At 43.6% G+C, this 72,089-nt stretch overlaps 2 long non-coding RNA genes across 2 annotated transcripts; one reads left to right on the top strand and one right to left on the bottom strand.

Moving 5' to 3' along the window:
- Window positions 1-25,060: 25,060 nt before the first annotated feature.
- On the top strand, window positions 25,061-39,649 carry LOC310765332. The gene is made up of 3 exons (XR_014549530.1): window positions 25,061-25,097; window positions 35,337-35,445; window positions 39,633-39,649. It is a non-coding gene; the product is annotated as an uncharacterized lncRNA (long non-coding RNA).
- Window positions 39,650-40,265: 616 nt separating this feature from the next.
- Window positions 40,266-71,618, bottom strand: LOC310765136. The gene is made up of 3 exons (XR_014549457.1): window positions 71,494-71,618; window positions 70,280-70,509; window positions 40,266-41,604 (listed from the first exon to the last, which is right to left on the bottom strand). It is a non-coding gene; the product is annotated as an uncharacterized lncRNA (long non-coding RNA).
- Between the last annotated feature and the right edge of the window lie 471 nt (window positions 71,619-72,089).

Raw genomic sequence — 72,089 nt, 5'->3', positions numbered from 1 at the left:
CTATTTATTGAGCATCCATCCTGATTTGCTTGGCTTACGAAGACATTAGATTATGCCCAGCCTTCTTTGAGCACTGAGGTTATATAATAATGAGCATTCATTCTGTATTCATCTGGATTTGCTTGCTGGATATTCATACACCTTCCTGGTCATGATTCATTCACCCCACACTTTTCATTGCATTTCCCCACCACTTTCTTAACCCATTTCTTTCAAAAGCAGATTTGTTTTTCTAGGGTGTCAGGAGTGCTTTAGCCCACTTTCCTTGTGCAAACCTACATTTCCCACTTGTGCCTGAATTGCTTCCACACAATCATGACAGTTTGGAGGCAGCCTAGTGTAGTTCCATGCTAAGTATTTGGTGTGGCATTGCCATACTTCATTCAGTCACTCTTTATGGCACATCCACACAATCACTGCCACCCTGTATTTTCCCTGTGGTTTTTCAGTCTTTTCTCATACCTCGGAAACCTTGAGGTTCTCCAGAAGATGTTCTTCAGAAGATGTTCTTCAGACATTTGTAATGGGCAGCACAGCTGTTCTGCCCATGAAACTGAATGAGGAGGCCACCTCAAGTGGTACCCTTCATGGGGCGTCACCCCGTTCTACTACCCAGCTTTGCCACTGGTCTTCCCAGCCTCTAGGGGCAGAAAAGGAATGGCAACAAAGCTCTGTGGAACAGCTCCCCTCCTGCCTCATTCACTACTGGGTGGGGAATCTCTCTGCCTGCCCAGGGGTGTGGGTGGGGCTTTACACCTGCTTCTTTCGAAGAGAGGAGCCAATGCAAGACCTCATGGGTGGGCAAGAGGCAGGGATCAAGAAAGGATCTGCTCCCTGCCCAATGGGGGAGACTCCTTACAAAGTTTGTGCCCCATTGTGGGGGCAGCAGCAAGGTTTTGCCTCAGATGCTGAAACACATGAGGGTCCCCATGATAGAAAGCATTTTATGACCCCATGTTTATTATTTTTAATTCTGGCAAAAACTCTTTTGCAGCTTTTTAAAAATAATAAAACGTAAACACACCACACTGCTAAGGTATTCCTTCAATACTGTGTTATATAGCACTACAGAATGCAATAAATTAATGTTATATTATTATGGTGTAATAGTGCTCTACCTCTCATATGAAAAGCATTTTAGCCATAATAAAAACTCATAAACTGGCACCCATTACAGTGTTTATAGTGAATGTATGCTGAGCTTCAGTTGGCCCCACCCACAGTAGCTCTGCTACAACCACTGGTGTGGACAGAGGGATGCACACACAGAAACAGCCCCTGAAGATGCGCCTGATCATGTAGAGTGTCAAGTGTAATTCTGCCTGCAGCTCACAATGGAAAAGCCATGGCTGGGCAGGGCTAGGAGCCACACATCTGGAAGCAGCTCCATTTTTCCATTAGCTTCCATCGCTTTCCACAAGACGATTTGTGCTAAAATTCATTCTAACTTCTTCATATAGGAAGTACAGCATTTTGTTAAAGCACTCTTGGAAATTACCACGCTGTCTCTCTCTCAAATCCAGATTTAATTTTGGTGGAGGCGTATATCTTTGGCTGGGGCCCTGGCTCCCACTTTACCTGCAGTTGTCTCACTTCCCCATGTTATTATTTTCATTTTCTTCCACCCGCTCTTTCTTCTTCCCTCTTTGACTTTCCCTCCTTCTCCCAAGCTGTTCAGGTTGCCCCTACAAAACCAGTAAGCAGTGCAGAAGTGACGCTGCCAGTGCCCCTGTGTATTCATGTGCGAAGCAGAGTGTCAGGGCCAAAACGCATTAATGGCCAAGCCGATTTCAGCAGGAGCCATTCCATCCAGCCGAGTTGCTGGCGGTGGGGCTCCTGCCAGGGCACACATGTGGAACAGATTATCCACCATGGCTTGCAGCGGCTTTTCTCCCTGCCACTCACCTCTCTGCCCGTGTGACAGAGGAGATGGCAAAAGGTTTTCACAGCTGGAATAAATTGAGGGGAAGGGGAGGAGGGTTTGAAAAAGACAAAAAAACAACATTGAGCTCAAGATGGAAGAAAGATGGTATTAGCAAAGGTAATCGAGAAAATATGTGTCTGTGTGCATGCGCGTGTGAGAGAGTGCGGACTTTATTTACAGTCTGTTTGTTTGGTGTTGCCCACACATGGTGAAAATTGTGCAGTGGCCAGCCTCCAAATTCTTCCCCGCAGGCTTCTTGGATCTGAGAGAGCATAAGAAGAGGACAGCAAACGTGGAAGATGAAATGGAAATGAAAGCAGTAGAGGACTCCATGTTTTTCGTAGAGGATACCCACCCACCCACAATGGTTTCACACATACACAAAGAGCAAGAAACAAGGAAGGAGTGACATTTAATTTCCGATGCACTGTGCTTTGTAATGGGCTGTGGGGAGAGGTTTGTAAGGATCCCTCTGTGTTCCTTGAGCAAGCTAAAATAAGTAGAACCAAGGAAGCTTCCCATAATGTGTGCATGGATCTTTTTGCCTGACAGCAAAGGGTTCAAAGTGACACGCCAAACACTGTGGAGCTGCAATGGCAGAAGTTTCTAGTCAAACTGTAAGCAGAGATGATAGCCACTATAAAATAGGCCTTGAGTTGTTAGACTTTGGGTACCCTTCTAAAATGGCCACGGCTACTCCAGACTAATAAGAGTTAGAATCCACCCGAGGACTTACCCAAACTTCCTCTGCACTTTCCAGGCACAGCCCACACTTTAAAGTGCTGTGTCCAAGCACTCTTCTTCTTCCTCTCTGGAGCTTTCCTCATGAAAAGCTGCTCTTTATTGCTGAATTGGAGCAACTGGCAATCTGAAAACCCCAACTGCTGTTAGTTGCACTTCAGCTTTAAAGAGCAGGTTTTCTCGGGGAAAGCTCTGGGGCAAAAAAAGAGCACTGAGACACGGAGCTTTAAAGTGCTGACCTGTGCTTGGAAAGTATGAAGCAAAATGTAAATGTGGATAATCCCTAAATGCCTCCATGGGGCCAAATGGTTCTCTGTAATGCAAGAAATGATAGCACAAACTCTGTACTTGCAGTTTGTGGATCATGAAAAAAAATCAGTAAAAGTATGTAGGGACGGGCAAATCTGACAATTTTGACTTCTCTCAGTTTCTCATTTTTCTAATCTTTAAGTTCCGTTTTCCACATTTCCGCATCAGTTTGTGGTTATTTTTTGAAAATTCACCAGCATTTTGCATGCAGTTCTGCCTAGTCTACACATTTTTGAAAAGTAATTTCCCCGATGCAATGCATTTTTGTATGCTATTTTCACTAATATATTTCTATGCACTCTTTACCCCAGTGTGTGCTTTGTACACATTGCTAGGTTGGCAAACTCCATTGCAAAATTCAGGGAAGTGCAAATTTTGAAGGACGGATGTGATTGGTTCACATATTGTCTCAGAAAATGCAAATTGGGCCTTTAAATGTGGTCTGACTCAAATGTCTCCATTGCTTACAGTAGGCAACCCTGCTCATGTGAAGAACTCATTGCATTCTGAGTATTTCTGTGGCCTAGTAAGAATACCTTGATCCCATGGTGTGGCACATTTGGTCACATTTGCTTACCCTTCAGTTGCCTTAGGTTATCCGTTCATCCTATTATTGCACAAACAAAAAGCCACAAGCAAACAGAGATTGAGTAGCTGCAAACTAGGCCAAGAAAGGTCAAATGAGCACTGCCTACAGGTGGCAGAAGCAACATCCAATTCAGGAGTTCTCATACTAGGCACATTTTTGTATCCTGGCAATTAGAAGTGGGAAATTTTTCTCCAAAGTGAGCTATTTTTAAACACACATTATTTGCCAGGAGTTCCATGGCAGACAATGCCAATGATCTGCATAGTGCAGGTGTCTTGAGCTGGCACTGATGTGTGGAAACAACTACTGTTTGTGAAGTCCTAAGCAGATTTGGAGCTGAAACCTGGTCAGTGGTAAACCACTGCTGAGATTTCCCTCATTCCTTGGGATCTTTTATTAATCAGAGCAGCCTTCACCAACCTGGTGCTCTCCAGAACTTTTGGAATATAACAAGGTTTCTTTGCCTGGGGCTGATGGGAGTTGTAGTCCAAAATATGTGGAAGGCACATGGCAAAGGCTGAATTAGAAGTATGCATTTCAATACAGTCATACCTTGGGTTACAGATGCTTCAGGTTGTGTGATTTCGGGTTGCGCACCGTGCCAAACCCGGAAGTCCTGGAACTGGTTACTTCTGGGTTTTGGCGCTCGCACATGCGCAGAAGCACTAAATTGCTCTGCGCATGCGCAGAAGCGCCGAATCATTACCCACACAAGCGCAGATGCGGCGCTGCAGGTTGCGAACACTGCAGGTTGCAAATGTCCTCCCGCACGGATCACGTTCGCAACCCGAGCATCCACTGTAAATTGCATATTAAATAAATGTGCAGAGGCATCTGGGATAGGCAGCCATGCCACAAGTAAGCTTGCCACCATTTCACTTGGACAACCTCAAGGAAAAGCACATGGATAAGAAATACCAAAGACGACACCCATTTGAGTAAATTAACTCCTCCTGATGCAGTTGTGGCAATATCCCTTCCTCCCCCCTCCCCCTCCATCTGCTCCCCATTGACTCCGTCACAAGCTTTAAATTGTTGGTCATTAGTCACCAGGCTATTTACCCAACCTTCTCATCTGAACCCGTCACGCTTCAAACACGCCTGGGGCTGAACCTCCCACCAGGCCCCTTTACATCTGTTTTAGAAAGAGAGGAAATCACTCAGGGATGCTGACATGATAATGCCAGTCGGATAGACCTGGGCCCAGCGCAGTCAGATTGTCCTGGGACCCAACACAAGTCACCAAGCAGAAAGATGTAATTCTTAGGCAAAAGAGTCTTTATTTTCTTTACTCCCCTCCCCTCCTGCCGCCCCACACTCACGATAGACTGGAATTAGGATAATAACACACCTTAATAATATTATCCCTTGTCAAGTCCATAAAAGTCTCCTCTTGCGTTGCAGCATTTGAGAGACTATTAAGTTTTAAGGCCTCGAGACCTCCAGGAAGAAAATGGAGTCATTTCTGTTATTATTTTTTTCTTTTCTTTTTGAAGGTGTTAGAGTTTATGGGCCAATCACCAGCAGAAATTGATGAGGGCTCCATTCTCAGGCAGATGCCCCATAAAGCTGACCCTTGCTGGACTGAATAATAGAGGGGAGAGAGGCAAAAGCACTGTGGGTGGGTCTGTAGAGGATTCTGGAATAAGGACAGCCAGTGGGAAGCAGGAAACCTGAGGGACACCCACACTGCTCTGACTTAGGCTGCGTACACACTATACCTTCAAATCACACACACACACACACACCAAAGAATTATGGGCATTGTAGTTTATTAAGGGTCACTGGAAAATGTAACTCTGTGAGGGGTAAACCACACTGCCCAGAATACTTTGAGGGAAATAATGTGTTTCAAATGTACTTTGATTGTATAGTTTGTACACAGCCTTGGAAGATCAGAGGCATCATTTCACTGGAACACACACGTTGTGCACCAGCTCATTCTGAACTGTCTTGCAACAGTTATCCAGGACATATTTATTTTTTATATAAAAAAACAGTGGGCCATGTTCCAGTAAGTTCTACTCAAGAGTAGACCCACTGGAAATAATAGGCATAAGTTGATCGTGCCAATTAGTTTCAGTGCTCTGTTCTGAGCAGAACTATCATCAGATACAACCCAGCATATTCCATCTTATTTCCCATAAAGGATCTCAAGGAACAAAGCAAAAAAATATTTTAAAACAATACAGTACAGTATATCATAACCAACTTTTTTTAACAGCAACAATAATAAAACCTCAGTCTTGGACCATTAAAAAACCAACAACAATGACAATTTCTGGGAAAAGCAGTCAAAACAGGAATAGCATTTTTAAAATTAGCCAGGAAAGAAAATATTCAGCCAAAAGCTTTTTGGAGAGCCAGGTTTTTTGCCTGCCACCTAAAACAATAGAGTTCTGGGACCTGACAGACCTTTGTTGGCAAGGACATTCCTAGCCCTTGTGGCTTCATGGAGTTGAGGGATTTGGAGTGGTTTTTCCAGATGAAGGCTAAAAGGACTGAGTGCAAGAGAGCCTTGTGTCTCCCTTTTATCACTAGAATATCTTGGTGATCAAAGGTGCCTTGATTTTTACTGGGACACTTCACACTCATAATTTTGCATTATGAGCTAGATGGGAAATGCAAGAAGTGGATGTTGAGTCATGCCTATGGGTTCAGTTCCCTGATCTGTGGCATTAACTGAAGCCCTTAGTCCAAATTGTAGGACATGCATGAAATTAGACCCAGGACAGGACACAACATAAACCGATTCTAAGGAATACTGCTGCTGCTGCTACTACCAACAACAACAATATGCATTTGGGGGGCCTTTTCTGTGGTGGCTTCCGCTTGCAGAATGTTCTCCCCAGGGAGACTTGCCTCGCACATTTGTTGCGCACCTTTAGGCACCAGGGATAGCATTCCTCTTCTCCCAGGCCTTTGCCCAATTAAACAATCTATGGACTTTTAGACTATGGGGAGTTTGTTATTATGTTTGTTATTATGGTATGTATTTTTCTGTTTGCATATTGTAAATTATCCTGTGATCTTTGGATGAAAGGTGGTATAGAAATTTTAATAATAATAATAATAATACCAACAGCCCACAGAAGGTCCTGTTTTTTGTGGAAGGCAATCCAGATTCTAAATAAATTGGAACTTGAAGCAAGACCTCCCTGACCATACTTGTGAATAAGATGGAACCCTATAAGGCTTTTCCAGTAATTCAAGGCACGATTCGGCCCAGGCCCCAACTCCATAACAATATATTTGCATTGCCTTTAGGTAATTTACACACACACACACACACACACACACACACACACACACACCCCGCTGAGCCCATATTAGTGGGTGGGTTGCATTCCAGTGGAACTTCTGTCAACTTGCCCCATGACAAAATTTCATGGAGCGTTTATGCTGATGGCTAACACTGGACTGAATGGAAGATTTGGCCTGCTCCAAGTTTATTACAGGAATCCTCTTAAAAATAGATAGCGACACATTCCAGATCTCCCTGCCGAGATTATCTTCTTCAAAGCTCAGTCTTGCATGTGCTCCCTCTCTCTCTCTCTCTCTCCCCTTCCTCTCTCTCCCATTTGAGGTGTTTATTTAATTGTTTTCCCCACTCCACTATGGCAGGGCTCTCCTGCCATTAAACCCTGCCATCCGCATTCTGACTGTGTAATTTAAAGCTATAGTTAAATTATGACTTCTCTGAACCTGTTGTGGCACTGACGCATAACCCTAATTAAATGATCACATCCATTCTGAAGCCAGTCTTTTCTCCCCTCAAACGTTAATTACAACATAAGAGGCTTTAATGGCTCGCCTCACCTCCAGCTCCTCGAAAGAAAGGTCATGCGATTAATTTTTGTCATTAATCTTCTCCCAATGTGGACACTGTGCTGTCACTGGAGCCTATTAAACCCCCTTTGTCCCCCCCCTCGCCTTCCCCTTTTTTCTATCCCCCCCCCACCAATTCCCAAATGACTGGCATGAATGAAAATATTTAAGATCGTTCCGGCTCTGGCACATTCTTGGAGGACACCTTTGTTGAGGTTTGGAGAGAAGCAACTGGGGCGTTGGGTCTTCTGCAAATGAGAGGGTGTCCATTAATATGGGCCCTTGACTTGGCAGTGAGGGGAGATCCTCACAACATGACTGCCAGATGGGTAGGAAAGGGTTCTTGGCTGTATTATAAGATGTGATAAGTATTGGGGGTTCAGGGACAGATAGAAGGTTCCAGGAATGCATGGAAGGAATTCCGAATGGAACGGAAAAGCTTCAGGGCAGGGATGGATCTCTAAATGAAGCCAAGGCCGACGTTCTTCCGTATGGAAAGATGGAAGAGTACTGGGGTGATCGAGACACTGGGGATGCAGCCGTCTCCCAATTGTTGATGTTTTCTCCTGCGGCAGGACTCGCTTTTAAAGCATGCAGCCTTTTTCTAAAGGAAATGGGTGTTTTTCTAAACCCCACAAAATCGGATTCAGTGATTTAATCCCCTAATTTCAACCTTCCCTCGCCATCTGAACCACACAGCCATTGTTCCTTAAGAGATGGAAAGCACAGGGGGGATGGAAGGCACACAGAGCACACGTTTAGCTAATTTGCAGTATTGTTTTAGCTGAAACCAAGGTCTGAATAATCCCCTTTTATGCAGGATGACGTAATCGAGGAACAAGTTGTTGCACGGTGGGTCTGGCAGCGAGCACGGTGCCGTTTGAAACTGCTGCTATCGGCAGAAAATGCCTGAGGATCAGTTATGCAGCTGAATCCATAAAGCTGCATTCCTGGACTCCGGGTATACTCTGGTTTCTAGAGCTTACGAGGGCATGGCCCATTTCAAGGTGCCCCCAACTCAATGTGCTAATACCCTTTTTCTTACCAGGCCCAAAGAAAAAGGCCATTTTGAGAGGGAAGAAAAAAATGAAGTTTATAAATGAAGATGATGGATTTCTGTCCATTTGCTTTATGCATACAACGGCAATAGGAACCAATAACTATCTGCTAAGGCATAGGGAGAGCAGGGAAGATTTTAGAAATGGAGACAGGGGTCTAACACAGCAACCTTCTGAAAAATACTGTGGAGTGTCCCTTTCTGTATGGAGTTGCCATTTGGCCTGGCCTTCTCCAATTTCTTAGTACCCGGTCCCCTTTCTCTTCATGCATCATTCAGAAAAATCACAGGATTAAAACAAAACAAACACTCTGCCACTTCCTTTGCCGGAGTTTGGGATTATCCCTCCTCCCCATTCATATCAGGATATGAGACACACAAGCCAAATTTCTGGTTCCTCCTATCTTGACATCAGTGTGTGTCGGGGGGTGGGGAGCAGGGGGAATTCACTCCAAAGTAAATGCCACCTTCAGAAAAGGGCATTTTCTCAGGATCTCATCAGGAGAGAAAGGGACTACATTCCCCTCCCCTTCATGCCTGATGCGATCCTGATTATCATCAGAACACATGCACACTCCCAAAGCTGATGCTTTTTGCATGTTTCAAACGCTGCATGTTAAATGCAAAATGCATTTAATGTCTGTCAAGTTTGGCTGTGTGTGTGTTCTGGATTAGAACGCCTAGAAGACTTGCCCGCATCTGCAGCAGAAAGAGCACATGAAACGTGAAGGTAAGCCCCGAACTTGGGAATTTGAACGTGCATTGAGGTAATGGCAGCATTGCTGCTTTTGCAGAGCAATGGGAACATGCACTCTCCAGCTCTAGTGCAAGACTGTTCCTCTAAATTGCAGTTATACAGTGGTACCTCAGGTTACATACACTTCAGGTTACAGACTCTGCTAACCCAGAAATGGTACCTCGGGTTAAGAACTTTGCTTCAGAATGAGAACAGAAATTGTGCTCCGGCGGCGCAGCGGCAGCAGGAGGCCCCATTAGCTAAAGTGGTGCTTCAGGTTAAGAACAGTTTCAGGTTAAGAACGGACGTCCAGAACGAATTAAGTGCTTAACCCGAGGTACCACTGTATTCACGATGATCATAGCATGTTACAAACATACAGAAGAACTGTTTGGCGCGCAGGGTGCTGCAAATTTATGTAGTTGTCTGGATAGAAACACATATGTTATTAGTATAGCATTCTTCGGAGTACTTTTTGAGTTTGGCCGCCACCAAAGATCAGCAATACATGACAAAACTGGCCTGTCACATTAAGAAACACTAAGAAAACCCAAGGAGTTCAATGTGACTTACTCTACACCCCCTTAGCAAGTGTGCTTGGACTGCAAACTTATTAAACCTGCTTTATACCTACCCTTCATTTAGCGCTTTTTTAAAAAAATGAAACTAACATAAAACTGTTAATTTGTGCAGAGAGCTAACAGTTTTTCTGGCTACATGTGTCATCCAGGATTCAGAAGTGACTGGTTCACTTTTCTATGCATTTGTGCCACAAACATACCTTTGCAACAGTGTAATATGTGAAAAGCACACAAGCCAAACCACAGGAGTCCGTTGTTATGTCACCCTATGCTCATCTTAAAAGAGTTTGCACAGAAATGTCAGTTAAGTGAATGGGAGCTGTGCGCACGCACTTGTCGGGTTGCAGCCAAACCTGAGTAGCATAAATCCTCTAGGTCCAATGAATAAAATGGATGCATGTTGATTTACACCAATTGGGGATTTTCAAATCCCTCTGTATTTTCAAAGATACAAATCAAAATGAAGAAACGCATATATTGAAGGTCGCAAAGGTGACATAAGAAATTCTCAAGGAACGTGTTAGACACAATGTTTAGGTTCATATTAGAAAATAAAAGATGTCCCAATTCTTTCTAAGCACAGTAGGAATGTAGTGTACTTGTTGTCTGTGCCTATGACTATAGCAGTGTTGAATTACCCTGTAAATACAGGAGGCTGCAGATATCCAGATATAAAGACCACATCTTGGAGATTCTCCTCCAGTGTTAATTCAGCAAAAAAAAAAAATTGGCAGCCAACTCCATTAAGGTAAATAACAATTTTCTTTTTGCACACATCCTTCTATTTTTATTTTTTCAGTGCATATTTTGGATTGGCTGGCATCAAAGGCTGTCCACAAAATTCAGCATTCAATATCCAGTTTTGTTTTGTTTTGTTTTGTTATAGGGTTTTTAAAACACCAAGGGTGTTTTTTTGTTTTTTTAATGGGCTCACAACCACAGAGAGACATTTCCAAAGGTGGATATTCGACATTCAAAACTATTGGAGTGGTGGGTAGAAGTAGTAAACACTTCCTTTCTTTTAATATCCACCAACATGCCAAACGCTTTCGATCCAATTACCAAATAGCACCCAGAAGAAGGGAACACCCTGGGTCCAATTTGAAACAAATACTACTGGAGATAGCTCAGTCATTTTACTGACACCTATAAGATTTATGGAATCTGAAACCGCTTGAAGGTTTCTAAAGGCACCATCTCCGTCCAAAGAACTGCTAGCGAAGACTCTTTCCTTTTCCCCACTCCCATCCCGACACCCTTTCTTCTCCTTTGTCCCAAGGACATTAAGGACATCACGTCCGCAGTGCACTGTGCAAGAGGATAATAATAATTAATAACCATTAGCCACAATAAGGATAATACCAGTGGCCGGACAGGCTCATTCTTAAAGAAACCTCTCCCCCCACCACTTTAATGAAAACAATGATTTGACTTTGAAGAAAGTGACTTTTTTTTTTAAAGTGAAAGCTGGATCTGGTCCTCCTGCTCTACCCCCCTTTGCTCTGCACCCCCTCCTTTTTTAACTCTCCTTTTTTCTTTTTCTTTTAATACTCTGCGTTCTATCATGCAAATCCCCTTTCAAATTATGAGAGTATTAGAGCCATCAGCGGTAATGTCACCGCCACAAAATGAGAGCAGGGACTTAAGCACCTAACGAACAATGAAATGTGCGAGCCCTGGGACAGGACAATTAAGAACTGGGCTTAGCCAGCCAGGGAAATTTATTGCTATCAAATCCATATTTCTATTTTCCCCCTGAACAGTAACCTATTTGAATATGATTAAAGGGTTTCATTAGAGACGAGAGAAAGGCCCGTGTCCCGTCGTTCCCTGTGAGCTCACAAACACGCATGCTGCAGCAGCAGCACTTTGGGGAGGAAAGGTGGGAGGGGAAGAGAGAGGACGCAAAAGCAGGTGGAAGGAAGACCCTCGCTCGCCACGGAGGGAAGAGAGGTCCCTGGCAGGGCAGCCGGATTTCTCCGCAAAGCATCACGAGATGCAGCAGGCTTCGGGGTCTGGAACGCTTTATATATCAGAGAACAGACAAGCATATATCAAAGTAGAAACATGCTGAGTAAAGTCCCGTAGCAGCATCACAAAAACAAAAGTCCACCCTGTGCCACCTGAAGGTATGGCAGAAACAGCTTCCTTTTAATCTCCTCCTAGAGATTTCATAGCGCAGTTAAGAGGGGTCAGTGGTATTGCTGTGCCCCATTTTGCAGAATGAAAAACTATGACATAGGGGGAGGTTGTGAACCCGTCAGCTACCCAACAGAAGAGTGCCTGCGATGGGCACGAAATGTGGACCTCCTGCCCTCCAGCCCCATTATTCATCTTGCTCAGGTTGTTGTAATGGTGTAATACATTAGCAGCAAAATGCTAGAATAGAAGGAAGATTATGGAAGGCTTGGAACAGGAGAAGGATTAGAGAAGGCTTGGAAACAGGAATGCCAAACCTTTTAAAAGATGAAATTAAATGATTTCCTAGAGAAGATTGGGGTTTTAAAATAAAAGATGCTTTTAGTATTCGGCAGCATTGTAAAGGAGTTGATGATTGATCAACATACTTGGGTCTTCTGATATGTACCGTTCACAAGATGGTTTGGCAAATGTAGCTTACAGACGGTCTCCTTTGGTACATCTCATGTTTCATAGTCGGCAGAGATCCAGGCAATACCCTCCATTCATCCAACATGAGTCGTGAAGGCATAGAGAGAGATAAAGTCTAGCTTCAAGTAGCCCATATTTATGACAAATCTATCAGAACTGAAATGTATCCGGATCTGGGTATGCTCGCTTTATTTACTGGGGATTTTTTAATATAACCAAGGCTCCAAATATGGCCACATATTTCATACCCTAATATTGACAATCAATTCTTGGGCTGATTTCACACCAAGCATTTAGGGTGGAATCACCTTGCCTCGTCCAGTCACATTTTAAGGGGCAACTGGACATGACATCATCATTCATTTGCACTTCTTTCTTCTTCTTCTTTTGCTAGTTCTTTGCTTCTTCCATTTTTCTCTCTTTCTTTTTTTGAATAGGACAGAAGAGTAGCACAATCTCCACAAGTGTAGATGCCCTTAGTGCTACTCTTTCATCTTTCTTAAGTGTCTTGGTTTTGACATGAAGGTGACATATTGGAAAGGAAGATTTAACAGCTTAGCAGCACACACAATAACCTTTGCGATGGGCACCATTTTATAACCCATTAATTTTTATAAATCTTTTAATTCACACTAAAAAGCTTTTCAAATTTTCTTTTTTAAATATATATATATACAGTTTTAGTGAAAGAGTAGTGTTGCAATACTATAATGCTAATTTAAAAATTGAGAAGAAAAATCCCTTCCAATCACGGACATTTTAGCAAAGTATTTTTTCCCCTAATTAAAACACTTCCAAGCTACACTTCCAATCCAAAACAAACACATGGGGTTTTTTTGGTGTGGTTTTTTTCTTTTCTTTTTTGTTTCATGGATAGTAATGGCAATCATGCTTTAAAAAACAAGTACTTAGCACTGAATAATTTAGCTTTATTTTTAAAGGTTTTTTTCCATATTTAATTATTTTTAAACTGTCCCCACCAACAGCTGCTATGTCACACCCACTGTGGTGGGCAGAGCATAGCAGGATGTACATACAGGAAAAGTACAAGATTTCCAAGCATGTGAAAAGTAAATTGCAATTCAACTTATACCTTACAGTGGAAGAAGTGAGTTTTCTCCAAGGAGCTCAAGGTGACATACATGGTTCTTCTCCTCTTATGCCACTCCCGACATGAGGACGGGGGGGTGGGTGGGCTCACGCCCCCCCATCTACATCCTCGCGGGGCTGGCTGCAGCCCCGCGGGACTTGGGGATTCCCGGGAGTCATTAATATTCATCATTCCCTGCGCCAGCCAATTGGCTGGCGCTGGGGGCGGGCTTAGTTGGGGGCATTTAAGGTTGGTGAGGGTATTGGCGGCGAGCCTGGCTCGGGTGGCAGTTAGGCATTGGCGGGGGTATTATTATGCAAATGAGTCGGGGGGAGGAGTGCCATCATCTCCCCCAAATCTTGAAGGGTAGTTCGTTAAAGGACTCCGGGGGCGTCACCTCGTCCGAAACCTATGGAGCCTAGGGCCTAAAGCGCGCTCCTGAGCGGTAACCCCTCAAGGAGCCCCTAGGGATGTGCATCTCGGGGGCTCCCCCTGTTGGTGCTTAACCCTTCCCGGTTTTATACCAGTTAGTCTGATAGGGCCAATGCCTAATGCCAATACCGCTCTTACCTATAATCAATAAAGTTGTGGCCATTTTTCGCCCATTAACCTAAATTATGGTGTCCAGTGTCTTGATTTATTCCATCTGTGGGAGGGGGCGGGAATCGCCACGCAATTCATTTAATCTCCACAACAACCCTGTGAGGTAGCTTAGACTGAGAGGCAGTGAGTGGCCCAAGGTCACCCAGTGAGCTGCATGGCCATGTGGGGATTTGAACCCTGGTCTCCCAGGTCCTAGTCCAACATACTAATCTCTAAAACAGAACAATGAACATGCTAACAGCCATTGATACAGTTATCTTCCAGTAATTTGTCTAATCTCTTTGAAAGACGATAAAGGGTTGCAACAGCAGGTATCATGAACTTGGCTAGGTGCAGAGGGATGGAACCCCCCAAGGGGAAAAGGCCCAGAGGCAGGGGATTGGGGGTGGGACAATGAGGAGTGGTCAGAGGGAGAAGAGGGAGCATATTGTGAGGAGGAGTTGGAAGAAGCAGATGACTCTACAGGGTTTAGTGAACAGGGAGAGTTTGTGGCAGAAAGAAGTCCAGAAGCAGAAGCAGGAGAGGAGGGAGGCCAAGAGGCAAAGATGAGTCAGGCTGGTGAAGAAGCCAGGGTGTCTCCTCCTCCTGCTGCGACAAGCTCCCCTCCCTCCTGGTCTCCCAGAATCAGGAGAGGTATGAAGTGGGAGGAGCAAAGACAGGTGCACTGGTGTAGGTTCAGATTGCTTGGGAAGGACCCAGGGAAGCAGGAGGCTTAGGCAGCAGAGGGAGACCTACCGAGAAGAGTTGCTGTGCTCATTAGGCCTGGCACTCCTGAGCAGAACTTGTTTCTTCTAATAAAAAGTTAACTTCACTTACTCCATGTGATTTATTGCTGGTTCACCCCTGACAACAGGGTCACTTCTACTTGTACAAGGCAAGGTGCTTGATTTACATCTCGCTTATTCAGTACAGCCCCTTGTGCTCTCCAAAAGCTTCTCCCAAGGGTTGGGGGGGGGGCCTTTGGAACAGTGTGGGATACGGTAGGCAGGACTGGTGGAAATAGAGTGGATTACATTTGTCTTGGCAAAAGCTCTTTCACTAGTGCAAAGTCAACATTATGCTACAACCCTTGGTAGGGATTGCATCTTGTGACAATGAATGCCAGAAGTTAATTATGGATTGTATTGGTTGTGAATCCGCTGCTGATCAGTTGGAAGCCAGCTCTCTAAAGGAAGGCCAGCTACCACACTCCCCACAGATACTGTACACTAGAGCAAGGAAATGCTTGTCTATAGAGAAAACAGATTTCTATGTGCATGTCTTTATAAATCACTGAATATATTGTGCTGGTGATGTTACTGCATGTTTTTGAATTTAGTGGTGGAGCTCTGTGGACTCATCCTGTTTGTTTGGTTTTATTTTCTTATTTGAGTGATGTCTGCATGTTTGTCTTCCCTGCATATTTGATGTGTGTGGAATTTTATTGACAATGGTTACATTTTTCTTTAGCAAAATAATGACCAACATAATTACAGTGTTTTTAGACAACTGAAACTTACCAGCATTTCTCAAAGAAATAGTGTAACACTTATTCAAAGACCAGAGAAGACGGTTTCACAATTAGTTATGCATCTTAATAAACAAATGTTCATTTTTTTGTCCTTAATTTTGCCACCTTTTGTTGCTCCCACGTATCAAGGGTGGGTATTGGTGGCATAAAAATTTGCAGCTGCCTTTGGCCATGTCTGCACCATACATCTAAAACACTGTTTTTACCACTTCCGTTATTCCATTAACAGAGCTATAGTTCTCAGAGTGGTTTAACAATCAAACCCTCTTCCCAGGGAACTAACTCCATGAGAAGAATAGGGATCTCCTATATGGTCTCCCTGCTTATTCAACTTACATGCAGAATTCATCATGCAAAAGGCTGGACTGAATGAATCCCAAGCCGGAATTAAGATTGCCGGAAGAAATACCAACAACCTCAGATACGCAGATGACACAACCTTGATGGCAGAAAGTGAGGAGGAATTAAAGAACCTTTTAATGAGGGTGAAAGAGGAGAGCGCAAAATATGGTCTGAAGCTCAACATCAAAAAAACGAAGATCATGGCCACTGGACCCATCACCTCCTGGCAAATAGAAGGGGAAGAAATGGAGGCAGTGAGAGATTTTATTTTCTTGGGCTCCATGATCACTGCAGATGGTGACAGCAGTCACGAAATTAAAAGATGCCTGCTTCTTGGGAGAAAAGCAATGACAAACCTAGACAGCATCTTAAAAAGCAGAGACATCACCTTGCCAACAAAGGTCCGTATAGTAAAAGCTATGGTTTTCCCAGTAGTGATGTATGGAAGTGAGAGCTGGACCATAAAGAAGGCTGATCGCCGAAGAATTGATGCTTTTGAATTATGGTGCTGGAGGAGACTCTTGAAAGTCCCATGGACTGCAAGAAGATCAAACCTATCCATTCTGAAGGAAATCAACCCTGAGTGCTCACTGGAAGGACAGATTGTGAAGCTGAGGCTCCAATACTTTGGCCACCTCATGAGAAGAGAAGACTCCCTGGAAAAGACCCTGATGTTGGGAAACATCACAAGGAGAAGGGGATGACAGAGGACGAGATGGTTGGACGGTGTTCTCGAGGCTACCAGCATGAGTTTGACCAAATTGCGGGAGGCAGTGGAAGACAGGAGTGCCTGGCGTGCTCTGGTCCATGGGGTCACGAAGAGTCGGGCACGACTAAACGACTAAACAACAACAAATAACTCTCTGCACCCTTAAACTACAGTTCCCAATATTCTTTGGGGGGAAGCCACAACTGTCACAGTGGTATAAGACTTGTTTAAATGTATGGTGTAAGCCTCCTTCACCTGGGTTGTTCAGTGGCAGGTTCTGGCAGCAGAAGAAGTGGTGAGGTGGGTGTCCCCCCCATCCTTGGACATTCCCACTGCCTGGGGCGGTTGCCTCAGCCCACCTCATAGGCAGGCCAAGCCTGGATGTAGATGTGGCCTTTGAACAGAAAGCAAAGGTCACACTAGCCAAAACCCCAACCACTAGTTGGAGAGAAAGTATTGTTGTCGTGTGTATCCAATCAGGATAGATGATCGATACCATGTGACATCTGTGACATAATCAGTAGCTGTACTTGACATTGTGACTACTGAGCTGCTTAAGCTCGTAATTATGTCTGTGTTAACTAGCCACTAAAAAACTGTGTCAAAATAACTCAATTTCTGCATCTAGGGAAGACAGTTTATTAAAGTCGCAGAAATTATGCAAATTAAGCATGCACACACCTTTTCTTATTTTGCTTTATCATCATATTTACTAGAAGCAATTTCAGTTCTCTGATTGTTGGGTGCAGTTCTTTGTGGGAGCAGGCGTCTTTGGAGCATCTGAGGGTGATGGAGCCAAAAAGGATCTAAGAGAAATGTGCCGCTATCTCAAGAACGACCTTCCTTTGCAAAGGTTTCATCCACATAGCAGCTCTCTGGGTGGACTGTGGAATCTGTGCCTTGCCCATTGCTAGAGGTGGATGAATCTGTCAATTTCAGTTTCTCTCACTTTCTCAATTTGCAATCTTAAATTCAGTCCTCCATATTTCCATATCAGTTTGTGATTTTTTAAAAAGTCCTTGTGAAAATTCATCAGCATTTTAGAGCATGTTTCTCCTCATTTGCACCTTTTTTCATGTCATTTCACCTAATATGCATATTTTTGCAAATCGGTTTTTATTAATATAATGCATGTTTGTGTTGCTTTCACTAATGCATTCGGTGCACATTCAGCATTTTTGTACACATTACGGGAAAACTGCATTACAAAATTTAGAAAAGTGTGGATTTCAAAAGATGGCTGTGGTTTCATTTGTGTTTTGTTTCTGCCCGCTTGCCTAGAATGGAGAAGCAGCCTAAGGTGTGAAGGCAGGTAATAAAACTAAGGGGAGGGGAGCCAGGCTCCACTCTAGACTCATCAGCACAGCAGCAGCCCAAAGACCACCATGGACCATCTGCATTTCAGCAAACGCACTTTACAAAATGGCACAACTCTTGTTAAGGAATTAATCCCCACCCGTATGGCATGCATATATGCCAATAGTATAGAACCACAGAACTGTAGATTTGGAAGAGACCCTGAGAGTCATCTAGTCCAGCCCTCTGCCATGCAGGAAGCTCAACTAATGCATACCTGACAGATGGCCATCCAACCTCTGCTTTAAAACCTCCAAGGAAGGAAAGTCCACAACTTCACAAGAGTCTTACTGTCAGAAAGTTCTTGATGTTTCATCAGAATTTCCTTTCTTGTAACTTGAATCCATTGGTTCGGGTCTTACCCTCCAGAGCAGGAGAAAACAAGCTTGTTCCATCCTCCATCTGACAGACCTTTAGATATTTGGATATGGCTAGGCAGCTATTGGCACAGTGAACCAGGTTGGTGGTTCGAGCCCATCCAGCTGGAGGCAAGATTCATGCATTGCAAGATGTAATAATAATAATAATTATAATAATAATTTATTATTTATACCCCACCCATCTGGCTGGGTTTATCCAGCCACTCTGAGCGGTTTCCAACAGAATATTAAAATACAATAAACTATTAAACATTAAAAACTTCCCTAAACAGGGTTGCCTTCAGATGTCTTCTAGAATGTTGGAACAGAAGACCCTTGGGGTCCCTTTCCAACTCTACAGTTATTTGATCCTATTATCTCTTCTCAGTCTCTTCTTTTCCAGGCTAAACATACCCAACTTCCTCAACCGTTCCTCATAAGGCTTGGTTTCCAGACCCTTTATTGTTGTGGACACCCTCACACCTTCCAGGCATTTCCTACTTAGTGTGCCATCACCCTCATGTGACACTGGTGCTACAGCTGTTCATGTGAATTTGCACTAAGGATAATGGCAATGAAAAGTTTGGCTGGAATGTATTTGGGGTTTACATCCTTCTCTCCTGGCAACCCCAGCCAAGAGGGTGCAATTCTTATTTACCGGATTAGTCATTGGCAACCTAACTGGCTACTCATCTATTCCCCCTGTACTGGTTGCAGTCCCAAGGTATATGCTATGCTATGTCACCTTCAGGAGTACATCATAGTGGTAAACAATTTCTTTCCATTTAGTTTCAGTTGCTTATTAGAACCAGGACAACAACCTGTTGTCTTTCCTCCTATCTGTCTATCCTTAGCTTGAAAACAGTGTAGTACTGTAGCTGGTGGATTGTTATTTCATTTTATTTATTTCAGTTCAGCTAACAGATCAAGCTACATACAACTGCTGCTAAAAGTGTAGAAATATATAGGCCCCTTCAGGTACATACCAGAAAGAATGTATTGTATGTCATCAGTTCTGCTGAAGCCGGGGGGGGGGGATAGAATGTACAAGAAGGAATCATACAAAATCATGTGTTGCTCTAATTGGACATGCTGCTTTTTAGCCCATGAAGTTGCCTATTGGTTTAGTACCAGTGCCAGGGAATAAAGCATTTTATATTCTCACAATGTGAGAGAGTGATTTTGTTTATCCGGCTATCATACAAAAACAGCTGAGTTGCAGTGCAAAATGTGAGCTAAGCATGCATGTATGAGAGTTACTTGGTATAATGAGGTAAGGCTGGCATCATCTATGACACCGTTTTGGTGCCTTTTCAAGATCTACCTGTGTTCACCCAAGCAGTGACGGTTATTATTATTATTATTACCTAGCTCTTAGTGGTGACTTTTATTGACTTGTTTTTTCTATTGTGGGTGGTTGTTACTGTTGCAATTTGGTTTTTAATGTACTGTAATTTGGGGTTTTATAGTATTTTTGTTCTGATATTTTCTTGTATACCAATCTGAGATTTTGTTAAATGAAGGGTAGTACATAAATGTTTCTAACAACAATAATAATGTAGCTTTCAATTTACCAAAGGCATTACTTAGTGCCCCACTGATCCATAGTATACACGCAAAGACATCTAGGTAATTATTATTATTTGCTCTATTTTTGGTGCTGCCCTCTTTTTTCTTTTGTTTGTTGTAAGCAAAAGATTTCCCATGAAAATCCACTACAGATTTAAAAACATAAGACTAATTTTAAATGGGAATGCCTTTGACAAGTTTTGTAAATCCATAATGTTAAATGTACACAGTGCTTGCAAATTTGATCACAGTGAAATATTTCTGACCTTCAACAGTTGTCAGATGAAAACAAGTAAGCTAAGCCATTTTCAGTTCAGTCAAGCTTTAGCAATGTATCATCTTCCAGTCTCAGAAATAAGGTCTCAAGCATCTATTTGACCATTGTATACATGGCTGACATGTTGCACACCACTTGAACTGGGGCTGGGTAATATGAAGCCCTCCAAGTGTTGTAGGACTCAACTCCCATTATCTCTGACAACTGGCTGTGCTGGCTGGGGCTGACGGGAGTTGAAGTCCCCCAACAACTAGAAGCCCACAGATTCCTCACCCTTTGCTCAGATGCTCTGTTGTATTGGCCTATGCTGTGAGCCCATGGTTCACAATGTGGAAGTAAGTAAGTCAAAGGAAAGAGATTACCATGGTATGTGATGCTAAAGACTTTGGGGCATATTAACTGAAAATTATACATTTCCCTCACTATTCAACAAGCATGTTTTCACATTTAGATGTCAAAGCAGTGTGCACTTTAATTATCACAAGGGATGCCATTCGCCAAACATTAAAACATTCAGAAGTTCACTAGCAAAGTTAAGGGATTAGGGCTGCAATCCTAAAGCTATGTAACTGGGAGTAAGCCCCATTGAACTCTATGGGACTTATTTCTGAATATACGAGTGTGTGCTGTAAGCTGCCAGAACAGACCGACAAGCGATGTACAATGAGCCAGGCTGACATCATTCCACGCAAAGTGCAATGCTGAACCTGAGCACATATGGTGGGGGTTAACAAATTCTGTGACTGATAATGGGTATTGCTGCAGGTAGAATGACCCTGTGCAGAATAGGAGAGGGCTCCTGCACCTTTAATTGTTGTGTGGAAGTGGGAATGACAAGCTGTACCTGCTGAAATTCCCTCTTCTCCACAATTATTAAAGGTACAGGAGTCTTGTCATCTTTTTCATTTGCCCACCCTAGCTGGAGGATACATCTCTCAGGCAGTGCTAGCAAAGCTTTGTTCTCCTGTTAGTTTCTTCTCATTTCAGCCCCTCCTTTCCTCCCTGCCTTTCCCCACCTATTCAGCCACCCACCTACCCACCCACCCTCCCTCTGAGCTCTCCCCCTCCACCCCAACGAGGCATCACAGCTCCTAACGAAACGGAACTGCTGCCAGATGAAATATATTACTATTAAATACTTAATTCTTCTAGTGAGCGAAGAGCAGCCAGTATGAATACGATTATTAAAGAAAATTACTTTGGCTGATCAGATATTTCTGCATACTAATTTCTGACCCTGCTTCCCTCTCTGCTTGCTTCTCATCCCTCGGAGACCAGGACAGAGAAAATTCCATCACAAATAGCTGATTACTGGGGCTTGCATTAAAATCAAATTTTTCCCCATCTCGGCACTAATGTCCTTGCCCACAGTAGGGACAGCAGTGACTGCGAAGGAAATTATTCTGCTAGCAATCGTGGGCCCAGATCCCGCTGCATCTGGAAACCTGCGTGTGGGAGACAGCATTACAGATTGGAATTTTGAGGCCTTGGCTTCAACTTCAGCAGCTCCTGCGTCCCAGCAAAATTCAGACCAGCCAGCTCAGGCCACTGAACCGTTTTGTGGCTCAGGCCTCTAAAAATGGTTGCCACACACTTTGTCACAGTGACCGCACATACACACATGGCTCTCGTTTCTTCCTCACAAACATCCTTCCACACAAACATTCTTCCACGGGGCGGGCCCCAAACACTCCGCTTCCTGAGTTGCAGAACAAGATGACGCAAACAGCGTCATCTACAAAAGCCCACCAGCCTGACAGCTGAATCTTATATCCATACCAGTGACTGTGTGACATCCTCCACTGTAGCTGAAGGCATCAGATTAGTTTAGGGGCCTGAGGACAACCATCACCACTAACGGCAAACTTCACCACTAAGGGACACTAGGTCAGAAGGATGGAAATAGGCAGGGGACTCAAGGGAAACAGAGAAGACTCAGCGAAATTGACTAGAGGGTGATTAGCAATACCCACTACCTGAGGTGGCTACCTAGCTCTTCCTAATGGTTGGGCCAACCCTGTCCTTCCATTTCTGTGGCATGGCAAGCATCTCACCGATTACATGCCACAAATGTGTGTGGGCTACCCTTTTCTAGACAACAGCAGATAGAAAGAAAAGACCTTGTTCCTAAGGGTCTGTTTCTCTCTCCATGGGCCACCACCAATCCCCTAGAGTGCAAACAGTCACCTCATAAAGGAAATGCTAAAAATAACCCGATTCCCCCCCCCCAGTCCTATAAGCCATCAATTTACTTGCTTTTTTTGAAGGGGGAAAAAAGACATTTGTGGAGGTGTCACCAGCCTGAAAGTGTAATTACAGCCTGTGCATGTTAATTCCAAGCTCCTGTTCCATACATCTCATCTCAATGGGGGATCCTGTCTGCTGCACCTCTCTCCCTCACCTCTGAGAAATGTCCGTGGGAGGGGAAAGATTCGATTAAGGAAGCTGTGCTTCTCCCATGGAGGAAATGAAGACAGGCAGACAACTTATGGAAAGTTTTCTTTGCAAGCTGCTATAAGGATACTAATGTGGGGGCCACAATAGAGATGGCTCCTGCAAGGCTCTCCATGAGGATTAGTTAAGGAAGCTGTAGCGGTACTTCAGCAGTGGATAAATTTTGGACCTCCAGGTGTTACAGCTCTCATCAGCCCTAGCAAGTATGGCCAATGGTGAGGGATGATGGGAGACATTGTTCAGCAACATCTTGTGGTCCAAAACTTCATCAGACCTGCAATACTGATGGGAGACTTTCTTACTCAGCTATACTAAAGTGAGAGATCTTAAATGCTCAAAGTTTTTGTCTAGGCAAGACTCTGGGGAGCTCAAATGACTTCTTATCTCTTCCCGATCCCACTTGAAAGAAACCATGTCTGAAACTAGATTAGTGATGTTATAACTAATTTCTACCTCTTCATTGGAGGAATCAAAATCATGACAGAGTTATAAAAGAAAGAGCCCTGTGGCAATTAAGAAAATAGACTTGATGGTGCTGAAACTCTTTCTGTCACAGCTGGAAACAGAAACTCACATGCTATAGGATTCCAGATTCTAATTGATATATTTAGTGGACAATCAGGCCCCATTAATACATTTCCTACCGTAAGATGGCTGCCATCAAAATGCCTCTTTTGTGTGTTCAGGACCAGCACTGCAATTGTAATGGATGCTAGCACATGCAGTTATTTCACACACCAGTGCTACTGGCCTGAATATGATGGTACAGAAGATAACTGTGAATCAGGAGACCCATGTGTATAGTACTTGCACATCTTATCGTTACAGCCTGGGTTCTGACCAACTTTTTATGTTCCACAGCAGCAAATGAAACTGAGTGAGAGAGAAAGCAATAAATATCATGCCATGGTTTCTAACCAGTTAACTCAAGCTGTTCACACATAACAAAATCAGTGGTTTCTCTTGACTGAATCTTTAATATAATAACCCCCATAGAGTGTTTGAATCACAAACTTACTATGTGCGACATCTGTTCCATGAATGTAGCATGTAAGCAAGCCCTCAGACACCACACCATGTCATGCAACATATGAAAACCATCAGTGTAATGTGGGAACAAGGAAAACAAGTGGTTTTCAGAAAGAGATCTGAAGCCAGATGTACTCTTGAATTCCACAGCTGGCTTTGGGTTTTGTAAGAGGCTGGATTAAATGCTGCAATTAAAACCTCATATTTTTTCACAACTAGGTCCAGGAATATAATTTACACCCCAATCCCATCTCTGCCACAGTTTGGTCTCACCTGAGGGCCTTTTCATACAGCCATGCAGTGGGTGGCAACAAGAAATCCCTCTGTGTACTGCCTCCAGCCCTTGGCCAGCCACTCAGGTGCATCGACAGTCATGCACAGTTTTTGGCATGGCTTAACAAATTCTCACAAAACAAGTCACGTCGCTTCTCCCTATGCAACACTGTGGAAATCTGCCCCTTTTTCTGTTGACTCAACTAAAATTCTGGTTCATGCTCTGGTTGTTTCTCACTTTGACAGATGAAGCCTCCCCCCCCCCCCCAGCCTTCAAGCCTCTGCTGCCCAAATCCTTCACCTCTTTTGTTGCTCAGTGTGATGCCCTATTTCAAATCCTTATGGTATATTCCACATTATTTGTTTATTATCAATGAGTTGATTGCTTACTTGCCAAAATAGCTTCTAGCACGCACCCTTTGTTCTTCCCAATGAAGCTGTATGCAGCCTTGCCCCATCCATTCTACTGCTTGCTGTATCCATGGCTGTGACCTTTGCTTGTTCAGTTCTGCCATCCTCAGCTACTGCAAAAAGTATTCCCCTCTCTCTTAACAAGTCCACCCATTTGCCTTCGCTTCCTGTTACGCATAGAATTCGTGCACACCACATCAACAAGATGCCACCTCCTTCTTCTTTAAAATCCCTTCCACTACCTTTTCTAACCCTTTGGGTGCATCACAAACCTAAGCAGAAGTGTCTTGCTGTATTCTAGGGGACTTACTCCCAGGTAAGCATGCATAGGGTTACAGCTGCAATCCCTTAGTTCTCTTCTCCTCAACTGAAATTAAAATGTTGGCCACATTGCAGAGCCCTCAGAACAGGAGGGGAACTTGTTGCTCACGCTAAAGTGCTGTGAACGCTGATCATGCTTTAGAAAAATAAAAGAGCAAGAAGAAAGGGGGGCCCGAAGAACAACCAGTTGCTATTTGTGCAACTAAACGTAGGATTTTCAAGTGTTGCTTCCCTTCCCCCAAAGTTACTGTGCGCCCAACAGGTGTGAGAATAGGCGAGACAGTATTGTTCAAACGGTGCTTACTTTGTCATAATTATCATTTCTTCTTTTACATGCTTTCCTGAGAACAGCTCTGTTCCTGAGAACAGAGGCGTGTGCTGCTCTGGCTTCCTGGAATGGTGCAGAACTGAGGAGACCGGTAAGGCCTTAAGAGTGGCATTAGGATCCGAGTTTCAAGGATCTATAGACACAAGAACATGGAATGTTTATTTTTCCTTATTGACTTTCTCCAAATAAACCCAGAGAAGGAAGAAAGGGGCTCTCTGGCAGCAGCTGTTTATCCAGTGTTTATGATAAAGAGACTTCTCCATAGCAACAGGTGGCAAAGTATGACTGCTCAGAAAACACTGGAGCCTCAACAAGCCAGGCTAGTTATTTTGTTTTGTTTGTTTGTTTAGAAAGCAGAAAGGTACCATAGACCTTCAGAGCTATAAAACAGCTCCAGCATCATAGATGGTCTGAAACTCTCAGAAAGGTTGCTATTCTGAATTTACCCCTCACATCCTTAATACTCTCCTAGAAGTGTTGTTGTTGTTTTTTAAGGGATTTGGGGCTTGATTTCTGGGGGTAGATGTACAGTTCTGAGAAGCAGTATAGAAAGGAAAGCTGTGGGTTTGTTGGTTCAAATCCCACTGAAATTGCCTGGGCAAGTGAGGCACAACTCACTGTGGGGTCAAGGGAAGGATGAGGGAGGAATTCTGTTCAGTTCACATTTTAATACATACCAACCTAATTCACATGTCTTGGATCAATCTTTCCTGAGGACTTATTAAAATTGTTGCTATCAGCAGCATACTTGACAATAGCTAAAAGGTGGAAAGATTTAGCAGATAACTTGCTCTCTGAACGGTACCAGCAAACTTCGACAATTGTATGGATGAAAGTAACTGACCCGAAAAGTAAAAGACGGGGGGGGGGGGGAATGTAAAGACAAAAGAAAAGTTTCAAGTGACATGGTATCTCTTTATTAAATGTGTAGCACAAAAGGAATGTAACTGGCAATTACTAGCCACACACAGCCTCCTGTGGAATGACTGTGTAAGATGACACTAAACAAAACAGGAGAATTCCAGGCATAAGTAAGGAACAAATGCTTTACATTAAAATAGAGATATAACCAGTGTTCTTAACTATATGTCACTTTATGCTGTGCATTGCTGTTATCCTATACATTGTTTTGTTTGGGCCACAAATCAAATACAATTTCTTTTTTAAAATGGATCTTTACACTTTTCTGAATTTTGTGGTGCAGATCTTCCAACCAAAAAATGTTTATATCTGGGAGCAGTATGCATAAAAATGCATAAATTCATGAAAATTGCATGCAAAAATGCATTATATAAAGGGAAATTGCTGTGTGTGTTAGAAGAAATACTCACTAAACGGCCAATGAATTGTCATAAGGATCTTTTTATTATTATTCAAAAAATGTAAGTTTATGTGGAAATGTGGCAAACTGAATTTAAAATAGGGACAGATTCATATTTCCCTAGCCCAAAGAGCTGCAAGGAAGATCAGATATCATATCTGAAGATCTGGAAGAGCAATAGTGCAACATCCACAACCTTCTTGAGCACAGATGTTAGACTGTCTTAATTATTGGGTTCTGTTGACTTTTTAGTAGCACTGCTATACTGAAGCAACAACAACATACAAAATCCTCTGTAGGGGTTCCCAACAGTAGCATACAAGGATAACTCATTGGGTGCTGTGTAGGACCCAAATTTCACTCTGCACTAGCTCATCACACAACAGCCATACAAGCCCTTGTGACGTGCAGCATGTGATGCAAGAGACTTTTGCAGGGGGTGGGGCAGCCAAAAGTCCTTTGCATAGTACACAAAGGTCCCCTGGAACAGCCCACTCTTCCCTCTAGATCCTTAGCGACCACACTAATGCAAAGGGACATACATGATTTGAACAGCAATTCTGTTGGGAGGTATGGCAGAGAGGGATAGCTCTGCCACACAAAGCTATGGTGGCTCACTCCTCCATTTGTGAGCATTAGCGGAAGCAGCAGTGTAGCCTGTCAATTAATTGCCTTGAGGCTTTTTTCCCCCCACTGATGAATCAATCAATTTACCAATTAAAATAAGCATTGCATAATCTCACTCCAAGTGGTATTTTGAGGATATTTAATTAAGATAGCCGTTTTCCTCAGCAAAATATTGCAGAAAATCATTTGTTGTTTGGAAGATCAGCTTAAACACACAGTGGCAATCAAGAAACATACAAAGATTATTTACAACAGCGGCCACCAAAATGAATGCCCTTTCACAGGCCAGAGCGCCAATGGAAAGTGCACATCTTTCATCTGTGGATAATGAATTTATTTATTAATTGCACTGATTAATGCTTTCATCCTTGGCTTGTATCTCTGAGGTGCCACGGTATGAAATTAAAGACTATAACCTAAGGAGGTTTAAAGGATTGCTTTCCCCAGATGAAGATATGCTTATGTTAAAGTCCATGGAAATGAGTATGCAAAACAAGAATGACAGCTGCAGACACGAGGAGATTTACACAAATAAACCCAGAGGGTAATACAGAAGCTTAGGAACATTAGAGTTGTGTGTACACACACACACACACACACACCAGTCTGTCCTGGACCTTCCTTGCAGGCGTATCAAGATGATCCCATTGACTTGAATCTGAGGACCAATTCAGATAAACATTGGATCTTTATCAAACACACATTTTTGCAGATTGCACAAAAACATGCCACAATAAATTTGAGGATATATCTGCATGGTTTTCTGTCCTGAAATAAGACACTGGACAATTCAAAGTAGCTGCCGTAACCTGCTGGTTTCATCTTGGCCACGTGGATCAGGCACTCTGGCAAAGTATCTCTCCAATATATATTCAAAGATGTAAGGATCTGATACCACACGTCTCTCATCAAGTCACTAGTTTCCACAGGAGTGAAGCCGCAGAGGGACCTACTGGGGTGCCCCAGAGCTGCTTCTGATTTTCCTCAGGAGAATCACATTCGGATAAATTAGTTGCAATTTGCATGAGGGTTAGAAGAGGATCAAGTCCAATAGAGTTTCTCCCCCTCCCCCAAACAAGGAAGCAGCAAAAAATGAGCTTTTGTGGTATTAAAAAGAAGTTACTCTGTATGTTAATATTCTTTGTTATGTTAATATTTGGAATAATTCCGAACAACCTTGGTGATTACTTAGCTACTGATCCCAGACTTATTCCCTGATCCTGCTGCCCTACCGTGAGCCCTGTTCTGCACTAAAAGGGTCACACCACCTCCTTCCTTTGAGTCAGTCCTGCATGCAGGACTTAGAACCATGGCCTTACGTGAGGGCTGCCTTGACCCTGCTCCTCCTGCCCCTGAGCCAGAATGGGCTTCTGTGCCTTGAAAAGCTCTGTGGTGCAGAGAAGTTTCACAAGAACTGTGTGGCTGAGATGCAGGGCGAAAAGAAGTCACACCCATCAAGCTTTGTTGGAAGACAGAGACCAGCAACCTTTAGGTTCCCCTATTGTGTAAACAACATTGATCTGCATTGAGTAAAGCTGGCTTAAATGAATGATCTGCATGATGTGGGAGCTGCATTCCGATTTACTAACAACCCACAAAGTCGGGTAAGGAAGTGTGTAGCTCTGAACAGATACATCTGATGCTCCCTTGAATTAAATTCATGCAATCTTATGAGTGTCTACTGAGAAAGAAGCACCACTGAGTTCTGTGGTTAGTGTGTATAGGATTTCAGGCTGAGTAAATTTGCAATTTCACATTGATTTATGCTAGACCCCCATAGTTTTAGCATAATGTTTCTGATTATGGGTCAGACCCGCTTTCCATGTGCTATTTTGGAGTTGAGACACCTTTAGGTTGCTAGTTCTCAACACCCAATGAGCTGATGAGCTCACAAATGGAGAGAGACTATACGATTGTCCTATTGTTTTAAAGGCCCCTTCACTCACTCCAGGGCAAACACGGGCACCTGACATCTCTTACCTGCTGCCAGGGCAACACACACTGCAGGTGCCAGCCTTGGACACCCTTGTTAAAAATTCCAACCGGCTCTTCTGAGCGACGCGAAATACCTAGGTCTAACTGCCATATTTCCCAAAATGTCAGTGATTTAGTAACACCTTGGGCCATTGTGATGAACTGAACTGGCAGCTAGACTCAGCTCAGGAACCCAGTGTTGCTCAAGAACAATGCAGATTGTAAGGTCCTGTTGCCTGCAAGAAAGCTGGCGGGGGTGTAACAGAGGAGGGGACCCACCAGAGGTCACTCTGCCCACTGTCTGCTCAAATCTGGAGCTGGCCCTGTCTCCCTCTATTCACCTGATCATCCTAGCAAAAAGGACTCAGATTATGCCCTCCCTAAAAGGGGAGAAAGTAGGGTGGGACAAGGTACCACTTGAATAGCAGAGTACAAATCTACTTTGTACGAAGTCTTACAGCCTCCAGGCTTTTACAGCAACTGGTTCTAGTTAACTGAACTCCTAGGCCCTACCTATAGGATGATAGAATTGTAGAGCTGGGAGGGACCTGAATATGTCTTATATTGGGCATTAGGATGGCCTAACACAAAAGAGGGCAGGGCTCCTGCACCTTTAACGGTTGTGTAGTACAGGGAATTACAGCAGGCATAGCTTGCTGGTCAGCCTCACTGGCATAGTTCAAAAATAAACACAAATTTTCATTAATGGGGCAAAAGCTCTGCATTTTAATTTAGGTGATATCTTATCTAAAGTTGAAAAGCTCTGTGGCAAGAAGTGCTGGTGCTGCAGTAATCAAACCTTGGCATTTTCATGTCATGTTCATGTGGAATTTTGTGGACAAAGGAAATTTAGAACAGAAATGAGGAAACAAGGAGCTTGCTCTGAACAAGCAACCCCGGGCAGTGCCGGATTTATGTATAGGCTAAGTAGGCTGAAGCTTAGGGCCTCTAAATCTAGGGGGCCTCGCCAGCCCTCCCTCTCCCCAGCAGGCAGTCTCCCTCTCCCAAAATTGCAAACCTAAGACTTCATGCGAGGGCAGGGCAGGGCAACTTAGGCCCAGCAACTATTAGACCCAGGGCTAGCCAGTGGGGCCCAGTTTGAAGCAGTGGGGTGCAGCTTGAATATTTTTTTTTTGTAGGGTTCACAATCAAGGTCTGCAAAATCTTATAGATATAAATAAAATCCATCTAGATTGCCCTTGTGCAGGGACCCCCTTAGGAGCGGCCCACAGGGCCCAATTTGGCCCAATTGCTCCAGTTGCCTTAAGGTCAGCCCTGATGAGGATGTGCAGGGGTTGGACTGACAAGCCCTGCACCTTCTAGGTCCCTGGTGTCACCATTCAGAGTACAGACTCAAGGACTTGTTTTGGAAATAAGGGGGGGCACTTACTGGAAATCAGTTTTGTCACCTCTTCCCCCCCCCCAAACCCAGAGACAATGAGCCCAGACACCTTTTATTTACAGTCGCATAAGCAGTACACTATAGCATGGCCATAAATTTGTACGTTCAACCGCTGAAATATATACCCAATATATAGCAATGGAGATTTATGTTACTGCTTTATGAATGAACACTGTGATTTATGAATGGACTCTGTATTTTGTGAATTACCTAAGAGCCACCAATAGGGATCTCTAGAATCTGACAGCTAACCAATTGGGTACTACCAAACAGCGACCCCTATTGTTGGAAGCAGGTAACCAGCAGGGAATGCTTCAGCTCAGCCTTTGCACTGTTGACTGAACACCCCCTGCTGTGCATATAATGGAGAAAGCTCATAAACTGTATCCCTTCTGGCATCCTTGCCAACTCTATTACGCTGCTGTAAACCCTGGTGCACCATAAGCACAGAATAGCAGCAAATAAAATCCGCTCATATGTCAGCAACTGATAAGACTTGTCAACCAGTTCTTCCAAAGTCTTCCTAAATTATAAAGCTCAAAAGTACAGGCCAAAAGAGCGAGGCATACAATGGGCACCACCAGTGAAAAGACCCTGCTCCATGTAACTCCTGCCCTGTCATTTGATAGAGTGCCCACTTGCCCTCCTTCTTGACATGGAATGCTCTCTATTGCAGTCTCCAAGTCCAGTACAACAACCATAAGAAGTGAGAGCAGGGACCTTGAAGTTCCCAACAGCTGTTAATCAAGCAAGCAAGCACAGAGGTCACCTTTGTCACAGATGTGTCACGCCTATGTCCTGGCCAGGCCTGCACCCAATCTTGTTTCTGTACACTCCTGTTTGTTCTCAGTAACCAAAAACATATTATCAACATATACAAGGGGGGAAATTTCCCTTCATTTGCAAGGAATCATGCAAAACAAAGTGGCACTAATAAAGAAAATTTACAGGGTGGCAACAGAAAGCAAACTAAAAATGCTTTTGCAGTTCATCAGAACTATCCAGCAATATCAAGTTATAGGTGCTATTAACAGTAATCCTTCTAGTTGGTTAATTGGTTCGGCAACTTCCATGCACATGATGTGTGATGCTAATTATTTTCCCCAAGAGTTAAATGGTAACTAATCAGAGGCAGCTACAGGAGAGCTATGAGATTCAGGTGTCAATCCTAACAGGTATATAAGAGGATGACCTGCCCTGCCCAGGCCAGGTCGTCCTCTTATATACCTGCTGCAATTGACAAGGCATCTGCCCAAGCCCATAGTTGTGTATAGTACACAGATCTAAAAGGGCCACAAAGGGTAAACCACCCAAAAGGTATGCTGAAGAGTTTGCTAAAACAGTCATCGCAGATACAGCTGTTGTTAGTAACTCTTTCATTTTCTTCTAATTGTAAGGGTGGGGGATGGGGAGGGGCCTCACAAGTGGAGTAGCCTAGGGCCTCTCTTCATCTAAATCTGGCCCTGAACCTGGGGGCAGCATTTCTCCACCTGAGGCAAAAAAAGAAGGTGCCCCCCAATAAAACTTTACATAATGGGATCATGAAACTGTGGCTTCTGGGTTCCATAGCAGCTTATCCTTGTTTTTCTGGCATCAGTGGCAGGTGGGGCAGAAAGGACTTCTATTAGGACAGACAATTAGGGCTTGTATTAGGACAGTTTTGTTTTTTAAATGGAGTGATCTTTGCATGGAGTAGCAGGGAACTGCCCTCTGTGACTTATAGCCACTTATAGTCTGCTACAAGCCATAACCTGTCTCCTTAAAATCCTGAACTTGCATTATGAACTGAAAGCTGACCTTTGGTATATTTAAGCTGAACTCTTGCATCCATTCGCAATACAGCCAGCTGCTCTGCAGGCCCTGGCAGTGGGGGTGGGGGGGGGAGTACTAGCTTTTCATGTTCATCATGTGAAAAGCCTCAACAAGTTCAGAGGTTCACTTCAAAAGAGCCCTTGACAGTTTGGATTCTTGTATGAAATTTATCAAAATTTATCCAAACTTTGCTTTGACATCTTACTGGTCAATTACCTTCAGCATTCTAACATCTTGGCAAATTCACTGGGCAGGTCACATAGTTAGAATGGAAATGGTGAGAGGCTCTTTAAAAGACCTTTGACAGATTGCCAGAAAAGGAGACAACCTATTGGTAGAAGTCAATTCTTTTGAAGTAATACATTTTAGAGGACTGCGGGATTAAATAAGGGAGGTGCCTTGGAGATAAGTTTGCTGAAAGAGACAGTTTAGTGGTCAATAGTTTTCCAAGTCAGATTCGCTAGCCAGTTTTGTTCCTTCAGATATAAACACATTAAAACTGTCATTATACCTGAAATCATTAGGCTCTGCACCAGTACGTAAAATTTAAATAGACCCCCCCCCCCGGCTTGCCATCTAAGAGTATTCCTTTTGGTCTGAGACATGTATACTGGAGATAGCCTGCTGCTTTTTATGATTTTGACCAGGGGTTGGCAAACTAAGGTCCACGCGCCAGATCAGGCCCAATTGCCTTCAGGATCTGGCCCGCGGACTGTCCGTGGATCAGCGTGGGGATTCTGTTCATTTGGGCTGCACCATTTTTTCCTGCGCCATTCCTTTTTCCCCCCTCTCCCACACACACACACCGTGGTGGCAGCGCCTCCTCCCTCCCTCCTCCTGGCTTCTCCCCACCCTGCCTAGAGGAGGAAGGGGGCTGGGCTGAGCTGGCTGAGCGCCATTTTAAGCAGCCCCTCTCTGGAGCCAGCCCTTTCGTGCCGCTCATCTTCCCACCGCCACTGCCACTACCCTGGTGGTCTTGTGGGCCAGAGAGCGGAGCGGACCACCTCACTCTGCCTATCCATGAGAAGAAGAAGCAACAGCGGTGGTGGTGGCAGCCCCTGGGAAAGTAAGCGCAGCAGCTGGGGCTGGCGGGTGGGGAGGAGGACTACTTGCCCCCCTCACCTCTTCTTCCAGCTCCCCTCCTCCCAGTGCCGCTTCTCCGGTCAGCCATAAGGTCTGAGGGACAGTGGACCGACCCACAGCTAAAAAAATTTGTCGACCACTAATCTTGACAGTCAGCTAAGATTGTTCTCCTCATATTATACATCATGCACAACGTATATAGTGTGAGTGCTTGTATAAACAATAATAAATGATAACTTTAACAACAAACAAGTTGCAACTGCATATAAAATGGTTTCATGGAGTATGTGAGAGGTGTTGGGTTGATGTTTATTTGAACATCATTTCCCTTGAAGCCCTGATTCTAACTGCAAGGGCATTGGTTGTGCCTATTAAATGGTGAAGGAAAGGCACTTGGCCTATGTTCAGAGGCACTAGTTGTACAGGATCTAGTCTCTACAACCAAACGTTTTCTCTAGAATTAGAGAAATATAAAACGTTATGTTTTTCTCTAGCATTAATTTCAGAATACGGAAAGAAGCACTGAGCCTCTTGGGCTTGCAATCAGAAGGTTGGTGGTTTGAATCCCCGCGACGGGGTGAGATCCCATTGCTCTGTCCCAATTCCTGTCAACTTAGCAGTTCAAAAGCACACCAGTGCAAGTAGATAAATAGGTACTGCTGTGACGGGAAGGTAAATGGTGTTTCTGTGCACTCTGGTTTCCGTCACGTTGTCCCATTTCACCAGAAGTGGTTTAGTCATGCTGGCTGCATGACCCAGAAAGCTGTCTGTGGACAAACGCTGGCTCCCTCGGCCTGAAAGTGAGATGACCACCGCAACCCCATTGTTGCCTTTGACTGCACTTAACCATCTAGGGGTCCTTTACCTTTTTAAAATTTTTACTAGCAGCAAAAATATCACAATGGGTAAGGCCCCAAATATGATATATGATATCACAGATTCTTCTTCTCCTCCTCCTCCTCCTTCTTCTTCATTGGTTTCACTTCCAGAAGAGTAAATCATAAGAGCTACAACTCCACCTGATAAAAGCAGCACTTAAGATAATGAAAATCATTGATTGTGGGTCTACTCCTTTGTGGGAAAGGGAACATGACACCAGGGGTATTTATAAATGTAGCTGTTTCTTTACTACCAGTGGTATTACACCTGTCAATGTACAACTGCTATCAATTATTATATTGCTTGGTCATATCTGTACCTCCAAATAGGAGAACACCACATAGTTATAGTAACTATAACATCATTAAAGTACTAACTATTGTTACTATGGTGTGTATTTTTGTGTTTTATATTGTAAACCACCCTATGATCCTTAGATGAAGGGCAGTATAGAAATAATAATCATCATCATCATAGTAGTAGTAGTAGTAGTAGTAGTAGTAGTTCTCCTGGTTTTCTTCAGTGGTACCAAATATGTGCTACCTCTACTAGGCAAATTCATATTTGGTAACGCTATTTCTGAGGCAGCTATGTTAAGGTTACCAGATTTTTTTCATCAGCAAAGCAGTGTGTAAGCTCCAGACTCATGCCACAACACCCGCTGTAGTTTGGAAAGCGATGCTGTGGCATAGCTCTCACTTTACACATGGAAGGAGTGGTCAGCAGTTAGAAGAAGCAATGCCCAAGCACAAAGTGTTCACATGCTCAAAAATCTAGGTTCACACGCTTCCTTTCACATTGCTAGCACCATTCATGCATCTAGAAGTAGCTCAGCCTGTCCAACTATCCCTAAGTTGGACTCCAGGCTGCTTGGGATGAGAAGGAGCAAGAGAGGAAGTTGTCTGTGCATCAGCGCACAGGCATGCTCATGCTGGAAAAGAAGTGTAACCCACTTACTTCTCCACTGGATTGGATGGGAAACATTGAATGATATTAGATGTAAGTATAGAGCCAGTGCTGAAGTTCCATGTTGAAGTTCCTGCTCATGCCTGAAACCTACTGTGTGGTCTTCAGCAAGCCACTATAGACTTCTTCAGGTGTGACTCGTAAAGGTTAAGTTACCATGCATTGTGGGGAGCAGCAGAGCTGAGCAAAGTAGCTCACCCTGCCTCATAATCGTTCTTGTCCATTCCAAATTGTAAAGGGAAACCTTGTGATTTTTCCTTCCACAGGTACAGGCAGCTTCCCCCTGCACAGTCACCAACCATGAGCTGGAGAGAGACAAGAATGGCAACATGAGGGAGGAGTTAATGTGCTTGTCGCCATTGGTTCCCTCAAGTGGTAATCTAACCTTACCTTTATCTGTAGCACCTGAAGAAGGCTTCTATTTCAGGGCTAAAACCTATATATCCAGGAAGCTGAGAGAAACCCCTATATCAGCCACACACAGTTTCCTTGACAGGAAGGCAGGAAACAAATATGTAAAGAATACATGACGGGTGAAGGAAGAAAACCAAAACTGCTGTTCTTCCCTTACCAACAAATGCCAACACTGGGGCATTGTGGGGAATTAGAATGTTGGCTAGAAACAGCAGGGCCCACTGACAGAGGATGACACTTACTAGAGGATGCTTTGCCCAGGGCCCCCTCAAACATAGGGGCCCCTGATAGGGAGAAAGAACAGCAGCTAGCTCAGCTCAGGCTGTGCCAATGACATTGTTCTCATTCGTATTATTTACACGAACTGGCTCTTCCCCTCACTTCATACCCTACTACTTTGCCTTTCTGAATAATCGGCCTCTCAGAAATGGAGTGTGGAGCCGCCTCTCCTCACAGTGTGATGGGGAGATGGCAGCACTCAGCAATGGCGCTGCCTGCCTCTCAAGGGGAAACCACTCTCTGATAAGAAGCCGATTTCACCTGAGGCCTGGAACATTAACTTTGACACTGAAAAGGGGATATTTTATTACCATGGAATATTTCTGCATCTCTTTAAAATCTCTCCCCCCTTCTCCTGCCCCATGACAATTAAAAGCACCATCTCTCTCTCTCTCTCTCTCTCTCTCTCTCTCTCTCTCTCTCTCTTCCTCCAGATAACTCTTCAGATCTTCCCTGCTGCAAACTGCCTGCCCTTGTTCCATTTTCACAAGGCTTACACAGACTGTAATGCTCTACCTGGCTGTCATTAGGTTACAGACAATATTTCAGAGGGTGCGGCGGCGTATTCGTTGAAAACCAGAAATATATGTGTGTTCCGGCTATATTTTAATCTATAAACTTATGACAAGCTTCTTTGCAGCTGTCAGAAGGATAGATGTGGGTCTGCCCTCATCTTGGGGATTGAGCTAGGGTAATTGTAACGCTAAATGCTCAAGCCTCTGAAGTGGAGCTAAGGATGATGGCTCCAGGACCAGGGAACCTGCAAACAAATTCATGTGCCCTTTTAGGGGCCAGGGTCAGTAAAATCTGCATTATACTGTCCAACCAGCAGGTCACATCTCAGGTCAGCCACAGATTCAGTGGAAGTTTTGGACAAAGCTACTATCTTGAGACCCATCAATTTCAAATATGAGGCTGGGGATCGAATGAATTGACAAAGCAGGGTGAGGGGAAATTCTTTTGAGAAGACCATCAGAGTGGCTGCCATTTTGCTTTCCCTTGAAATATCTGTTCTGAGGTGCCTTTTGAATTTTGGGAAATTATAGTGGGCAGCAGTTGAATATCTACAAGAAAGCACACTTTTACAGAATGTATGGATCAGCAATCCAGCAGTGCATTTTCTTCAAGAGGTGTAGTCAGGGGCATAGCATGGGGGGCAGTGTCAGAGGGCCTGTGGCCCCAGATGAAAAATTTTTAAGGGGTGCAAACCAGGCAGCCCCATGCAGGTGACCCTAGTATGGCCCAGCCCACTGCTCTTCTCTGCCCACCAAAGGCCTTGTCCCCCAGACAGGCTCCCCCCTGTGCAGGTGAGCAGGTGGGTCAACCCTTAACAAGCTACCCTTCTTAGGAGTATTTGGGGGACATCTGTTTAAAATAGTATGGTGTTTCTATGCTTTATCAATGCCAAGTATGGTTGCATTTCTTTTTGCACATTTTTGTTTAATCCTTGGGGATCAGAAGCAAAACGGAAGGTAGCGTGACCCTTCCTTTCCCAGTGATTTGCCTCTGTCTCAGCTTGGGATAAGCCAGTACTGCCAGTAGATTCATCAGTTTCGCTTGGTCTTAACTACATCACATAATTTTTGTCTTCGGTGATTTAGGTTTAGGGAGGGTCACGAGGACAATTGAGATTTTCTCCTGTAGACCAAAATTTAAATTCATACTAAGGGCATTTTCAGATGTGAGGCTTAAATTGGCTTTTGCTTAAATAGCGAAAGGTTTGTAACTGGAATGTAAAACCTACATTTGCAGTAATGACCGTTCAGTTCCTCTCCTGCCTTCCATCCTGCTTTAAGAATCAAACATGGCACAAATAGCAAGTGAGTGAGGTTCTAAGGTGCCCTTTAGTTTCCTGTGTGACACTGCTTCAATTGTCTAATACTTTGCAATCAGTCTAATTCCATTATTTAAGGGGCAGAAAATATTTGAGGGTCATTCCTGCTACCCCTTGGTGAAACATCTGGTATTAGGTCATCCTCCAAAATGTTCCCGTGACCTCTTCCAACGACTTTTTCCTGTCTGGATGCAATCCACCAGGAAATTTTTTCATGCAAGTCCCCATGCAAAGAGTGGATGTGCAGCTCCCTTCCATTTCAAAAGGCGATTGTGCAGGAGAACTTCCTGGTAACTTTTCCCTGCCCCTGCAATTTTCACACTCCTAACTGTTGCCATGCCGCAATGTCGATTGTTAACATCTCCTGACACTGCCAAGGCGAGGCTCCTCCCCATCCTTGATAACTCATGGCAGAAACACTTGCACAAATCCTTAATTGTTTAGTTAAAAGAATTGTGTTTTGACCGCAAGAGGATTTGGGGCTGGAACTCAAAACTGATAATGATATTTTGCTGCCAAGATGTCTCCTTGGTTCTTTCTGTGTTAATGCAGACTTTCAAGAAGCTCCAATTAACTGCATCAGCTCTCAGACAGAGCATGAGGGTGCAGGGAAGAGAGTACTGCCCCCCCCCCTTGGGAGATAGGGGAGCGGAAAGAAGAAAAGAAAGATGATCAGCAAGGGGTTGGTGTTTAACCCTCTAGTAAAGATGGGGGGGATATATTGCTAAATGGACCAAAGGAATGCCACTTTTACATTATTTTCCACTCATGTGCCTGCTCTGCTGTGTTACTGGAATCTCAGTACATGCCAAAGAAGGAACAACAGAACCCATTAGAGAAAATAAGAATCTTTGCTACAGGACAGTGGTGGGAAGCTCAGACCTGTGGTGCTAAGTCTCTCCATTTTGCCTGCATGGCTCTTTGGCCCATGCAATGTCGTCCTGTCCATCAGGACAATACGCAATTTCTGGCAAGTGGGGAAAGGCACAGACGGAGGGAATAAGATACACCTTGAATGTGAAATATGAAGAAAATACAAGAGACAGGTAGTAATACTTTAAGATGCATGTGGAGGTGGGGTGGGGAAAATATGAAAAAAGAGCCTTCTCCACTTAGAGCCTCTAGGATCAGCAAATTCTTCCTAAATGGGGAGGCAGAGTCACAATAGCTCCTGAGCAAATTTCTGTATTGGCATGAGGAAAACCAAGCTGTGGAACTCCTTGCCACAAGGGGAATGCTGCAGCAAAGAATTTAGCAGCCTGGAAAGATGGATTAAACACCAACAAACAGTGATGTCAGTAACTGCCACTTGATAACGCCAAACTCTGTCCCCACCTGTGCCATTTTGTGACTGGCTCTGCTCCAGCAGCCCCATTTTGTGACTCGTGGGCCTCTGTAATTTTTGGCTGTCTCAACTGGGGTCTGAGAACCCAGATCTAAACCTCTTAGTTTCTGATACATATTTAAGCCCGATTTCTATGTCAACACTTCTCTAACTGTCTATTTGTGGACTTGGAAAAACTGTGGGAAGCCTCGTCTTACAGGTTATTCGAGACACCTTCAAGTTAAACACCTGTTCATGAGACACACCAGATGACCAAAGCCCACTGCTGGGAGCCAGACTAGATGTGACAGGACAGTTGGCCACAAATGTCTGCCCCGTGCACATATAATATCATGGTGGGTCTATTCTTTACATCGCAAGGAGCATTCAAGTTCAATGCCTTAATTAGAAGGCAATCCCCCCAGCAAAGAACATACACAGTATCATAATCATCCCCAACTTCTCTAACACCCAAAAAAGTACTCCAAGTGCCCCAGTGTCTCTAAATATTTATTTAATAAGAATTTCCTTGTGGGTCTTTGAAACAAATGCACAGATACAAAGGCCTGGTGCTCAAGTCCCTAGATCTTTCAACAAGAAGATGCTGAAATTTCTAAACTTACATCCAATGCAAAAAAATATTTTAAGCTGTTAATTTTAGTTTCCCACACCTTTTTCTTCCTTTGGTTCCCCCAATCCGCTTGTTTCAAGGATATAATGAAAAAGCAAATGGAAGAAGAATAGCAAAGGTGAAAGGATGAAGAAAGACTCATTTTGTGCAATGTAAAAAGCCGCATCCCTCCAGAACAATTATTGTTGTTCTTATTGTGAATCTCTTAAATTGTATTGAATTTGCTCTGATATTTTCTTCTGAACTGGTCAAATAGCAAAATGATACCTTCTAGGTGTGTGCACTGAAGATAAGATGTGGTTCAGATCCAACTTTGGCACTTGACAAAGTGGGCCACTTCACCAGGGATCGCTTCAAACACAACTTGCTTTATCTCTCACACACACACTTTGTGACAGAATTGAATAAAGGCATAGCTGCTCCTTCTGAGTGGCTGAAGCACACCAAATTTCAGACAAAGAGGTGCTAGGTGCCTGTGCTAGGTGCCTTTCCAATTTAAATAGAGGGGCATGTATAATTTTTTATTTCATGGCAGTATTGCATACATTTTCTAGGCATTGTCACCCCTTCTGAAGCCAGAGAGTTGGGAGCAGGGTGTTTCGTTCAAGTTCATTTTTTATTGTCTTAGGGAAAATGATTCACTCACCACCACCACCACCCCAATTTTTGGGCAATTTGTATTAAAATGGCATGCATTGTACATTGTGCCCATATGTAAGTAGTTTGTAACACTTCAGAAGGATAGGTGGAGGGGTTTGGAAGTTATGATGAATAAAACCATTTGAGGCATTTTGTTTTCTGTTCAATTGACGTCAACAAGTTCCTTACACACACCCCTCCATCTCCACCCCCCCACCAAAGAAAAGCACTGTGATTGGATATAAAAAGGAGAAACTTGGGAACGTTGTTGCCTGGTTGGAAGGTAGAGCTGTCAATTTCAAAACCATAGCCCTTGGCCTGAAGCTTTCTTTTTATGGAGAACCTTGTGGGTTGTTTTTTTAAAACTATTTTTAACAGTGTGTCTCTGTCTATGTCCTCTGAATTTCTAAGGTTGGGCCCAAGACTTTGGGAGCAGCCATATTTGCTTCAATCCACTTGGGGGAAGCCCTCAAAAGGCAGGGAGGGGTGCCAAATTTTGGTGTCACACAGGAATTGCTGAAATTTGAGACTCCATTGCCCGATCAGTTCATGATTGTTCTATATTAGGGCTTCATCCAATGTCAAAACACACCCTTAATCCATTTATGCTTCCTTGAGTATCTTAGAGTTAGGGTAGGATAAAGAAATTTTAAACATGAATATTTCTACTAATGGCTACACCTCTTTTAGCTCCTATCCACTGATTTACTACTGGCTTCCATCAGGCTCGGCCGATTCATGGAAGATTCCTCCTCCATCCAGCAGTGAAAAGGTTATGCAGATTATAACTAATAAAAAGGGATTTACCGACTAGGGGAAGTGTCCCTTCAGTTGGTGCCAGGGTCCTGCTAGCTGGTGATGGACAGGATAATAAAACAGGAAAAAATTAACATGTAAGAAAACAGAGCTGCACCTGGAGAAACAGAAGCAAGGAGAACTGATGAATCTAAAATCAGAGCCAAAAAGCAGCTATAATTCATAAAAAAATATGCTTGTGCTTTCACTCCCACTTCCAATGTCTTGCTGCCTCTTATTTCAAAGACAGACAAACAACACACTGTTCTGTGTGGCATCTCCTGCTTTAAATCTTCCTGTCTTCAAGTTCTTGTAACATGAGTCGGCAGTCCAGGATCTAACCCGCTCCGAAGACCCGAGGGGGCATCCAGTGAGTGAAGAGGGGGAGGGGGGCATGTCTATTTTATGTCTACCTTGCCGCATTCTGTAGAGCTTGGAACTATTTTTGGTAGTTTTCTTGCATACATACTTCATTTGGACGTCACCTGTGGGAAATTTAGTAAGCTCCTTTGAACAGACCAAAGTGCTCCTTTAAATAAAGGAGAAAGGCTGGGATGGACACATCAGTCAGGCACCTGGTAAAGTTCGCTGCTTGTCCAAGCTCTGCCAAAAAAGATCCTGTAAGACAAGGGTAGGGAACCTGTGATCCTCCATATGTTGAACTTCAGCTCCCATCAGTCTCAGGCAGCATGGTCAGTGGTCTGGGATGATGGGATTTGTAGTTTTACTGTCTTAAGCAGCAGCTAACAGACCATTGTGATCCTGATTGCAAATGCTGCCATTGTGGATTCATGAGTGGTATTCAACTAAGTTTTACTCAGACTCTATCCTTTGAAGTCAAGGGACCTAACTTTAGTCATGTTCTTTTATTTCAATGGGTCTACTCTGAGTAAAATGTAGCCAAATACCATCTCATGAGCCACTGCCCCACCCCTGGAATCTCCTCACACTGAGAGAGAACCTTACAGTCCAAGCAGCTTAATAGAGGTTTGGCAGGTTTTGCAACACTGTGTGGAAGGAATGCACTCCCTGCTTTCAGACAGCTGTTACTTGCTGCTTTCATTTTGAGGAGACTTGATAATCTAGGGCCAACCTTCCTCAGCATACAGATGGGTGCAAAATTTGATTCCGTTTACACCGGAAGGCAAACCTACTTAATTTGCACTTTCTGAAACAATATGGAAACCTCCCATTCTTTGAAATTCGTTCATCTCTGAATTTTGCAATGAAGGTCTCTTGTCAAGTAATGCATACAAAATGCACATGCTAAGGTAAAGTGTGCATAAAAATCCATATATTTGTGGGAAATGCATATAAAATGCACTTTTTATGGGAAAGTGGCTTTGCAAAATTGTATATCCGGCAGAAACATTAAAATAAATTCTCACTAAAATGCTGGTGAATTTTCATGAGGAGGCTTCTTTAAAAAAAATAAATTGCAAGCTGAACTTAAATTTAGAAAAATGAGAAACCAAAATTGACAGATTTACCCACCCCTAGCTGCCAACTTTGTGACTTGAGGGCTACAAAAAATGTGATCGCCCCCACAACATAAGGAAAAACTGCCCGCAGCAAATGAGTGACAAATGCCCATTAAAATCTGACCATTTTGAAAGCTTCCATTTCCTTAGCTCACAATAGCACTTTGTACAAAGAGTGTTTAAAACTAAAAGGGCATGCTTGTGCCAGCAGTTTGCACCAAAACCCAGAGAGAGTCAGTAGTTAGTACTCCACTTTGTGGTTCAACTGTAGGAAAGAGGATTCCTTGTTAATCAACTCCCCACAAAATTCCTCACAATGTCTGAGCAGATGTTGCAAGGAACATTGTGTTTGCTCTCAAATAACCCCCTCCCCAGTCTGCTGTTTGAAGTACATGGACGAATGCAAAGGAGGACAGGGCTCCCGGGCCTTTAATAGTTGTGTGGAAGTGGAAAATTCAGATGTAGTTTTCACCCCAAGCGCCTACTGAAATTCAACCTTCTACATAACTTTCCCCAGCTCTGACACCTGCCTCGTGGTGGCATAGAATCCCACAAATCCCTGACCCCTTCTCCTGTATCCTTGTCCACCCCCCTTGCCTCCTCTACACACCTCTTGGAGTCCTGCATGTCCCTGACATGACCCTTGGTTGAGATGTCTTTGTTTGAGCCAAGATGGAGGACTTTCACTGGTGTATCTCTGGCTGAGCAAGATGAAGGTCTTCAGCCAGCAGAGCTGCCGCTGAGCCTAGCTGGAGATCTGCTTATTCCAACCCATTCCCTGCCCCAACATCCTGGTGGATGTTGGATTGCTCCCTTATTCAAGATCAGTGTCAAACCTGCACCATCTCATAGCACTGATGCAAGGCCTTCACGCCGCTGAAACTTATTACTTCGTATCTTTTTAACACACAGCTGCAGCCTATCATCTAGCTCTACCCACCTAGTGAAGGAAGAATGGCGAACATGAGAAAATCAGCAAACACTCTGTAAAACTGCAAAGGGAAAGGCGAGAACTTTCCACTGTTTAACCTTGGGGATAGCTTCACCAGGATGGGAGCCTCACCTTCAGGGCTTCTGGCCTCCTCATAAAAGCCACTCTGTAAACTGCCCTTCCATTTAGCCCCCGGCTCTACCGCTCCTTGTTTATTTGGTCTCCACTCAAACATGGCAGCCCGAAAGCCTGCATCTCTCCTGAGCAATTTATCTCCTCGTGTCAAATTCAAGTCAGGAAAGACATGGTTGGAGTTGAAAAGTGTATTTTGCAAGCTGGAGAATAACTCATAACCTCCAGCCACATGCCAAAGTCTCTAGCATCATTCCTAAAGGGAGGGTTATGTGTAAAAATACTAAACAGCTCCCCACCCTCACCAAATGAAGACAGCCCAAGATGTCTATAAATAGCAGAGGTCAAAATCAGCCAATTAAATTCAGCCAAGTAGGAGACTAAAAGCCATCAGAAAAATGAAGAGTCTTGCCCTTTGGGCAGAATGCCATGAAAGAGTGGGCATGAAGTATCTCCCAAGGAAGTTAATTCCAAAATCTGTGTATGGCTACTGAAAAGGCCTTCTGTTATGCTCCTGCCAAACACACTTCTGGCATTGGCGAGGTGCAGAAGAAAGTATCCCCTGAAAATGATACTTACTTTAAAAAATGAAAAATTCTAGTTCAGAAGAAAATTTGAGAAACTAGATGGCTGTTATGTTCTAAAGATTCAGAAATCAAAAGAGACCCTCACATTTGTGTGTGTTTGAGATAATTACTCAGAAGCTCAATCCATAATTTTAAGTATTTTGGAGTAGTTATCCCTGGTCTCTTCTTAGCTCACTTGGCACAAAAAAATGATTCACTGGTTGAGGTGAATTTTTTCCATTGCTACAATTCAGGATGGAGAAGCTGTAGCCCCAAATACGTTATTGGATGCTAAGTCCCATTCCACCCAGACAGCATGGTCAATGGTAGGGATGGCAGGAGTTGTAACACCACCTAGAGTGCTACTGGTTCCCTTTTGCTGGTTTAGATAGGATAGACACAGACAGACAGAGAGCTTGAATGTGAGCCTGCTATTGATCTACAACCACCCCTATTTGGACAAACAAAATTCCAAATTGAATCTATCATGGGAGCAAGTGGTTCACGTCCTGTTTTCCATAGACACTATCAGCGCAGAGTGTTGATCGGCAGGGACCCTGTGACAATAATGAAGCCAATTTCCCCCCTCTTTGACTGTCTATGAAGAATGATGTTTGGCTACCCCGTGTAGCGATCAAGAAATCCCTACCCTAATTTGTAATTTTAAAAAATCTTTTTTTGAAAAACACAACTAACAGACTGGCTTTTTTTTTTAAAGTGCCAAATATGTGATTTAAATTTATAATCCTTACAGATGCTTGGGGGGGGGGGAATAGAAGTGAGAAACCTGCCCTAAACATTGCTGGGCAGAGCAAAATCCACACTGGACTCCACACCAGGTATGTGTGCCAGCAGAGGAGTGAAGTTGGGGAGAAGTCCACACCTGCCTCTAGAGAAAAGTATAGCTGTGTGCAGCCTGCCAGGTCAATACTAACTAGCCTCACTGTCACATTATGACTTGTACTACACAACAAAAGTATTATACAATGCCTCTCAAGCAGGGTTGTGCTGGCATAGCCCTTCACTCCTTGTTCGGTACACCAGCTTATGACGTTATTCTCCAATATGACTATTGTTGTTCATATAGCTCCATCAATGTGCACGACACCTTGTATAGTACAAAAGGACAGGTCCCTGAGGAGGTGAAGTCTTTAATTTTGCACAGGGGAGATAACATAGGAGACGATTAAAGGTAAAGGGAACCCTGACAGTTAAGTCCAGTCCCGAACGACTCTGGGGTTGCGGCGCCCATCTCGCTTTACAGGCCAAGAGAACCGGCGTATGTCCACTTCTGCAGACAGTTTTTCCGGGTCATGTGGCCAGCATGACTAAACCGCTTCTGGCAAAACCAGAGCAGCACACGGAAACGCCATTTACCTTCCCACTGGAGTGATACCTATTTATCTACTTGCACTGTGTGCTTTTGAACTGCTAGGTTGGCAGGAGCTGGGACCGAACAGCAGGAGCTCACCCCGTCACGTGGATTCGAACCGCCAACCTTTTGATTGGCAAGCCCAAGTGACACAGTGGTTTAACCCACAGAGCCACCCACTTTTAGCCACGGATAAATGGGTCAAATATGCATTATTTCCTTTTCACAAGGTGAGCTTTCATTAGCTGTGTGGCAAAGTCTGATGGGTGTTGTACAAAAGAGGCAGAGAGAGCCCAGCACTTGCTGGAGTGGTGTAAGTCCACTCAGATGTGGAAAAAGCAAGGGTAGGGAACAGTTCCTGGCTTAAACTGTCCCAGTGTCATGTCCTCGATGAGCTATGTGGCCTTAGTGGCCTGTCCTAAGAACTACTGTGTTCAGGCAACAGGCATTAGGACTGAGCATGAGATATGCACACTTAGTAGAACATGCATGTATCCCAGCTCTTCCCCTGGCAGTTCTTTGCATTTGTGAGGAAATGTTTTTGTCGTTAAATTTTAATAAGTGTAAATTAAGCTCTCAGCTGAGAACTGCCACTTTGAGTCTCACATCAGAAACTGCATAAATCATAGCATCACCCATCACCCAAGAAGTGCAACGTTGTCCACCAGCTGTTGTTGCTTGGCATTCGCCATGTTCATGCACTTCCTTTTGCAAATTATATTAATTATGTGTAAATAAAAAAAGATGTCAATTAGCCAGGAAGCAATGAAGCACGACACATTTAGGATGGTGCTCTCAAGGACTGAACAAGCTGTCCACCTTTAAAATGGAGGGTGAGTTGTCCTCCTCCAAGGGAGCCTTTGGTTAAAGACAACAAATAGTCAGGAGGACTGAATGTGGGAAGAGTTGGCTGTACTTCTTTAGTACAGCCATAAAGCAATGGTATTGCCACCATTGGAGGACATCATTTTTATTAAGAACTGAACTGCTATTTGCCACCCATCTCTTGAAAAGTACCTAGCACTGAGACATGAGCATGCCATTAGAGCTATCCATTAGCTACAATGGTGGAACAGTAATCACAATACCATCCTTTCTTCTGTAGCTATAAGAGAAGAGATTCTGAGCATAGAAATTCTGGGCTAAATTCTGATGCCATTAGGCTAGTTCTCCTTTCAAGTCTGTGTTGGCAACCTGGTGCCTAACCATTGAGCAGACTTGTTGAAATTGCACAAGAGTTGCTTCAATTCCCCACCCAATACTGTGTCTTATTTGACTGAGACACCCAAGTACTACAGCCATATTGCTAAACTGCTTAAACAAAAAGAAAAATACTGGAACCATAAATAACATTTTTATAGGATGAAAATTCACAAAACAGTGTGAAAGCTTTTGTTACACAGAACTCTTCCTTAAACCAGATGTGTGTTTTTGCAAACAAGTTTAACCATTCATGTAAAATGTTGGGCTCAATCATAGTGGGATTACTCCTAAGCACTGAGCCCCTGTTCGAACTCTTGCACAATTCCCTGGATACATAGATCCAGGTTTAGGACAAGGTCTCTTGGGTGAGAGAACCCCAGCAGAGATTTAAAATAGCAAAACATGCAGCACTTCTAAGTTACTTCCAAAGTCCACCTTAGCATAGAAAGAGATCACACATAAACATGGTTTACTTACAAATCCCCTTCAAAGGCCAGGTTCATGTGCTTTTCCATACAGCAGCAAGAAAAGACAGGCAGTATAACTTTGATTACAAAGTGGTAAATGTTTCTAAATTATTTGTGTCGAAACACAAATATGGCTTGTTTAAGCCATGTGGTCTAAGCGTGGAGCACCCAGCTTAGACCTGCTTACTGGTAGGGTCCACGTAGTGGAATAGGAGAACAAATCGTTTGGTAGCCCTTCCTCCCAAGGTGAGGGGGAGTGACCTAGCAGGACAGCTTACTCTATGGTCTTAGCCCCTTCATGCATTAATTAGTTAAGCAGGTTGGTTATATGAGGCTGAATATCCCATATATTCGACATGTCATGGTGTTGTGCTTTTCCTCCTAAACAAAATCATTTTGTTTTGGCTTTTTGATTTTGCTTGGAATCACTAAGAAATTTATCCTTGAGAAATTATCTTCATAACATAACTATGTTGTAAGGACCTGCTGCGTGAAATAAGGGGAGGACAAGTGAGCATTAGAGCATTATTTATTTACTGTTCTGCCCTGGTGAAAATGCTTTGAGGTACTACTAAGAACACCTGTTTTTCACAATTTTCCAGTCAATGAAACACAAGCAACAGGCAGTGCACCTCTGGTGCCTGTACTGATTGATGGTGCCCGTGAAGCAAAGTACTAATGTATCTGCTTGCCTTTCTTAAGTGTGCAAGATGTGACTTGGTGGATCAAGCCAGAAGTTAATCTAATAAAGACCATAGACCTCAAGAGTGGTGAGCTGGGTGTCCTGGAAATTCACCAGCAGGACACAATGGAAATAAGTCCCCATCTGTTGTTTGTCCTCAGAACCTAATAATCACAGCTACACTGCCTCTGACTGTGGAAGACTCAGAACAACTTGTCACATGGTTCCAGTTCCTTGTGGGGACTATGCTTAAACAAATATTTGTCAGTAAACTATTGCTTCATTGGAAGCAATCATTAGCAGAAAAACCAGTTGCTAAAGAATAGAGACAAGTTTATCCGGTTTTGTATGAAAAATTAAGCAATCAAACAATGGCCTTGAAAACTCTTAAGATGACATCAGAGAAACATCTGGCTCAACTGGTTAAGATTTAACTTTAGTTTTTAACACAGTGAATGCTTAAGTATTGCAGGGGGTAGACAATAAGATGCTTTATGGTCCTAAAGAGAGCCATAAAATATTTCAAGTCACCGAGAACAGGGCGGAATTCCACCTTTTGAATGGGTCCAGTTTGGAGTTGATAATGTTTAGCTCTGTCATTAAAAAACTCTGCTTGCTGATTTCTGCGCATCAAACCTTCATACCCTTCATACAGGAACAGGTCACGGCCAGTAACCATACACACAGAGGAAGGGTTAGATTCTGTAGTGATTATTCACACTACCACCAGCACGGCATGGTGGGGGGCAGCATCCTTGGGGCAACCAGGGCAAGGCAGCTGTGAGGTCAAGGGAACTCTGGGTTGGTGTTAGCAGCCCCGCAAGGTCCACACACCCCTGTGGGGCTTCCCAGACCTTGCCCCATTCCCATCCCAGTGTGATCAGTACCACTGCTGTTCTGCCCCCTCCCACCGGTATACATTGCTGCTGATTCACACACATATGTACATGTCGGAGGTCTCCAGGGAAATGATGCCATAAGATTAACCATGCGATATACAAAAGCTCTGTGTTTCACCTATGACAGCTGTTACACACATGCAAAATATTATGACCTGGGACATCCACGATAATTTGGATCAGGAATAAGGCACTAGTGGAAGGAGATTAATGCTTTCTCCCCATACTATTTTCCTGTTCCATGCTTTCCCTGCCCTGAAGTTGGTATTTGTCTCATGCTTGTGGGGCAGGAATGGGCAACCCACTGATATCTTTCTGGTATGTATACATTTTCTTCAATAGAGCAAATAGCAGCTCCTGGAGGGCAATTTGGACCAAGAAACCGGGGGGGGGGGATTTGTTCCTCCAATGCTATGGTCCTGATCCAAATCAAGGCATTCTGCAGGTTCTGTTAATATTTTTTAAACACTGCAGGAGAAGCTCAGTAAATAATGAACATGCATGAACTCACCCTTAGTCAAGTAAATACCATTAACTTTCATTGCCTCTTATGTCTGCTGCATATCCAGAAAATGCAGCTAAATGATTGTGAACAGATTCAGATAAACTGCTACGACCGCTGATTAAAAAGTGCTTAAATACCAGTGAAAGTTAATGGCCCTTTGAGGTCTAAAATGCCTTACAGTTGCTCCCTGGAAAACTACTAATGCCAGTGTAGTCACAATGAAGCCAACAGGACTTCTCTGACACAATTGCTTAGAGAACTGCACTAAGCACACAGGGGGGAGGCTGTGAGAGAGGGTAATTTTTAAAGATCTGCGGTACAGACAGCAATTTCAAGTTTCACATCCAAAGACAGAAGAGAGATACAAACATACACCCCTTTTTAAGATGACCAGGGCAGCATGTGCTCTGGTTCTCACCCCGCGAGGTAGATCTGTGAGGGCAGAAAAAAGGGGCCTTTTCTGTGGCAGGCCTGCCGTCACTCAGAAGGCAAGAAAGAAAAATGTTTAGAGAGGCACTTCTTGTTTAATGATCTCAACTTCCTCATATTATGGTATTTGCAAAGTTTTTGTTAATATTTCATTGATACAATTGAATCCCTTTTTATGGCTTTCTTAGGCTTTTGTTTTGTTCTACCAAAGGCAAAAATAAACAAACGAATGGCACAATCTCTTCTTTCACATATCGTCACCCAACATGCCGTGGTTTTCTTCTTCACAAACCAAAGCATTTTCACAAACAAATGTTTTAGGTGCGCTGACTTAGGAACAAGCCACACTGAACTCAACGGGGCTTCCTTCTCAGTGTGCAAACCCAGCATCTGGCTGTTAATGTTTCAGAACAGGAATGCCAGCTCCTTCGGGGCCATTTTGGAAACCCCCAACCAGCATCTGAGTAGGTCAGAATTGCTGGCAAACCGTGTTTCCCCCTTCGCTTGAGAAGTTGGCCCTCTGGTCTCCCTCTTCCTCGGAACTTTTTGGTAATTCTTGTCTCTCTCGCACAGAAAGCTTATCCGGAGGAGGGGGAGGAGGGGCCTGGCAATCCCGCTTGGCCAGTTCCAACCGGAGAAGACAAGGGATCCCCACTGCCTATAGCCACAAAGGCTTCCTCAGTGTCTAAAGAGCTGGCCGGCATGTGCACTGCACCATCCCTGCCGGGTCGCTTCCACCTTTGCCTTGAAACATACTGAGAGGAGAGGTTCATTTTTTCCCCTTCTTTCCCCCTGAAGCCGGTGATGGATTTATTTCCTTAACAAAAAAGACAGAGAGTTTACAGTTCGGCTTTCACAAATGCATCTGATAGTTGTATAATCCCAGCAGGACAGGAAGATCCCACCCGCCGGGCCATTCTTCACCCCCCCTTTCCACCACCCCCACTACCCCCTTTCTGAGGCCTCAGACAGTCCTCAAACAACAACTGTCTGCAAGGCCCAGCTAATCCCTCACAGGTGACCTCAAGGCAGCCGACGCCTCTCTGTAAACTCTTGCATTCCACAGCCTGGCTTAACCCCTCATGCGCTGCGGAAGCACCCTGAGCTTTGTGGTTTGAAAGAACCCAGGAAGGCGGGGGGGGGGTGGGGGGGGCAAAGAGAGGTAGTTCCCCCAGGTCAGGCCGGGCTGCAAGCAACATGGTGTTTTCTGAATCCTCCCTTCCACCTCTTTTGGTCAGAGGTTAAAAGCCTAATGTATTATTATAAAGCAAAAAAGAAAAAAGACTAGCATTCTTCCCTATAAATCATTCTAACGATCTCGGCACATGTGGGAGCCAGACCATGCGAAAACCTCCTCCACTGCTGCTGCTTCTGTATCCTCCACGCTTTATTTACTTGCTGTAACTAGGGACTTCATGTTCAGCTATCTGATAATGAGGCACACATTTCCCCCCCCCCCAAAAAAAGTGACACCTCTTTGCCTTCCCTTGGGAGGATGTTGCTCTGTTCTGGCGATGGAGAATGTCCCGAATGGTGTGGGGTTCGGTGTGCACACCTTGCGGCAGGAGGCACGCTCAGCTCTTCTTCTGAAGCCTCTGGTTTCTGCTTGGTGAACTTCATCCCTCTCCTCAGCCATGATCTCACCAGGTGGCCTGAGGCAAGCTGTTATCTCTCAGTCCCCCATGTGCAATATGGGGAGATTCATGCTGACCTATCTTGCAGGGTTAAACCTCTCCAAAGGTGCAAGCTCAGAGAGATCTCATTCCAAGCAAGCTACTTTATCTTTATCTAATTTGCTTCCTGCCCAGGGAAGGGAAATTGCATCATAGTTTGTCACCATGCATATCGTTGAGTACCCGATTGCTGTTGAGGACATATGGCCCAGCTTGAGTTTTGTTTTTGTTTTTCAGCCCCACTGTTCACAGATGCAACCAGGGTTGCAGGCCCACATGTTCAGTGGTTTCTGTATGATACTAAGAGACATTGTAGGTTTACTGTTTCTAACATAAGGATTACTACACGATTCAAAAAGTATATGAAACACAATAAGCAAAAAAGATAGACGGACATTCAGACTATTCCTTCTGTTAGATGCACATGGGAATCTGTTAAAATCCCACATAAAAGAGGAATTTGGGCAGCAATTCACACAATACGGTTTTACTCCCATTTCCCAACTAGATGATTCAGCTGTTTGTCAGAAGTTACTCTGAGATGCTGTAAGAAACCACAAGAGGGTCATAGAAGAGGATCCGTAGAGCAAAGGTAATAATGTTGATAGGAAACACTTTAAGGTTATCAAGCAGTCTTGCTATATGTGGATTTCCTCCTTCACTGAAGGAGCTGTATTTTAGGTGACTATTGCACTCTCAATTTGAGAGCTGCTGTGGTAGGGTTGCCATATTTCAAAAAGTAAAAACCAGGATACCCCGGAAGTGATTTTTTACGAAGACCAAAAAATTGTTGGTTACGAAAACACCAAACGCTGTTTTTTCAATTGACTTGCCTAAGATCTAGGTCTAGGACAAAGCACTGCCTTTCAGAAATTCCCCCCAGATGTTGATTCCGCCTGTGAAATCCCAGTAATGTCCAGGAAAATCCGGGCATATGGCAGCCCTAGCTGTCATGAACAAATGTTCTACCTCTTAGAACCTTTGAAGTCTAGTGCCGTTTGTTCAGCTGGGGATGGGAGGGTGATGGAGAGGTCTTCATAGTAGTGTAAATAGCTTGGCTGGTGTGTTTTGTGTATGGAGGGATACCATGGTGAATTTCAGCATTGTCATAAATGCCTGTCACTAGTGAATATAGAGGCTAAGCCAGAAAGGTGAGGGATATAATAATAGCTGCTTGTCAGTGAGATATAGCATTGGCATTGCATAGAAAGAAATATTGTAAAGAACAAAGCACAAGACTGTTACTCAACAGTGTAAGTAAATTGGGGGCCACATAGTATCAGCAACTTGTCAGATGAGCATTTGTGTAGGTCAGTTAGGGTATTGTAGCACAAGATTATAACTAAATTGGCACCATAAAAAATGTGTCTGTTGATGCACACATGAAGAATTGTAGCATTTTTATTAAAAAGGCACAGAGATTAAGTGGACAGGAACTTTTTCCCTTTTTTTTAGACACTTGCCCTGGGAGGTTGGTAATCTCGTTCAGGCTTTGCTTTACATTAGAATATGACTATTCAGGAGCATGGTGCTATGGATGCAGCCTGTGGTATTGCATTAAGAGTCTGTCACTGGGAGTGTGGTGATGCTTTATTGGATAGGAGCCTCCTGTTGCAGTTCCCTCGACATGTTTTCATCAGTGTTCCAGCCTACCCTGCGCTTTTAACTTCAGTGAGACCTCAGGAACCAAATTATTTGTAGTGCAAATAACCTCACTCCGACAGGTATGAGAAGATAAAACTGGACCACCGGCTGACCGATCAATAACGAGTGTTTAATACCTGTGCTGAGATTTTTCTACAGAATGACGACAGCTGTGGAGAACAAAGGGCTCTTTTCTCTCTTGCACACTTTCATTTTTTTTGTAGGAGGGATGCCAAACTTTGGAGAGATCAAAGTACAAACAGTGTCCAGAGATGATCCCATACAATAAAAAAAGGAAGAAGAAAAATAACAAAAATTGAAAGATTGCGTTAGGCTTGTTAACTTACGGCTAGGCTGTCATATGCTATGCAAGCTGTAATATGCCCCCTAGTGGCAATAGTGATAACCCATCTGGCTAGCTATTTTAAGGAGAGACGAGAGAGATAAAAGTTGAAATCACTGGTTTTTTTGAAGATACGAGTGAGTAGATTTGGGATTCAGGGAGCCTGCAAATGTAACGTGGAGAAGATGTGACTTACATTCTCAGCTTGGCTACTGGAGTTTGTCAAATGTGCATTTTATGGGAAATATATCCTTCCTTCTATTTTCTGCGCTGTGGCATGAGTGCCAATAACAGCACCATCCATGCACAAGAAGGATGTGTCAGCAGGCTTGGAGAAAACCACAAGGTTTGCAGATATATATAAATCTCTTTAACAATTGCTAAGGGGAGGGGAATCTTCCCAAAACAGCACGGTGTGGACTGAGCATGCTCAGTAGCTTACATTTGGCAAAACCACCACCACCACCCATGTTGAAAAGCAGCCCTTACCCTCACTAATCTCAGAGTGTGAGACTGGCTCAGAGTGCTACTTGGCTGCCACTGCATTATGGTAACCAATTAGAGAAGAGGCTCATGTATTTGCCAGTGGATTTTACCAAATGAGAACAATGGCAATAGAGTGAGCCAAGCTGGACAGAGCAGAACATTTTCCAACATAGCCTGTCTAAGCAGCATAGAACTATGCACAAATGACACCTCAAAATTCTCCACCTATTTGTGGGAAGAGAAACTGGGGACAATTTCCTACCCTGTGAGTAGGGAATAAATCTTCAACAGTTTCTTGGATTTAGAGTGTACCATTAACAGTGGCAATAGCACTTTTCTTTGGGTTTTGTGGGGTTTTCTTGCCACTGCCACTGCTGCTGCTGTTGCAAGTGACAACAGCAACTGTGCTGGAAGTCTGGCCACCATTTTGCATCTTCCACAATGCTCTGGACTTAGCAGCATTCCAGCATATTGTGGGGAGGAAATTGGTGGTCTGGAGAATCTCCAGAATAGCATATGGGGGAAGAAAGGGGAGATCATTGTGTCTGGAAAGCACAAATGCTTGCACCCACAATAGTTATCATAATAGTGTGACACTGAATTCCTCCCATTGTCCTTATACAGCAAATGTATGGTGGTGGTGAGCTTGAGATAAATATTTGCTATAAGGCACAGCACAGAATAGCCTAAGAGTTTGCTCTTCCTTTCATTGTTGATGCTGCATTTACCAGTGAGGAATTGCATGTGCAGCTTGATCCTCCCCCAAGTTGGGATGGTTCAGGAGGAACAGACAGGATAGGGCCTGTCACTGCTGCTATCTACAGTGCCTGCTGCTTGAGGCAGATGCCTTACTTTGCCCAACGGTAGGGCCAGCCCTGGTTGTGCCAGTGCAGAAGAGAAAACTGGCACCAAGAACAGAGTTTCTTGGCTGACAAAGGAACCGAGGTAAATGGGAGATGGATTTGTACCAAAGTGGTGGCGACAGTCATTGGAGGGGAAGAGGGTGAGTATCAAGAGGGTTCACAGTACCATCGCCTGTCATCAGAAGCCTGGAGGAAGAGTGGCTAAAAGTAATTAATTCTGTCTGATTTTTGTGTGAACATCAGCTCGTCAGTATGCCACTGATTCATTTCTCATGAAAGTAAATCACATAGAAAGTGGAAGGAAACATAGAAAGCCTCTTGGTGTCAAGAGAAAATTCACAAGGATGTCAGGGTTGTTGACTAGGCTTTGTCATGCATCTTGATTTCTTGCTGAAAAAGGGCCAGAAATAAATTGTGAGGGGAAAGGAGGAAGAAAACCCTGCTTTAGGCCTTCTTAAATGATGCAGCCTGGGGCTGGAAAATAAATGTTGGCAACCCAGGGGTGCCTCTGAGAGGAGCAGAGGGATTCCACGCCCCACCCCAAGTATCAAACCACATGAGCTTATGTATTAGCCATAAGCAACACTGTATCAAAAATGGTAGAACCATACCCACTTCGTCTCCCAAACTCTTAACCTACCTCAGGTCCTGAGGTCATTACACTGTATATTTCTTCACCCTTGATCCACAATTATTAATTGCCATTTGCAGGGATGCCATTGGAAATTGAAATGGGGGCAGAAATTGGATTTGGCTGTGGTGAAGTAACAAATTTCTTAAACAGGGTCAAGATGGCCTGCAGACATTGAGGTTCCATCTACTCTATCCTTACAATACCAACCCTGTAAGGAAGACTAGACTAAGAGAGAGTGGTTTATGTGAGCATTGCTATGTGTTTTTATTGGTTGAAAGCTGCCCAGAGTGGCTGGGGAAACCTAGCCAGATGGGTGGGGTATAAATAAATTATTATTATTATTACTACTATTATTATTACTACTACTACTACTGCTGCTGATCTGGGAAATTCAAGGCACACACAGAAGGACACACACACACGAGGGCCTATGGCTATAGCATTCTTAGATTAATGCCCTGATAATACTATTATGAAAAAATTAACCTTTCTAGTCCATTTATACAAATGGTCTTATATAAATTAATTTTGTTCCCCTATCATCTTTGGGCTAGAGCCGCAGTAGACCCAGGCCTCATCTGCACTATTCATCTAAGGCAATATCATACTACCATACCTGTCAACCACCCTGGAAAAAATGGGACATCTTTTCTCATGTGGGGAAAGCGGACAAAATGGCTGCTGTAATCTTGCGCAATTTCAGGCTGCGCTTTCTTCGGCACAGTGCCCAAAAATGTGCATTTTGGGGTGCCGTGTAAGATTGCTGCCCCGATACAGCACTTTTACGATCTTACACGGTGCCTCAAAGCACGTGTTTTGGGGTGCTGTGCCTGAAAAAAGCATTGGGGGGCACAATCTTGCCCAGATCAGGAGCAAGGCCCTGGAATATGGTGTCCCCGTTTCTGACCACTTCATATTGGAAGGTATGTACTTCTTAAAATAGTTGCTATTTCCCTAAAGAATCCTGGAACTGTAGCTTGTTAAGGGTGCACAAAGTTGTTAGGAGATCCCCATTCCCTTCACAGAGCTACAATTCCCAGTGTTCACTAGGAAGAGAAACTGTCTGTTAAACCACTCTGGGAACTGTAAGTGAGGGGAATACAGCTCTCTGAACAATTCTCAGCCCCCTTAACAAACTACGGTTTCCAGAATTCTTTGGGGAAAACCATGGTTATTTACATTGGGACCACAGTATCTGCGGTGTGCGCAATGGGACCAGACATTCCTGTCAGCTGCTAAAACTGACATTTGTCTCTGGCACTTGGGTATTCTGACACAAGTGAGCAGTCAGGGAGAAGAAAAATGGAAAGGAGCAGATCTTTTTGCCTGATGTTCCCTCCCATCACACTCTCTTTCAGTTTTACCTGTTTTAAATGCCCAAGATGGTGCGAACCTCCCTTACCTGGGCGTGCTGAGCATATTTCTAAAAGAAGAAAGGCTGCCAGAGAAACCAAAACAGCAGGATTTGTCTGTGAACAAACTGTGAAATGCAACAGACCATCTTTCAGTCCCAAATCCATCTAAGCACTGGTCACCCGCAAAGGATTGATAGCAAGGATAATAATAAAAAAAAGTGAACATTTGTTTCAAGAGCTCACAAAATATCCCCAAGGCACCAGTTATTTGGTAGCTGATTCTGTAAACATCCAGAGGCAATCCACTCAACTTTCATGAGGCATTTCCTGTCTGATCAGTGCTCCATTTCTTTTTTAGAGTCTCCTTCTTACCATTGAGACCCATTAGCACTTTCTTCCCTGTGCCAGACACACTTGAGCTGAAGGGTTCAGATGGGTCAAGAATTCAGAGGCTTAGTTTGGGTGGCTGTGGGGGCTGGCGAGGACGGAGGCATTATTCAAGGTTTGGTTCAAAAGGTTCCAATGTTTTGTTTTCATTCTGTGAGCCACATTGGAGGGTTTTGTTCTAGTGGCTACTTTTGAACTTCTGTTTGGACAGATATTCCCAAGGCCAGCAGTAATGTTAAACTGGCCCTCATATCCTCTGTGCAAGCTGCTCCCTGCCCTACATAGAACATCTGCTTGGCATGCAGAAGGTTCCTTGTCCAGTCCCCAGCATCTCCAGGTAGGGCTGGGAGATACCCCTGTCTGAAATCCTGGAGTGCCGAGCTACATGATCTGTCTCAGTGTAAGGTTATTCACACTTCCCTCCCCTCTATGCTTTTGAGGCACAGTTTGCCCTTTAAAGCTCTGTGTCCAAGCAACCTTCTTTTTCTTGTTCTGGAGCTTTAGATCCATGACAACCTGTTCTCCAAAGCTGAATCGGATCAAACAGCAACCCGCAGAACACCTGAATTCACTATAGTTGTGCTTCAGCTTTAAAGAGCAGGTTTTTCACAGGGTAAAGCTCTGGAGCAAAAACATTGAGCTTTAAAGTGCAGACCTTTGCCTGGGAAGAGTGGGGCAAAAGGTAGGTATGTGTCATGGACTGGCTAGATGCATAGGAGAGGTGGGAAGCCCCCAAGGGAACCCCCAGGGGAAGAAGGCTCAGAGCCAGGGGATTGGTGGTGGGATGGCGATGAGTGATCAGAGGACAAAGAGGGAGCAGACTGGGAGGAGGAGGTTTGGAAGCTGATGAAGTAACAGGTTTTAGTGAGCAGGAAGAGGCTGTGGCAGAGAGCAGTCCAGAACCAGAGGCAGAAGCAGAGAAGGGTTCAAGAGGCAGAGTGGAGGCAGGCTGCTGAAGAAGCCAGGGAGTCTCCCTCTCCTGCTGTGACCAGCTCTCCTCCCCTTGGTCTCCCAGAACATGCAGAGGTATGAAAAGGGCAGAGCAAAGGCAGGTAAGATGAAACAGCCTCAGATTGCTTGCGAAGAAACTGCGGGAGGAGGAGACTTAAGGAGTGGGAAGGTGGGGACCTTCAGTCCTCGCAAATGCCTCATTGGGGCAAGATCAGCTGGGAAGAGTTGCTGTGATCACTAGACCTGTGCTGTTTTGGTTTCTTTGAATAAAGTTAACTTCAATGACATCTGCCCCTGACTCCGGCTCCTGACATTATGGATGAGCCCTAACTACATTCCCATGTTCCTATGCCACACTATTGAAAAAACAAAAATATGTGTGCAAAGGTGCCTTGAGAACATAGGAAGCTGCTTTATACTGGGTCAGACCATATGGGTCTGCCTAGGTCAGTACTGTTTTCATTGACTGATAGCAGGTCTCCAGGGTTTCAGATGGGTCCTTCCCAGCCCTGCTTGGAGCTACCATGGATTGACCATGGGACCTTCTGCAGGCAAAGCAGATGTTCTCTGTATGGTGGGGAGCAGCTTGGTGGAGACCACTTTAAACACTACTGCTGGCTGTCTGGTAGTCCTTAGGCGTACTGCTACCACTTAGCTACACTGCATCTCTTCTAACCTAAGCAAAAGCTGCTTTCTTAGGGTCAAAGAGGAGATCAGTGGCAGGACAGCAAATTGGCTCTGTAAGCTTCCCAAGCCTCCATAGAGACCTGGCTTACAACTGATGCCAACTTGCAAGCTTGACTCATGTTCTCTATGCACGTGTTTCCATGCCTGCTTCCAGTTATCAAAGCACCATCGATCTGACTGTACCCATCTATCCTCAGTCACTACTGACTGACTGCGGTGACAAGCTTACACTGCCAACTTACATCACATTGCAGTTACCAAAGTCTGATTCCGACAACATCGGTGGAATCCAGAACACAATTTCTTTGATATGGAAAGATAACTGAATCTGCTGCTCCATCTGACAGGCTGGTAGACATTAATAATTACGTACTATTTAAGGCTGATTGTAAATGAAGAGGTGGAGGTGTCGGACAGATGTGGCACTACTAGATGGATTATGATTAGATTAGCACAGTTCCCTCTGACAGTATGTGAGCAGCACTTTAATAATTCATTGTGAAAGCTCAGCTCTCCCTCACACTTGCTGAGAGTGCACACAAACACAAGTTGCTTCCTCGCGCCACAGCCAAGTTGCAGATCTGTATTTCCTGATCTCCAGTTTTAAATTAAAAGTATATGCCAATGACATATTTATAAAGTATCAAACCCATCCATTCCATGCTAATGGGAAATGGATGGAACTTGACACAATCAGCTTGCAAAGAGATACTAGCCTAATCACCTGCACCTTATAAGACTAATCTCTAAGTGGCCAGACAAGAAGAAAAAACCCCTGTAAACTGGAAGAGTTTGTATTTTTATCTGTCAGGCTGCCTCTGTCACAAAGGATTAATATAGGGTATGTATTGTGTCTTACTGCATGTTGATTTTATTTAAGCTGCTCGGGGAGGATATCCCGAAAAATGTGAAATCCTTAATACTGGTTTTGTTAACAGCGGCAAAAATGTGCATGTGTGTTCAGGGAGAAAAATTCACAGATTTCATCTATATGGGGATGGAGTTGGCAGAAACAGACAAATTGACAGATGTAGTTTACAGAAGAAACAAGTTTGCAGATTGTTAAGTTTGCAGAAAGGTGGACCTGCTTTGCTAATTACTGGGATGCAAATTATGAAAACGTAAGGCTTGAAATGAATTTATTTCTATAAATAATGAAACAACTTTATTATTTATATGCCACCCATCTGACTGGGTTGCCCCAGCCACTCAGGGCGGCTCGCAACAAAATATTAAAAACAATAAAACCTCAAACATTAAAAACCTCTGCCTTCAGATGTCTTCTAAAAGCCATATAGTTGTTTATGTGTTTGACATCTGATGAGAGGGCATTCCATAGGGCGGACACGACTACCAAGAAGCCCCTCTGCCTGGTCTTCTGTAAATTCACTTCTTGCAGTTTTGTATACTCTTAATGATGTTACAGGGGACTGACGTGTGGGACTTTAGTAAAAACTGTAACTCCTACTACAACAACACACTGCTGCCCTTGATTTCATTTTAATGCTTCTCTCCATGGACTCTGCCGTGGAACATTTGTTCCTGCTTTCAGGGCTGTCTTTAGCATATGCACCACCAGGGTGCAAAGATCCACCCAGCACCCCCAAATTTAGATTATATGTCCCCAAATTAACTTTTCTTGAGCTTTTTTGAGGAGGGAGGAAACCAAAGTTGTTGACCTTTTTCGGGGGGGGGCAAACTCAATGTTGAGCTTTTGGGGGGCGGGGAATCGCTCACCTGTAACAATGATGCAGCAGAATAATTTGCTTTTGTTTCCTGACCCGTCAGGAATATTTGATGCTACGAAGTAACAGAGCGATGGAGGAGGGGGGCGGGGACTTTCGTTCCATTGCTTTTCACTGCCGCCGATCTACAGGGACCGGTATACAGTAGGTATACATTTAGCGCCCCCCAGAATTCGGCACCCAGGTGCCCCGCACCCCTTGCACCCCCGGGTAAAGACGGCCCTGCCTGCTTTCATTACAAAAACCAGCGAAAATGCACACACTTTTCTTTAAAATTCTGCGGGCAATATCCACTTATTTAATTCTGAAACTTTCTGAAACCTGAACTGGACACAGCCATGCTTCTAAATTCACATTTCTTTGAATTTTGCAGTGTAGTTCTTCAGCCAGGTATTGTGCATAAAATGTACACACTAGTGTATAGGGTACACATGAATGCAGATATTAGTGAAAATAACATGCATATTTTAAAAGAAAGTCGCACAAAGTTGCTGATGAATTGTCATGAGACTCCCCCCTCTTTGGCAGACTGATGTGGAAATGCAGTGATCTGAACCTAGGGCTGCAAAAATAAGAAAACATATTGGCAGATTTGCCCATTCCTAGGGAACTTTCATTGCATCAGCTGCTATGATGTTGTATCTCACCCTCTTCTCTGTTACCATTCCCCCTTTAGACACTTTACTCTTCCACCTCACTCAACTGACCCAATGCATCCACCTTCCCATGTACACTCTCCCCTCAGTCTTTCTCTAATCAGTCTTGGCTAACTCAGGTTGGTTGATTAAAGAATTATGTAATGTTAATTGTTTGAAATATGCTTCCTACAAATTTAGCACAATGACGTAGAGCATACTTTCTTTTGTTCTGCCAGCGAAAGACACTCAGCACCTTGATCTAGCACCCACCCAGGGCTTCCGAGTTCAGAGTTATAAATAGATGACAACAGAACACTGAACTGACATTTTCAGTGAGCAAACTACACTGACACCAAGAGATCTTTCCTGAGTGGCTATTATTTTCTATTGTGCCTCACTTTTCAACCCGGATTTTGAACTCCCGTTTCACTTCCAAATCTCTCCACAATTGGGAGGTCTTTCTTTTAACCCTTCACATCTGTATTAGATTTATCTATCTTGAATAATTGTGTTATCTGAAAATGTTGCCACATCAATGTTCAATAACCTTCCACAGGTAATTAATATGCTAACCACAAGCCCTTGCACAGATCCCTGGGTATCCTATTGTTTATCTCTTTCCATCGTGACTACTGACACCTTGAGCCACACCTCGGTCTTCTACATGTTGAACCTGTTGCAAGGTGACTCCATGGAAAGGTATTCAGCTTTTATCGCTCTGTTCCTTATGACCCTTTAGTAATAGTCCTTGTCAAAAACATTATTGAAAATATACTGGGTCGGCTAGGACAGCATTTTCCTCATCCTTTAGTACAACTAAGATGAATGCAACCTAAGGTTCCCCGTGGCTTTTTTGCCTGCTTAAATGACAACTTATGTATTTGTTTTATTTCTAAAACTTACACCTTTCCGCAATCCAATACACACAGTGGTTTACAAAACTAAAAACTAAAATTGACAAGGGAAGTATAAAAGCACTAAAAACAATACAACTCGAAAGAATAAGCACTGCGTTATTTTGCTACTACTTGGGCTTCACTTCAAATTCATCTCCTGCCGCCCCTTTCTTTGTGTTAAGTCATTCCATATCTTGATTGATCTGCCAGGCTTCAGGTGCTGGCAGAGATCCATCTCCCATACGGGCAAAGTTTCCAGTTTTCCAGATACGGCACTTTGCAGTGTTGCGGGGCCATGCTAAAAGTGGGCGAGCACCAACCCAGAAGTAGCTGCTGTTTCGTGGTAAGCAAAGAGATCTGTGCACATATGTGAAGCTTGTAAATCACATAGAGATGAAAGGGAGCCTGAACGCAAGCTATGATCATACGGTCTAATATATTTAAAATACGTGTGCGCCAAACATTTTATACAATATGTCACAATCAAAACCATATTACTTTGCCATATGTGCAGCTTTCTCTTGACTTGTTTCTGATACAGACGTGACTTCTGAGTAAGACCCCCTGCTCCTTGCCTCAGATTAAGGGGATAAAATAACATGTCTGCTAATGTGCGTAAAACTAAAAGCCACATAGGAATTGCCATATCAGTAGCAGCCAGCCGTAGATACCACCAAGAGCCCTGCCACCCTTGGCTTGCCAAGCAAATGACCAATAATACAAGCTATCTTTGGAGGCTGCATAGTGATCTCAAGCAAGTCAGCATCCACACATGGCATCCTTGGGCAACTTGCCCTTTGCCCTGCTTTGAAAAGGTGTATGAGTCTAAGAGCCGCCATTTTGATTGCCGATGATGCCCTGGAGTAGCACTGCATCAGAGATTCCCCAACCCTGAAACAAAAGCCTTCAAATATAGGACTGCACTGTGACAACTCTTCAAAGAGGAGACTATCCTCTGTAAATTAGATCACGTGGTCGCTTCAGAAGGGTGTCATAGATATTGGAAGAAAACAGATCGTGATACCAAAAGTCTCTAGTGCTTAATGCCTCATTTCATTGAGTAAAAATGAACTTTGTAAACTCAGCTGATTGTTTCCGCTTCAGCTAGTTGTTGCCTCTTAGCTCAGTGGTTTTTTCCATTGGTACTGGAGATAATTGTTCATCTACATTTCACCTGCTTTATTCCTACACATGAAGGAGCAATGAAGGAACTTAGTGAAGCTACTATTGTTAGTGTTGCTTGCTAACATAACAAGATTAATTTATACTGAAAATGTTTTTGGAGCGATCCATTTCAGAGCACTTGCATGGGAGACCACAGGCAGGAAACTCAATCCTGAGCTAAAGTATTTTGTTTTGAAGCCTGGTGCAAACTCATTGTTTCCACACATTTGTCTAAACCTCTTTTAAAGCTGTCTAAGTTGGTGACCAACCCGGACTTCCGGGTTAGCGCGACCGGCTAATGGCGGATTCCCTCCGAGCTCCGGAGGGAATTGGCTGCGCAGGAGCTGAGTCTGGCCGCTGCGGCGACGCGGAGACCCTCAGAAATCACAGGCGCTGAAGCCTGTGAACCTGGTGACTCGGTGGGCACCATTTGCGCTCCCCCCCGACCTGCGAAGGAGCCTTTTTAAAGGCTTCGGAACGGGGGACGGGGTGAGCGGCGCGGTGCTGAGAGTCGACTGCTCCTCCTGCGGAGTGAAGCCGCATGCCATGGTCGGAGAGCGCTGACTTCTTCTTGTGAACAATTGGACTCTAAAAGTAACAACCCGTGAGTAGTACGAAAATTGGACTTGAAAAGGAATTTTTTTTTGTTAAATTTGGCACGATCGGGGAAGGTGCAAACAGGAAGTCCGCCTCCCCGTCTTGTAAATATTTTAAAGCAAGGACTAATTAACTAAGGTCGAGAGAATTTCTTTTTCTTCATTGGGTAAAAGATATTAATTTCACGATTTGGCAGTATAAGCATAAATAACATCGGAGGATAAGAGCTAATTTTGAGAGCTGAAGTGCCACCCCCCCCCCGGACCCGGGAGTGATCTGCGAGAGAGCCTGTTGAGGAGATATAGAAGAGTTTGACAGCTGTCAAAATTAGCTGTCAAGAAGGAAAAAGAGAACTTTGTTTCTGCTGTCTCTGCTGGAAATATTTGTTGCAATTTGGTCATATTTTGTTGAAAATAAGGAAGAACTGATACAAACTAACTTGACTTTTGGATTTGAACTGGAAAGAACACTAAGTAACCAAAATCCCTCTAGAGGGGGATTTGGGACATTACAAGAATGGCTGGAGGAGGGAAAATTCAAGCTGGGCTGGACAGAGCTTTTGTTCTCTTGGGAAAGTTACAAGGCCAAGTGGATGTTTTGGCTACAAATGTTGCAACTCTGAACTTAACAGTAAATAATATCATTGAATTTGATAAGGATTTGACTCAGGAAGCCCATGCAGCTGGACAAAAAGAGACATTTGAGAGTTTTGAGAGTATGGAGAAGAAGACATATGTTGATTCTGAAGAAAAGGAAGGAGGAGCTGTAATTTTGCAGATGACAAAGGAGAGCCAGAGGCCTGACATGATGGTTACAAAGGAAAATAAGAAATCGAGCCAGAGGCCTGACATGACGGCTACAAAGGAAAATAAATACTGGATGATGAAAATCTGGTTTGAATTGGAGATTGAAGAATGGAGAGATCTGCTTATGTGGAGATCTGAAGACCTATGGATTACAAATTTGATCAAGGTGGAAGTTGGAGCTTTCGGGACAATTGAACTTAAAAGGAGTAAGAAACAAGTTTTGGGCTCCTTTTTCAAGTATGGAGGTCTGGCTGGAAGAAACATGGACTTTATGGGGACAGAGCTTCTCCGAGATCTGGTGTTTAATACTAAAGACTATCAAAAAAAACCGGCAGAGAGGAACTGAGAGAGAATTAAGAGCCTCGGATGTGAGGTCTCCAGGCTGATAGTAGATTAAGACTGATGGACATTTGTTGGGGATCGAAACCGGGAAAGGGGGTGGCGGGGTTTGAGAATCCAAAGGGTGTATAACTATAATCTGTTTTTCTTTTATTTTGTTTTGCTATTAGTAAGAAAATTGGGGAATTCGTGGAAGGGAATTTGGGTCGGCTTTAGAAAAAGGTTTTAAGAATGAGTACTGATGTATAAATAAGGATGTTTATAAGTTAAAATGGGTTTTTTATTCAAAATGAACTAAATATAAAAAGGTCAAAAATTGGGGATAAGAACTTGCTGAACTAACAATTTGAATTGGAATATAAGAAGGGGAGGTGTGGGGAAGTCAGGGAAATATGTCATTGAAAATATGGATTGTAAACTTTATGTGTTTTTTTAATTTTTTCTTTTTTCCTTTTTTTGATTTTTTTTTTTACCAAGATGGAAAAATTTTAATAAACATTTATTAAAAAAAAAATAAGTTGGTGACCAACCCTATATATCTCATGGTTAATGAATTGCACAGTCTATGTATCTGCATATGAAAAAGTACATCCCCTTGTTTGTCTTGAATCTCCTATAATTCAGCTCCACTGAATGGTCCTGGGTTCCAGTGTTACAAGAGAGCAAGAAAAGCCTCTTTTTCTCCACACCTTGCATAATTTTATAAACCTTTCTTCTATGTCCTCTTTACTCTCCCGCTTTCCCTCCTTCAAAACCATGGGCCATTCACTATATTTCTGCCTAACCTACCTCACACGGCTGTTGTGATAATAAAATAGCTGTCAAGAAGAACCATGAACATCAACCTGAGCATGTTGGGAGAAGTTTGGAATACTACTGTAATTTTTTTTTATATATGTGTCTGGCTGCCTTAATCTTAATACCACTGTGGTGATACAAACTCTATACTGCTATTCCTTAATATCTTTTGAACCTGAGGGTGTATACAGATGTTAACATTAAAACAGAAGTCATGGCGGATTTTTCTACCCTGGGGTCAGGCCAGTTTCCTACAGCTTTCATAATGTAAATGACAGATGTACACATCAGCAAATCAAACGCTGGATCATTTATCAGTTTTATCTCTCCCACTATGCTTCAGGCAGGCGCTGACTTTTTAAAACAAAAAACAAAAAAACACCACACATACAATATGTGTTCATTAATTTAAATGTTAATTTTTTTAATTTTACATACTTTTTTGAGGGGAATGGAGGAAGACTATCAGATTTTAAAGAGTTGTAAAATTTAGCTGAGATGAGGTGTGTTAGTGTGTTAGTGACATCACAGGTGCAAGCCAACCAGGGCTGTGCCTTGCCGGCTTTTGGTGCAAAGTCTCAAAAGTGGTTTTTCCCAAGTTCAGCCCTGGAGGGGATAAAATGAATAGTTTGAACAGAATACCATGAGTGGGCTCAAATACTGTCTTGCTTGTATATATCCCAAGTGATGAAACATCATTGTCTATTATGAACTGTTTAAATCTTTCTTCAATCTGACTAATATTTTCTCTTAAATTAAATTTAGGGATATGGGTGCAATGAGTTCCACATATGAAATGCACATTTAAAAAAGAAAAGGTAGCATAACATGATCAGCAAACAACAGACCCTGTGGTATCACAACCCCACAGCAGGACTCCAGCCAACATAGTCAGAAGCCCCATACCAAGCCAATAGCATTTGCACCCCGACTCTGCATTTCACACAAATGCATGTTGCAAGATTAAACATTGATCTCTCAGCAGCACATTTTCATTTGAACTAAGCTCAAGTCTATATTCAGTCTTTTCTCTTCAGTCATGAGGTCTAGAATCCCTGCTGTATGCATTGTGTTCTCTATGCAGCCCTAACAGAACCTTTGTAGCCTGTAAAACACAGCAGTGTGATACATCCTGGCTCCTCCTCCTCTTCCTCTACATCCCATCTCCTCTCTGGCGGCTCCATTCATGCCACTCTCGTGTGTGATTCAATGAGTTTTCTGCCATGTGCTGGTCGCTAGCCTGGCAGAGAGCCTCCCAGCTGCTGGGAGCAGCAGGCTTTGCCACTTATTAGCCCTGTTCACAGAAATGGGAATTTGCATGATGAAAATAACCTGGGACGGATTTTGATTTTACTGCTGTTGGCAGAGGGCTCGGGGAAAAAACGGTGCATAGTCAATTACTGGAATTTTTTTAACACAAATAATATTTTATGTGATCAGCAGGTTGGCTCAGGGCCTGGGCATCGCGCTCCAACAGCACTTATGAAAGGAACAAGCCATTGATTGTGCTGCTGCACACAGGAGCCTGTGGGCAGGTGCAGCTTTTGTTGACCTTAGAACACAGCTCCCTTGGCTCACAGCTTAACCCATACAGAGAAAAACCTCAGACGTGGCTTTCTGCGCACTCTGCCAGTTTGGTCCCTTTCCCCCACCGTCTCAGGGAAACGGCACCCTCCCCTCTCTACAGGCTACTGAGCTGCATATTCATAGCTCACCTTCTACAGGAGTCAAACAGCTTTGGCAGCGAACAGGTTAGCAAATTGGAGCAAGGACCTATTAACAAGTCTCCACTGTCTGTTATCATGTGACTGCGTTCCCAGAAATACCGAATCTGGAAAGCAGGTTTCCTGGAAGGCCATTCTGGAGGTAAAGAACCATAAACTCAGCAGAGCCAGCTTGCCTAGAGGCGTGGTGCTGGGTACAAGAGTGTCTTAATCCCAGCTCCTTGCGCCAAGAGGAGCTCCCATGGCTGTGGGTGTGGTGCAAGAGCCAAGAAAGCAGTCTGGTGACCTCACTCCTTTCCCTCAAGGACCACACCAGGAAAAATACCACCAACCCTCAGCCCCACTCAGCCTTCCTTTCCCCCTTAAAAGAAAAAGAAATCTTTTCAATGGGCGATGGAGACCGCATTCCACGCTTGCTTTTTAGAGGTCACTTGGGGAGGTCTGCTGACAACAGGTCTGGCCAACTTTATGGTTAGGAATAACTCTCATAATGGGAGACAGGCAAATCAAGCAGGGAATCGCAGGCATTGATTATGGTGCTATGTGACCCAACATTTTCCAGTGTGCAAATACATATTTATATATCATATATTTCATTGTTATATTTTATCCTATTCCCCCCCACTCTGAGGAACTTCACGCCACATCTCTACATCTGTTCCCAGATCCTCTGCCCTTCAGGAATTGGTAGAGGTGCCAACTTTGGTCTCTAAAAACTCTCACCCCTTGAGATAAGTACCTCTGGGCAAGTTCAGGACACCTTGGAGCCATGAATCTGGTTGCCTTCAGAAGAAATGCCACTTTTTGGCTGGCGATCCTTGAATTAGAATGTTCACATTTCTCTGCTCCACTTATCTATTTTGCTGGTCTCAGCATTTAAGCAACCCAATTCTGTACAGTCTTGCCCTGTGGCAAATCATGGGTTAATCACACACCAGGCATTCGCCCCAGATGTTGCTCTCTACAGACACTTTGTAAAGTGACCACCTCTGACTTCAAATGGATTGTTAAAAGTCTCCATAATAATAATCGCTTTTCTTTTTAAAGAAAAAAGAAAAAAGAAAAAATCCAGCCGCTTGGTACAGAAAGCAGTTAAAATAAAAGCACTATTGTTGCTCTGGGACCCAAGGGAAATAACATTCCTTCCCTATTTAAGAAATTTTTAACACCTGGATAGAATTTTGCTTATTTCAGTTGCATGTATCAAAGTTGTTTCCCTCCTTTCTTGAAGTGCGGAGTCTGGCTTAAGCCTACGGGAGCCTGTGACCAAGCCTACACGTGTCTCAATTCACAAGTTGCACAAACATGTATGAACCCACCCATATAACTGCAGAGATCGTTGATCCAGAATTTGCTGCATGTCACAGAGGTTGTTTCACTGTATCAGTACTAGAGATGGGCAAATATGTCAGTTTTCATTCCTCATTTTCCCAATCTTAAATTTGGTTCACAACATTTCCACATCAGTTTGTGATTATTGTTTTTAAGTCCTCAAAAGTTAATCGGTACCTTAGCACCAATTTCTCCTAATACACAGATATTTATATGTGCTTTTGCCTAACCTACCATTTTTTTTGCAAGCAAATTTTCCTATTATAATGCATTTTTGTATGATATATGCATGCTTTACAGTGGGAGCCCTCTACCATCATTCCCAGCTATTACTGACATATGGGATGATGTGCAGATTATATTAGTTATTTGTGCAGCTAGAAAGAAATCATGTGAAACAACTGGTATAGATATACCTACCCCTGCTTTACACCAACATACGCATTTCTGTGCAGATTACTTGGCTGGAGAACTGAACTACAAAATTTGGTGAGGGGCGGATTTTGAAGTTCTTATTTAAATGCAAACTGAATCTAATTTCTCCTTCATCCCGAAACAGTACACAGTTACTTGGGGGAACCAGGGAATGCAACTGAGTCACAATGTGGCTTTAAACGGAATAATAATTATTTACTTGCAGTGCTGAAATGGCAACTGGTGAGTAAAATGGTTTTGCAGCTAACATTGGAATTTAGCAGAGAACTCCTCTCTGCCCTAACCCAAGTCCTTACATATGGCTTACATTTGACTAAGTTTGCATATAGTTACTACACAATTCAATAGCTTATACAGTCCAGAGCTTGAAACCTTCCTGTGCCATAAATTCCAAAAAGTGCTTAAAAGTGGAGGACTCTTTCCCTCTCTTTCTCAGCTCTTTCGCTGATTCTACACTGTGAGGAAATGTTAACTTACCATACGGGATGTTTGGTTCATATTTACAAACCAAAACCCTGTGGGGGGAGATGTGCAGGGAGAGTAATGAGGAATGCTTCACCTGTGGCTGTCCTGCACTGAACAGGGGAATTAGCTGTCCTTCAAGGTCTCTTCCAACCCTGTCGGTCAGGGTCATTGGTATTTATTGCCAGCTGTGAACTTGTAACAAGGCATGGTAGCTTCAATTGCATAGACTCTATATGCTTATTCTAGTGAAGAGAAAAAACTGGGCCACTTGGCCACTGAAAGCCACGCAACTTCAAGGTAGTGGTGATGCTGGAACTAACAAAGGATAGGGTTGGGTACCATACCATATCATATCAATATTGCCTAAATAATATGTCTATTAAGGGTATTTGGAGCTTGATGAACATGGACAACCCATAATGCAATGTTAAGCCTTTTGGGGGTTAATTTAATTTGATTACATTTTGAGAAGGCTATGCGTAGAACTGTCTCAAAAGGCAAATTTGGAACTGATAATGAAAAACTCAATGGGAAAAGAAAGGGACATCCTCCTTAATAAGAAATCACATACCCTAGAAGAGCATGAATTAACATACAACGTAGCATGCCTTTTGTGGCTGAAACAAGGTCAGAAATAAGGGTTGCCGACCTTTTTTCCCCTTACCAGGCTCCTGTGCTGAGGTTCCTTCCAAGGCTTCTGCATTGGCAATGGGGTTGCCAACTTTTACTGGCTCCCACTGCTTCTTTGTGTGTAACATCTGGCTCATTGGGTGCTATTAGCTGGGTGTCATATTGGTTCCCAAGTCCTACAGTCACCCTTTGTTCATGTTGTATGATTGTTACGGGGGCAGAAGAAGACCCAGCTGGGTGAGTGTTTCAGGTAAATGGCCATGCCTAGCATTTGAAGGCAGCAACAAAAAAAGAGAAAAGTCAACACAAAAAACACACATAGCCACAGAGTTGGCCCCTAAATCTGTCGAAAATGCCATGTTCGGTTCAGTTCAGTTCACAGTGTGTAATGTCTGGTAGTTGTCTGTTGAATTTCATTTTGTTAATATGGGCAAGCCCCCATTTATGACATTTCCAGGTCACTTCCAGGTTCGGCGCTGTGAATACATTTAAAGCCAGATATATCAAATTGGCGGGACACGGGTGGCTCTGTGGGTTAAACCACAGAGCCTAGGACTTGCCGATCAGAAGGTCGGCGGTTCGAATCTCCACGACGGGGTGAGCTCCCATTGCTTGGTCTCTGCTCCTGCCAACCTAGCAGTTCAAAAGCACGTCAAAGTGCAAGTAGATAAATAGGTACCGCTCCGGCGGGAAGGTAAACAGCGTTTCCGTGCGCTGCTCTGGTTTGCCAGAAGTGGCTTACGTCATGCTGGCCACGTGACCCAGAAGCTGTATGCCGGCTCCCTCGGCCAATAAAGTGAGATGAGCGCCGCAACCCCAGAGTCGGGCACAACTGGACCTAATGGTCAGGGGTCCCTTTACCTTTACCTATATCAAATTGGCACTTTCTAAAGCAATGCAAGAACCGATACAGCCACCCTTCAAAAATTGCACATATTTTAAATTTGCAATGCAGTTCAACAAATATTTTCAAAAATGCATATCTTAGGGGGAAATATATGTATTAGTAAAAATATCATACTAAGAGACATTGCTTGCAAAATGCATGCATTAGTCCAAACTGCACACAAAATGTGTATTAGGAGAAATTTGCACTAAAATGCTGAATAATTTTCATGATGGGGTGTGTGTGTGTGTGTGTGTGTGTGTGTGTATGAGAAATTGCTGTAGAAATGTGGAGGACTGATTTTAAGATTGGAAAAATGAGGAACTGAGAGAATTGAAAATGACAAATCCTTTCATCCCTACTGAAAGTAGAAGTCATCAGGTGGCGCCATCTTCTATTCTGTTTTTTTCTTTTTTTGGTCTTGGGGAGCTGTTAAATAAAGTCCTGAACAGCTTCTTCTGGACTGGCACTCTACGCTCCCTAGTTTTTGGAAGCTGCTGTTTACATCTGGCTCTTCTGAGCTCTTTAAGGGGAGATTTTTTTCTTAGAGCATCAGACAGGGTGGAGAATGTTCTGGTGGCCTCCACCCAGTAAATCTCAATTGTTTGTTTTTGGCTCTTGCAGGTGAAAGCTGTTTGAAGTCAAATGCAAGTTCTTGCTGCTAAGGGAAGTATTGTCATGATTGTGCAAGATACTTTCCCTCGTGAGTCAGCGCTGACTCCATTGCCTCAGAGAACAGTCTGGTTGATTTAGTAAGAGATGGGTCTCCTTCCAGGAAAATCACATTTTGATCCTAATGTTTCATGGGGTTTTATAGAGCGATGTGCAAGACAAAGTTCAAGCGATTCAGTGGTGGCTTCCCCCACCCCATATTGCTTATAAAAGGCATATACTCTGGATATATCTACACCAGTTGTTTCGCACGATTTCTACCTAGCTGCACAAATAACTAGTATAA

The sequence above is a fragment of the Podarcis filfolensis genome (assembly GCF_964270895.1).
Source record: "Podarcis filfolensis genome assembly, chromosome: 6".
Taxonomy (NCBI): domain Eukaryota; kingdom Metazoa; phylum Chordata; class Lepidosauria; order Squamata; family Lacertidae; genus Podarcis; species Podarcis filfolensis.
Note: the sequence above shows the minus strand (reverse complement) of the source record. Positions and strands in the feature narration are given on the sequence as shown.